A 72089-nucleotide genomic window follows, 5' to 3' on the forward strand; every position below is an offset into this window, starting at 1 on the left:
CGCGACCAGCGGCATCGGGTGGTCAGGCTCGCTGACTTGGTTGACACATGTTATCGGTTCCCCATTGCGCAAATCGATGCTCATGTTGTTGTTCACTGGATTGTCTGGTCTCGATTACTTACAGACCACCGCTATATACCTGGAATGCTGCCGAGTGCGGCGTTAAACAACAAACCAAACAAACCAACTGTAGTATTCGCTATTAATTAATCATTTTAGTTTAGTTAATTAATTTAGTATATTATAAACAATTTTCCCCTTAAATATATCGATAGTTTATAATACGTGTTACAGTGACAACCGTTTCACCTTTCCAGCAGCCTCTACCAGCAGCCTCTACCAGCAACCTCTACCAGCAGCCTCTACCAGCAGCCTCTACCAGCAGCCTCTACCAGCAACCTCTACCAGCAGCCTCTACCAGCAGCAGTCAGACGCCCCGACAACCTGTTGACAAATGATGGCGTATGTACTGGCGTACGGATAGGTAGAATAATAGTCCAGGCGAGAAAACGCTAACGGCTGATGCCATCTGGTACTCTCCGTATTTGAACACCTTCCGATCATTGGACTAATAACACAAACCAGGATGAATGATGAGCTTTGATAGTTTCATCCGAAACAGAAGTAATAGGGGCCTGACTTATGAAACCTTGGACTCTGTTGTATGTAAGTTAATGTGTATAATTAGAGGTATTGTATAACATGAGACCACCAAGGTGTTATGGATGCCGACTGCCAAGGTTAACGCTGTTGGGGCTGATTTGTTTGACGGTATGGATATTTACTTTATTCATCTTTAGACAAGCTTGGATGTCCTACCTACCATTTGTCAACCCGTTTACCTACACACACACCTGGGTCTCAGACACCGCTTCCGGGACACCAGTAACACCTGTATACGTCGTTGAGGAGCATCACGAAGGTGAGTGGCCAAAGGGAAGTTTAGTCTTGTAGCATGTACAATATCGTATATTTAGGCTCGTCACGCTGAAGGCCTGGGTTCGAATCCCCACATGGGTACAATGAGTGAAGCCCATTTCTGGTGTCCCCCGCCGTGATATTGCTGGAATATTGCTAAAAGCGGCGTAAAACCAAACTCAGCCAGTCAGTCAGTATATTTAGGGTTACACTTTCTCAGTACAGATTCTGGTCAAAGAAAATGGTTTCAGAACTAAAGGTGTTTAACGCTGCCCTTAACAAAATATTAGTCTTATGGCATGTACACATCTTATATTTAGGAGCCTAGTGGTTAAAACGTTCGCTCGTTACGCCGAACACCTGGGTTCGATTCCCCACATGGGGACAATATGTGAAGCCCATTTCTGGTGTCCTGCGCCGTGATATTGCTGGAATATTGCTAAAAGTGGCGTGAAACCATACCCATCCACTCACTCACTCATCTTATATTTAGGATTACATTTTCTCAGTAATTATGATCTTGTTTGAGTTAAAATGAATAAATCACTGGAAATCAGCTGTAACACCAAGTGTCATCTGGTTCTGATCTACCTGCACCAACTGCTACTCTTACATAAAAGAAAACCTTATGATATTTACATACATACACCATACACCTTACGGGATTGTTATCGCTATTATTTGCTGAAGCCAACATGCCATGCTCCACCGGCAGCGGGGGCAGTGAGGTAGCCTAGTGGTTAAAGCGTTCACCCGTCACGCCGAAGACCCGGGTTCGATTCCGCACATGAGTACAATGTGTGAAACCCATTTTTGGTGTCCCATGGCGTGATATTACTGGAATATTGCTAATAGCGGCGTAAAATCATACTCATTCACTCCACCGGAAGCACACACTGCCTTTTCTAGACAAAAACAGAGTTAGTTGCTTAACACTGCGCAGACACACACCTTGACCAGATAATCCAGTGCTTGACCACACAACCCCGAGCACGAGTGCGCCTTTTTACTTATGTTGTTGAAACAAAAAACGATATGTTAATTTTGAATGGCATGCAGCGATAGCAAACGTGAGTGAGTGAGTGTGGTTTTACGCCGCTTTTAGCAATATTCCAGCAATAGCAGGGTGGGGGACACCAGAAATGGGCTTCACACATTGTGCCCATGTGGGGAATCGAACCCGGGTCTTCAGCGTCACGAGCGAATGCTTTAACCACTAGGCTATCCCTCCGCCCCTGATAGCAAAAGACGACCAGGTAACAACTGTGTACAACTTCCGTAAAACGTGTTACAGGTCTGTCAAGTTGTATAATCCTGTTATGTTTCAACCACTACAAGACGATCCTGGATCACGAAAGGGGGGCAAATCTGTCTAGACAACCTATATAAATGACAAAATTGAATTCTTTATCCTTTCTTAATTCGTTTATTTATGTTTCAGTCTTTATTTTATCAATCAAATTGAACATTAAATCTGTTTTTTGCAAGCGATTGAAAGATTAATTGGACGTGGTTTTCATCACTCTTCTTCTGTTTATAAACAGCACTATTGTACTGGTACAAGGCAGCAGAGAAGGGTTTAATCAAACCACAGGGAAACGTTCTTGTAAGTAGCTGTTATAAAAGCCATATAACCTTTGTTATAAAACCTTCCCATAACAACGAAACTTTGCTCAAAGCAGAATCCATGGTCAATCTCCACTGTATCGTGGTCATGAGTCGCTAGTAAAGCCACCAGGTGCTCGCTAAGAAAGGTGAATAGCTTTTGAATAGCTTTCTGGTGAGAATGACCAGTAACGTATGTCATATCGACCATAAACAATCCATCTACCCCATTGGCTTTATGTCGTTTTCATGAAATGTGATTGCCTCCTCACTTTAACTATGAACATCCTATCTTTGACACTGGCGTTATGTCTGTTTCAAGATTGATGACTGCCCGATCACTTTGCAACATTTCAACTATAAACATCCCACACACCACATTGGCTATATTTGCTTCATGAAAGATGATTCCTCTCATGGTTTTAATGATGATGCTACCATCATGTCTTTCATCTAGCTTCATATCGACGGCCACTCTGATGGCGCTCCCCCGGAGCAACGTGATATCATTCCAAAGTTCCGACGGCCGACAACGCGCGAGGTCTACAACATGATGCAGAAAAACGACGTCTTTATCATCGTGAGTGTACTTTACATTGCCCTCGCTCCAACCCGTTTCTGGAGGCAATCTTAGTGCTAAGATGATCGTAAGTCACATATCTTATGATAGGTTTACGATCATCGTAGATAAAAACGCTTCGTGGAACAGGACTACATGAACTATGTGGTCTAATTTGCCGCAATTCGTTGAGCAAAACCTGAATCCCTTGGCCGTCTCTGAACTGTAGTTTGAATCGCCCTGAATCGCTTTGATGACGCCCCGCAAGCATCAAGAAGGCACGCACTCACGCAGGCAGGCACTCACGCAGGCAGGCAGGCACACACACACACACACGGATCCTGAACCATAAGTAAGGGACACAACTCAGCTTCGCGTGGGGTCGCAGACCACGAAAAATGAATTGTATACATTTATATACAATGTACACCCATCTCCATACAATCGGGCATATTAATATGCCTCAGTTTGGGTTTTCCTTCCATGCGAAGCTGAACGGTGTGATTTACTCGTATGATTGTGGCGGAGCGAGTCGAAGATTTACGAATTAGTTACGTCGATTCCATTTCAGGCTGCAGCTTTCACAGGCCTCATCAAACGCTACATCTGGGTGTGGTCACCATGGGACAAAGACCAAGGGTTACCCGATCACATTGCAATACCGCTTAAACTTGGAACAGTGAAAAGGAATGTAGACGGTAAGATGATTGAGGACATCTGTGGCTGTCCTATCCTGGAATCTGATGAGTTGGGCGGCCTAAAAGACGAACAGTGTTTGGTGGCAGACAGCTCTCGTTTCGAGTCTCCCTATGTGGAGATGGACGCGGGGAAATGTAACATACAGGTAGAAGATGCAATGATGGAAGTAGTGTCGGAGACCAAGGCGATAGAACTAATGAAAACCGGTAATTGGATTACCTCCCTTGATAGCGTCATCCTTGACATTGATGAGGACTATTATGGATGCGAGGCTGCGGTTCAGCCTCTGTATGATGTAGGCGTAACAGATATACAATTCGGATGGATAGCGATCCTTGTAAGTAAATTATTCTGCCCTGCCCTCCCAAGACAAGAGCTCGAGGCTGACAAATTCTTTGCGGACATTCTCGACAGGACAATAATAATGAAACAGTTCTGTCAACAAAACAATGACAACTTTTGTAAGAAGAAATCCGAAATGAAGAAATACATCTTAACGTCCTTTACAGATTCTATCGACGTCAAAAGTAACCTACAATTGAAACCCGTACTATGTAAATCGGCCGCTGTTTCACAGAAAGCTGTAGAATCTCTTATTAAACATTTTGTCAGATATAACATTCATCAGCTAAAAGCCATGAAAGAGATCGGAATATGTTTCTCCGTGTCCCCGCGAACGCTTGCCTTTGACCCGTCAGTGGGCATGCGAACATGCGATGGATTCAACAGACCCAACGAAACCGTTGTTCCGTTCCACACGCCTACGGCAGGAGGTAAGCTTCAGGACCAGCCAGCTGAAGGTGATGCTCAGTTCGGCGGAGATTCAACCAGGTGTGGTCACTGTGTGTCGTTCTATGAGGGACGGCTACACACCGAGGAAGTATTTCCGCGTCATAGAACAAGATGTCCTAGGTGTGTTGAAGGACGTGTTTGCTTCTGTCGATGACACCTCTATATTTTACGACCCATATCTTCTGGGCGGGACATTCGGATGGCCAAACAGACATTAGAAGTGCGTTAGAGCAAATGAAATGTGTACATGTTCGTCGAGCCGATATAATAATTTAAGTTCGGAAAATGCAATATATGTTGTGTTTAGTCAAGACGTAAAAGACATTAGATAATAATTTTAGTCAAGCAAACATGAACTGATACACATTTATTGAGTGGTCACTGTGTGTAATGACATGTGTGTTTTGAAAGAAACCATAAATTTGTGAAATTGCACTTTAATGTGTGTTATAGTTTTCGAGTCTTAAGTCACATGTTGTAAGCAGCTGAAGTTAAACTGACGGCCAAGAGAAACTTTCCTCAGATTTATATTATCTTATTTAAAACAACAACAACGAAAGATACATGCAAAATGTATTAAAAAATCAAAATGTCTATGTAATCAGCATTTAGAACGACAGGTTTACAGCCAGTGTTGGGTGATGCGTGGCATTCAGTTGTGTTATTTTTATATCTTGATTTCACGTGTTGTTTGGTTTCCTAAGAAGCATTGTTTTTCACTTTTTCGCATTTGTACAAACAATCCTTTAAACCAAACAGTGTAAAAGCAAATATTAAAATCGTTCCGCGGACGTGTTTCACTTTCTGCAAAGACAACAGTATGTTTTTCATTAAGTTTGAACTTGTGTTAAATTTTGTACTTGGGTTTACTTCCCTCGAAACGAAGCAGCCGGGATACCGAACCCAGTCAGAGCGGGTGGGTGTGCACTTTAAATATTTGAAATTTTCATTTCTAGAAAGTAAAATTATGTTATTTTGGCCGTGAGTTTATTCATATACAAATTACACTCATTACATTAAGTAGGTGAGTGCGTGGGCAGTATGGAATATTGTTTGCAGGTGCCGCTTTATAACGCAATATTCCAGCAATATCACGGTAAGAAGACCGTGTGGTGGGACACCACATATTAAAAGGGCTTCACACATTGTACCTCACCAGACAGCCCGCTTCCAAGGTCTTCGGTGTGACGAGCGAACGACGTTTAACCACTAGGCTATTTGCATTTTTGATGATTTGTTTCCCACCGCCCTTCACCTACATTGAACGGTATCCAAGACCTAAGTCGTGGATTTTCCCAAGCGTGGCCTTTTTAATTTATTGATGCATATTAATTTACATGCTTTGTGAGATTGACATCCAGATTTGCTTGTTTGTGCCTGTCGTGATGATTTACAGTGTAATGGTTTGATACGAGTGAAACATCCTCGTTTCATTAGGTGCAAGCGAGAATCATTGAATGTGTGATTGCGGGCCAGATGTACACAATATGTCAACGTTGAATGCGTGTCGACCATGACACGGCAACACCCTCAGGTTGAGGTGGTAAAACCCATTACCTGAGCAACCTGTTGCTTCGTGGTGGACTGCTCGTCTCCAGTGTAACCACTGTCAATTTGTCCCTAACTGACACTATACACGCACAAATCAAGGTTCAATCTGTAAGGTTCATTAGCAGCTTACTATCCTTGTTGGTCAATCTTGGGAGGAACGTGTCTGTGATCCGAAAAGTTATGAATGTAATACAATGTCGCGTTCTGCGGAGTGTCGAGGTGGGTGTTGTCATTGCGGTCCTCTCCGCAGCGTCCTTGTACATCATGTGGCAGGCGGTTGGGTCATGCAACCGCACCCTTGCCCCCATCCTTACCCCTTGCACAATGGACCTTGACCCAACAGCATCTGCAGTGGTAGTGTCGGAGGAAGGTATCATCCCCGTGTTGGAAGGGTCGGAGGAAGGTATCATCCCCGCGTTGGAAGGGTCGGAAGAAGGTATCACCCCTGTATACGTGGTGGAAGAACATCACGAAGGTAGGTCAAAATTACTGGTTCAATTTGCAAACTAACTGGTTTTAAACAGGATACCGTAACTCTTTCGTGAACACTTGTTATTTATAGTGACTAATTATCAATGGCACCCGTGGACATCTGGGTTAGAAATGATCATCAGTAACTCATGCTTGTCGTAAGAGGCGATTAACGGGATCGGGTGGTCAGGCTTGCTGACTTGGTTGACACATGCCATCGGTTCCCAATTGCGCAGATCGATGCTCATGCTGTTGATCCCTGGATTGTCTGGTCCAGACTCGATTATTTACAGACCGCCGCCATATAGCTGGAATATTGAACAACAAACAAACAAAATCATTATCGATAAAAACAGTTTCCATAGTACTGAAACCATCTGCAAACGGCAGACTCCACTGTGCGACTCCGACTATAGACTATTCCATTCTTTATTCCAGCCATGTAAAGAGTCAATGTTGGCAGCATGATGATAGTGCCAGTGTCAGTTTGACACCTTCTTCGGGAACTGGTCAGAGACTTATAATTGTTCATTGAGGTTCTAAGGATGGTTTTGTGCCCAATGCCCTGTTAATATTCAAAGCCAAGCAGAAGTCTGGAGACTATCACGATGAAATGAACTTTGAATTTTTTTCCAAATGGCTGCGAGAAAAACTGATACCAAACCTTCCCTCAAGATCGGTCGTTGTTATGGACAATGCACCTTACCACAGTAAGATTATCGATAAATGCCCCACAACTGCTAACAGAAAGGGAGAAATACAAGTATGTTATGCTTAAGTTATGGTTGAGCATTGGGTTCGAGACTCTTTTTTTGTGGGTTCGACTTTTATTGAGGGTTTTAGATAAAAACACGTTAAACCAATATTACCTTAAGCATTGATAATGATTTCATAAACTTGATAAATGTGGGGTTCACTCCTTAATATCATCTCAGAGTCAACATCATAATACTTCCTATTTAATTTCTTTTAAAAGTAACAGTAAAAATAACATTACGAACAACTAACGTTTCATGTTCACAATGGAAATAAATCGAGTTCTCTTCTAACAGGAATGGCTGCAGAGGCGAAACATTGCGTTTACGCCAAACATGTTCAAAGCAGAGTTATTGTCACTTGCGAAAACAAGTAACGCAGAACAGCTATATCATGTGGACCTTATTCTCATGGAACACGGTCACACAGGAATCAGGCTACCTCCATACCACGCAGATCTAAACCCAATCGAACTTATATGGTCGAATGTGAAAAACTTTGTAGCTGCCAAAAATGTGAAGTGTACTATTACCGATGTTAGGAAATTCGCTGAGAAGAGGTTTCTTGAAATTGGTGTAAACGAGTGGACTGATTGCTGTGCCCATGTTGAACAATTGGAAGGCGACTACTGGGACAGAAATATTGCAGTTGAACATGAAATAGAAAAAGTGACAATTGAACTGGGTGGAGAGAGTGATAGCGAGAGTGAATCGGATTCTGAAAGTAACTGACTTTACGTTGTAAATTTAGTAAATCAAACTAGATAGCATATGACTGTCAAAACAATTCAATTAAAACATGAAATGATTGTTTTTTCAGAATTGTTGTTTTCCGGGACAAGTTCTGTAACGAATCCAATGTTTGCATGTTTCGCACGAACGCAACAATAACAACATTCTCTGCACCCCTATTTAATGAAGTTAAATAATGAACTCGACCAGCCATTTGACCTCCCGGGTCATGCTATGTAGAATTACCTACTGCCATTCTACTGTGAACTGATAATATAATTCCTTGCAACAATTTGTTTTGATTTTAAAACTTAGTAATTTCAAAACACAATTGTTAGTTGTGTAAGGTCACGTTGTCGTGTTTTTGTTTTAAACTTCACTTGACACAATAACATTCGAAATGTATCTCCTTTGAGGTCCGAAAATGAAAACAATACACTTGTGTTCCCGAAGAGATATTTGCATTAAATCAGGTTAGAATTTTGACGGTCGCTTTTATTCTACCCCAATGATTACTGAGTTACATTTCTGAGATTGGAATGCCCTCTAACATCATTTGTGTATAAAATGCAGTGCGCTTAAAGTGCCATCCACATGTCTACAATGAAACGTTTTGGGAAGCGTGGGATGTTGTTGACAACTTGAGCAACAATCACAGGACCTTTTTTCATCATCCCAAACTGTGTTCCACAGGAGATGTTGCTTGTGTTTGATCAAACGATATCTCCTAGGAGATACCATTTTGACAGTATATTTTGTACAATGCCCTGACAAGGTTATGACGTCATGAACTTGATGACGTCACAATGCTATGACATCGCTGCACTGCAAGTCTAATGGCAGAACGTGTTCAGAGATGTATATTTTTCATTAAAAACTAATGAAGAGTGAGCTTTGATGATAAATATAATCACACCCTCGTCTTCTGATATCAAATATATCAACACTCGTTCATAAAAGTAAAAATATCATCGGCAAGTCTCGGATATTTGTAACTTTATCAACTCGTGGTGATATATTTGATATCAATAGACACTCGGGTGAGATTCTCTATGAATCTTCGTTTAAATCGCATGTACGATTGTATGCCTAAAGCAGGGCAATGCACATGTAGTAGTCAAGGCCTGGGGCAGCTGGAATATTGTCCGGCTAAAGGGAAAGTTGACTCCGAGGGTTGCCATACAGCTGCGCCACAAAGGACGTCCAGCTGTGACCCTTTATTCCCTAATAACACATTTATTGTTTGACGTCAGTGCGCCAACTGCGCTAGAAGACTGAATTAAATTAATGATTACCTTGTAACAGTATAGGTCTTAATATCCATACAAATTGTATAAATCGGTACCTGGTAACGTAAACGTAGCTATGTGACATTACTGGGTTGGGTGTATAATATTGCCATTACATATTTGTTTATGTTTGGAGACAACAGAAGTGTAACATTCAAATAATGTTATATACATAAGTCAGACATGAGCACATGTGGTCTCGCCCACGACAAGAGAGTTTGTTCATAAATGGGCGATCCTTTTCAATTTATCTTCACTTCACTAATCTGCTGTTGTTGAGCTGATCCCGACGGTCCAACCTTAAACCGACAGTGCATGTGGTATGCGCTATGCGAGCTGCACGTGTTACCCTTACGCTTAGAGAACCAGTATAGCCTTCACCTTCACCCGTTCACGCTGGTGCATGGACAGCATATCTTTTCCCTTGAGCGACGATATGTGAAATGTTATGTCCTGAAATATTTGTTCCGTGAATCCATGGTACATATGTGATAAGTAAGATTGCTTATGTTGCAATAATGTAACACCAGATGGCCGTTCAAAGCGAGGCGATGGAATCACCTGTAGCTGATCGTTCAAACAGGTCATGTTTTGTCGTTGTTGACGTTTAGCAATCGGGATTTTTTACAATTCAAATATCTAGCAGGTATTTAACTTGGAGAAGTGAAAAACAATGTTCAAGTAACTGTAAATAAACCATCGCGGACGAATAATGTCAATATTCACCTACATATCAAAAAGCAATGTAATTAAAAATAGAATCGACTCAGATGAAATCTATCTTTTTCGTTATCTGTAAGGGTATATGGAGCATAGTGTACACAAACATCGTAAGGGTAAATGGTGAATATTTATTGCAAATTTCAACAATGACTGCATTGTAACAATGATAAATTAGGTATATTTATAATTATTAATATTTTTTTCAGACACAGAAGAAGCTATACCAGTCAAGTACATGTTCAAGGGTACTTTCCAACTTCAAGTTTTCATCATAAATATACCAGAATGTATTCATACTAATGATATTTTTTCAATCTCTACAATAAATGACAATGTTAAGTGATGTAAACATCAATTGGTTGACATAGGACTGATCTGCAGTGTCGTCACGCAGCTTGCCTTCATTATGTGAAGAGACCCGTGAAGGTCCGAGTTAGAATATTGGCCTAGAGTAACCCATACTTGTCGTAAGAGGCGACTAACGGGATCTGGTGGTCAGGCTCGCTGACTTGGTTGACACATGTCATCAGTTCCCAGTTGCGTAGATCGATGTTCATGCTGTTGATCACTGGGTTGTCTGGTCCATTTACAGACCGCCGCCATATACTGGAATATTGCTGAGTGCGGCGTAAAAATAAACGCACTCACTCACTCACTCACACATTATATGAAGATGAACACTCATGACAAAGCTTTTATTTTTATGACCTAGCTTTTTATGTTTCCTTGCTATAAACTGATTTGTCCCACACAAATAAATCAAGAAAGTCATTCTTTATTCCTCTTTAGTAATAGTAATAGTAATAGTCCGCTTATATGGCGCTCATATCCAGGCACATTACCTGCTCACGGCGCTACGTACATTACTATCCCCGGTCATAGGACACTATCGCACATTCCGATACTTTTTCAACTCCCTGGGGATCATACACCCATGCTGCCTGTTAGGCGCAATGAACTTAACACTCACATTGCTAGCACATCCTCACGGGTACCCATTTTACAGCTGGGTGAACTGAGACAATGTGGATCTAAGTATCTTGTCCAAGGATACGACGCAAATGTGCCCACCTCGGGAGCAGAACCTAGGTGCCTCCACCGGGGATCGAACCCGGGCCTTCAGCATACATAAATATATATCTGCATTGTACAGTGTTGTAATTTTATCTGATATTTTTGCATGATTGTGCATGTGTACTTTGATATTATACTACACATGCATGACCTTTTAGCGGTCATAATACATAAGTATTATATATGTACACATATAAACAAATGCATAAACATCTACATAGAATGAGAATCGAGTTAAACTTAAATTTATGTCGTCATAACAATATTTTATTTTAAACACATTTTCTATGGCATGTCAATTCCCATAGAAAGACATAATGCTACAGTTGTCTTTGTTGAATGAAAATCAGAATAGCTACAGATAGATAGTAGATGGCCTTTCAGGGAAAATGTATTGTCAACATAAAATTACCAAAACAAGAAAAAAACACTTGTCATTTAATTCTATTTAGGTATCATGCACATCCTCTGGTGCAGTCAGTATGATCTGCTGCTTGTTGAGACAAGACTCCGTAATTTACTTCTTATTTAAAAACTTTAAATGGTATTAACATTTTGGAAGTAATGGATCTATAAATTGACATATGTAAAAAAATCACAGCACTGACTGATGGAGACATCTTATAAGAGATAAAATATTGTGAGTAAATCTTTTACTTCAAACTGTGATGACTGGTATCACTGCTGCAACCGACTAACTGCTTGGATGATAGGTGTATTGTACAGTAATATGGCGACAGATGCTTTAGCGCGTTAGCAGCAACTCTCTGGAACAATCTACCAGCCACAATTAGTGACTCTGAGGCTCCCGGTAGAGCGCCTGGTCTGCGCCAAGAGATCAGGAGGTACCAACTCAAGGACACTGAAAACAATGGTAAGCCCGACGACAGTGTACTTAGGATGCAGGTGAGACATTTCAAAGGCCAGGTATTATTATTATTATTATTATTATTTATTATAGGATATTTATATAGCGCACATATCCAGGCAACTAGTGTTTGCTCAAGGCGCTGGTATTTTTCCCCTCGATAACTGGATGTCAATTTCAACGGCACATCATATTATCAATCTCAACTCACTGGGGAGTATACAACTCTTGCAGCCACTTGGCGCACCGAGTTATTGTGGCTTTCTCATCCTAACGAGGTACCCATTCACAGCTGGGTGGACTGGGACACATTGTCAAAGTACTTTGTCCAAGTTCACTGCACGTTGCTGTACCCGAAACTAGGTGTTTGCACGTATTCAACGGTTCTTTTAAGTGCACAGGGTTGTGTACTGTACACTGGGGGTTGTGACAACACTCAAAGAGTCTGCACACAAAGTTGACTCCAAGGTATTTACACCCGGTCACAGGTGGGCTCGATCCCGACACCTCAACCTCGCTGGATCACTAGCCTGGCGCCTTAGCCAGCACACTCACCGCGCCCCCATATAATATAAGTACAATTGTATAGAGATAACTTTTAAAGAACCACTAAACTTTGTTTTTTGTTACTCTTTTAACCATTACATATGAAAGATTTGTGGTTAGTCTTATGCGGAACACCAAATTTATTCTTTAAAAACTTGTGGTTAATTAATACCGAGCGATTAAAAGTGGCCAAAAAGTCGCCTGCTTCCCTCTCGCCCGCCAACGAAACCACAGACAGGTTACGTAACTCTGTCGCCAGAGCACTGCAGTGACGTCATATGCGGAACGATTTTCAGTTAGTTGTATAGAAAGTGTGTAGCACGCTCATCATTTTGATGATTTTCGACATGAACGACGACATGCCGAATCGTTGCTTTGTCGTCAATTGCTCCTAGGGGTCGGGTGATGGTGTCACCATGCACAGATTTCCACAGGACCCCGCAGTTCGTGCTAAATGGGTTATGTTTGTGAGTGCGAAGCGAGCGTTGTGGAAGCCTGAAACGATATCTTACTTGTGTTCAGATCGCTTCACGGAAGTTAAAGAATCAAAACTACTTACTAGTTATAGTAAAATATGTATATGATTGATGACCATAAAGATTTTCCATAACACAACTTGTAACATAACGATTTCTTCCTCGGAAGTGAGGTTGTGGTCGAAGTAACAATAATATTGTAAGTAGTATTATATTGACACCCACCTCGCTGCCAGGAGAGAAATTGTTATGTTATACGCTATGTCATGCAAAATCCTATTGGCCATCAATAAAATACATATTTTACTACCAGTAGAAAGCAGTTTTGATTTTGTAACTCGGTGAAAACAAACCTAAATAGCATTTATCCACAGACTGGCGGATGTTCGCGACAGAAGCCGCCATTTTGAAAATCGTAAAGTCTGTTAGAATTAATGAGATTATAGTTTGTTTTCATCAAGTTAGAAAATCAAAACTACTTTCTACTCGTAGTTAAATATGTATTGGAATCATAACCAAAAGGATTTTGCATGACACAACTTATAACATAACGATTTCTTCCACGGAAGCGAGGTGGGGGTCGAAGTCACAATACTGGCGGCGATAAATTTCTTGCTACATTCACATGGTTAATGTCCACTCACCAGTATGTAGATACTAGTCAATGTGCGTCTTTATATTTGGTCTTATAATCCTAATTAGTTTATTACCATACTTTTATGCATTTTGAAACTAAATAAAAAGCTGACGATCTGCTGATACTTATAGTGAATTTATAACAGGACTGTAATATCTAGACATTTTATAGTTTGCCAATGTGAATCATAATTCGCACACACACCCTAGTGTATGTTGTCTGTCTCATTACACTTCACGGCGAAAACAATGATTCTGTTGAATGCTACGACAAATGAATAAAAACAAAATGCAATATTAAAATTAAAACAGATTAAAGTTATAGGAACAATATCAGGCCATTACCTTGTTTGAGGAATGTATCCATCAATATCCACAAAACTGTTCCAAATGATGTGTCTTTTAACAGTTTAATATACGAAAAAGTGATAAATCTTTTCAGGTATTGGTGTATAGTCTCATTGGTCACCCAAGATAGCACACCTGGCAACTAATTGCATAATGTCCGCCTTTCATTAAAAACAGTAATTTAATTAGCCAATAATGGGCAATCAATCAATGTATTGCCGGTTAATCCTTTGAAAGAAGGACGTTGTTTTTACGCAGACACCGACACGGCAGGGTGTATTCAGTATAGATTAGTAAATCTACATATATACACTTTTATTCCTCCAATGGAGAGTACAAGGGAATGCGAGAAAAGTTAAGATAGTTTTAAGTTAACAAGAGAAGCGCATAGAATATTCATGCATTACAGGTCGCGTAGAGTCCATTAACAACAGTCAGTGTGTACAGCTCAGTCTCCTCGCCAGAGAGCAGTACTGGGGGGCGGCAGGAAAGTAGGCTGCACACCAGGTCCATATCAGTCTTGTTGTGAAGTTGCACGCTCAACTCCACCGGGCCCACGTTGATAATGTCACACCAGAGTTGGTCTCTGCAGCCAGCACAAGCTTCACACGCTGTTAGGACATGGATCAAGGGGTCTGCACAGTTCACACTACATTTATCACAAGGTCCATACACACGGTGATGACGCCAAAGAGCACACAATTGTACTGTGAAGATGCATTGTTGTTTCAAGGAGGGGTATCTTTTGGCAAGTAGCCAAGCTGGGTGTGGCTCTATCGAGGGGTGTAATGTCCTGAAGTGTCTGAGATCTGGATCTGATGTCATTCGTTGGTTCCAGGAGGACTTCTCGTATTCCATGACAGAGTCTTTTACAATCTTCTTCCAGGAGAGTTGACTCATGAAGATGCCGGAGGAGACAAAATTCTCGAGAAAGTGCCTCAGTTTGTGTTTTTTTCAAGTACATGAACTATATCTGGTATAAAACCTGTTCTTGTCTTCAATATGCAGTTTCTAAACGCAAACAGGCGTGAGATAAAGAGTTTGAAGCAAAGCAGGTGCTTCTTACTGTTACACAAGGAGCCAAGAAAAAACAGCTTCTTTGTGTCAATATGTGATTCTGCCGAGTACCATCCAATCAGGGAATTACATATGTCAGATCTAGTAGTTCTTGGGAGCCCCTGACACATCTTTAAACAGAATCGTTGTGCCCTTTCGACAGTGATAATGTCGCTCTTTTCAAACCTGACCACAATTCGCACCCAAACAAGGCTTTGGGTAGACACCTGAACTTGACGAGATTGGAGCTGGTAATTGGATTCAGCCCACTGTTGTGTAGGCCTGATTTCATCAGCATCATTGCAGCTGACTTCATCTTCGAACTTGCGTTTGATGTTCGAGTGTGGCTGCTAAGGTGTGAGTCGAGAAGAATGCCAAGATGCTTTGTGTTGTCCACTTCAGGTAACTTCTTTCCGTAAAGTTTGATATTGCACTTGGTTTTTTTGCGGATTGAAGACCAATACGTTGCTTTTTGAAGGAGAGAATGTGAACTGCCATTTGGCACTGTAGTTCTGGCACTCTGTTACCATAGATTGTAGATGAGCTGTGATAGGGCTGATCAGTGAGATATCATCTGCCTGAGTTGGAGCAGCGAGGTGGAGATCCAGTACGAATGCTCCCTTCTTAAGATGTGATAGGTTTGTCAGAAGCTCGTTGATGTAAACCAAGTAGAGTTTAGCAGAAAGGACGCTACCTTGTCTCACCCCACGGTCGAGTTTAAACCAGGATGAGTAAGTATTATTGGCAAGAACACAACTTTCCATTCCAGAGTATGTGTTGCAGAAAATGCGCCACACACCTGGATGAATGTTCAACTCCTTCAACTTCCAGAGTAGCCCATCATGCCACACAGTGTCGAAGGCTTTACTACTGTCCAAGAACACCACTTTCAGAGAGTCATTCCGTTCCTTGTAGTGGTAGACTGTCTCCTGAAGGAGGAATGATGCATGAAGAGACGAGAGGCTTTTCTGGAAGCCGCATTGCAGAGGATCAGGGAAATCCGTGGAGTCTTGGAATTGTGGGATCCGGTTCGCTATGACCTGTTCGAAAAGTTTTGACATAACAGGCAACAAAGTCACTCCTCTATATGAATCTGGGGACGTCCTTGGTTTGCCTCCGCCTTTGAAGATTGGGATGATGATACCTTTCTTCCACTGGGATGGGATAGAACCTGTAGTGAATATTCTGTTGAATAATTCAGAAAGATAATAATGAAGAGTTGAGCCTCCATGTTTCAAGTGTTCATAGTAGATTCCATCAACCCACAGGCCTTGTTGTTTTCAGAGATTTGCAAAGCTTGCTTACCTCAGACTGAGAGGTCAGAAGGCACTTGACGTCGATTATCTTGTTAGAGGTACAGTGTTTTAGTTCAGCAACTCTGCCTTCTAGATGGTCTTTAAAGTTCTGGTCAAAGTGATCATCTACCCCTTTGCTGAATATAGTCTTCATGTGGTCAGCGAGTGCATGGCAGATTTCCAAGGAATCTGTGGTATGGTTCCCTGATACACTTATGGTTGAAATGTGTGATTTCTTGTTTCTGTTGTTGAGGAGAGCCCAGAATGTTTTCTGGTCAATGTCATATAGTTTATCAAGATTGTTGAAGTGCTCTGTTTCATAAAGTGCTGCAGCTTCTTTCATAGCAGCTCGAAATTTGTCTTTGGATTTCTTGTAGTCACGGAAGCTAGTGTAAGTCATGCCTCTAGGTCTCCCATCTAGAATCCATTTGTGTCTGTAAGATAACATCAGGTCGTGGAAGTCTTTCACTTGTTCCTTCCAGTATGGTCTTAGATAACGCCTGAAATGTCTCACTGGAAGACAGTCAGACGCAGCCATAGTGAGGGCCATAGTAATTATATCAGTAAGGTGTTCAATATCTTCCCTGTCACAGTCTAGAGCTGGCAGCTGCTTACCCCAGAGGGAGTTAGAGACTGCATGTGTGTAGTCCTTGATTGAGCTGTTCTGGAGGGCTTTGTTCCAAGCTGGTCTACGTATAGGAGGATTTGCAGCTGGTTGACTAGGTAGGTCAATTGCAAGAAGGCATACAACTGGGTGATGGTCGGAAACGTTGAGTGGATTATCATCAATCACTTCTGCCGAGTGGATGATATACATAAGCTCAGTTGGCACTACGATGTGGTCAATTGGTGTCTGGGGGCCTCCTGTATATGCATAGAAGGTATTCACTGGGCCTGTGCAGAAGCTCTGCATGTTGATAGAGATTAGTGAATTTTCTGACAAGAGCTCCCCGAGCATGCTAGCTCTTTGGTCAAGGTTAACGTTTGCTCTTGGGCCTGCAATCTTTGCATTAAAGTCGCCTAGGATGATTACCGGGCTCCTTTCAGACAAGGCAGAATATGCTTCTTGGAGTTCATCAAGGCACATTTTGTAGAGATCTATGGATCGATTCGAAGGGGGTAGGTAGATCGATAGGAGATAGAGTGGATGATGATTTGGAACAGAGAGTTCTAGGGCAGTGATTCTATCATTGACAATATCTAGAACCTGGACATATGGCTTAAGATCTTTGTGACATAGGAAGGCTGTTCCCCCACTCCTCTGAGACCTCTGGTTGCGGGGTTCTTGAGCTGGGTTGGCGACTGAGAAGTAGTTTTCATTTAGGGAATCCAAGAATGACAGATTGTGGGCACCAAGCTGGTGATTGGACAAGGCACATATGTGGATATGGTTTTGAGAGAGAGTAGCGTTGAGGTAACATACACTTGACATTACACCACGACAGTTCCATGACATAAGTGAAATGATTGGGAGAGACATATCTAAGAGGGGTTATCCTGGGGAGCATCGTTCATTCTCTGTCTTTCCTCTATTTGTTGCCAAAACTTTTTCCTGCTCAGCCACGGCTTGACAATAATGTTTTCTGGCCAGAAATCAACGTTTTCAACAAGTAGCCTATCTTGAGCGAGAACATTTATTTGTGCAGCAGCGTAGCGTTTCTCGGGTTTGATGAAGATTTTAAGGTGCGTCACAGTTACTCCCCTCTCCACCATATAAGTTTTGATCGATTGTTCAGAGCAGGACTTCTGGATTCTGCCAATGTAGTAACGTCTGGTCCGCGGGCGAATAGGACCTGCACAAAACTCATCAGCATCAAGGTTGGACAATGGTCTTTGTCTGTTACTGATGAGGACTTGAATCCTATTGTTTGAGTCATTATTATCGTCAGACGATGTAATTTTCTCGGTTGGGGTAGCTGACATGGTACTTGAACCTTGGATGGTCCCAACAGAAGTTCCTTCCATCGATGGCTTGTTGCTTTGAAAAGCTGGAGTGACGTGATTGGAGGTGGATTCGTTTTGAGTGTGAATTTCCTGTACTGAATGTACAATGCTACCAGATGTTCTTTGAGTTTCTTTTGGATATGTGCTTGGTTGTTGACTGGTATTAGAATCATTGTGAGGCTTGCTCTGTTTTGCTGCCTCGGCGTAGGAGTTATATTTGTTCTTCTTTGAATCCTTTTTTCTCCAACATGGTCACCTTCTTCTTTAGGTCTCCTAGAGACGACGACGAACATGATTTGCACTGGTTATCCACGGACTTGACGTCATCTTCGATAGAAGTTAGTCGCTGATTAATCAACGTAACCTTTGACTTAATAGAGCCAATGCCCAGAAGACGCTCATCGGAGATATGCGAGATATTCAGACAGCCATCATCAACTTTGGACTTCAAGTCTTTAACCATGTTCGAAGATCTGAGTGGCGAGATTCAAACTTACTGTTTGTCTTCACTGCCTCAACTGCTACCGCATCATGTTTTGGGAGCTCAATTTCAGAAATTAGCTTGATGTCCCGTTTACATTCAGCCACTGTAGATTTGAGGTTCTCAATGGACTCTTTACAGTTATTCACTTCAACCCTAGCGCACTTGCTGTCATTGTGTAACTGTTCCATGGACTTACGCATCCTTTCTCGTAATTTATCAACACTACCTCTTAATTTTGCAGATTCTTCTCGTGCGACCACAAGCTCTGATGTAAGCCTATTGTTAGAGTCCTCGAGATGTTTCACTTTGTTGTGTAAGCAGTCAATGTCCTGTGTATATTCACCTTTGAGTGTATACAAATCACGTTCAAGCCGTGCTATTGTCTCACTGATTGGCGCTATTGTACCCTGTGTGTTTGTGTCACCCCCACTGGGTTGTTTTGTTGCCTTCCTGGGTTGAATGTTTAAGACATCATAAATATCATCAGAGTTTTCACCACAATAACATCGGAAGAGAATGAAGCAGTCTTTAGCTAATTTCTCCAGTTTTTCACCCTGTTTGGCGCGACGATCCTTTCTTCGTTTAAGCGCACTATCTTGAAAGGGGAATGATTCACTTTTCTTACACATATTCAAGAGCACAAGTCTAAGTTCATCCAATATGTTTGCATCACCTTGCACTTTTGATATTAGGTTATTGACAAATGTAACCCTGGCGTAACCGCTGATGTTAGACCTGATATGCTCGAGTAAAATTTCACAATTCGTACCTGTTTGCGTTGAAGTTGTGTTCTCGTCGCCATTACTCGGGGCTGTCTGAGACTGTTGAAATCCCTTAGGAGTTGAGTAGTTGTCTACAGGGGGTTGATAAATCAGCCCAGAGCAATCAAAAACATTGCCTGTTATACCAGAAGCTGTCTCGCCAAAATATAGGCTTTCACCGACTGCATAGCCATCTAAAACGGAGTTGGTTTCTGAGAGTAGAGAGGATAGGTTTACATCCGTCGCCATCTTGGACAGACATCCATTACCTTGTTTGAGGAATGTATCCATCAATATCCACAAAACTGTTCCAAATGATGTGTCTTTTAACAGTTTAATATACGAAAAAGTGATAAATCTTTTCAGGTATTGGTGTATAGTCTCATTGGTCACCCAAGATAGCACACCTGGCAACTAATTGCATAATGTCCGCCTTTCATTAAAAACAGTAATTTAATTAGCCAATAATGGGCAATCAATCAATGTATTGCCGGTTAATCCTTTGAAAGAAGGACGTTGTTTTTACGCAGACACCGACACGGCAGGGTGTATTCAGTATAGATTAGTAAATCTACATACATAAATACTACCTTTTGACAATTCCGCTGTGTAAGATAAAAGTAATTAATCGATCAGCGTGTTATCGGTTAATCCTTTGATCGATGTTTATAATGTTGAATATTTACTCCAGACACAAGAAATGCCAAATGGGAACCTTTGTCGGGTAATCTAAGTGTGTTACCACTAATTATACCTGTTATAAATTCATTAACTGACCATCAAGTGAATGATGACAAATAACATGTGTAGGTTTATACCACCTAACACGGGTTACAACAAGGGAGTATTAATTGCTGTATTGCATGTGAAAACTTATGGGTCGACACTGTTTTGAGAATACAAACAGATTTTTACATGACATGATTAAATATCGAGGTAAAAAAACACAGAAATGGGATCAATTTGGATCAGTCATTATACAAATAGGGCCTAACGACACCAATCAATTGTGACAGAAGCGTCTATGAAAACAAGTTGTAACTCGGAAACTAGGCAAAGCAGGAGACAAAATTAAATGCCAGTAGATTGTGAAAACATATAGCTTTCATTTTCCACATCAATTGTCACGATTTCAGGTTTATACAAGCCTGTAAACAAGATAATTTACCCCCTAAAATGTAGATGAATTCTGCATCGGCCCTCAAAGCTATTCCTCATATGACGTCACAGAGTCGCGCCGCTCTGATTGGTTGAAATTTCGTTCGCGGGTGAGAATTGTGCACTGTTGTCAAAAAGGTCGATTTAAGTCAATTAAAGGTCGAAATGAGTAGTTTTAATGACGGGGTTTCATTTATAACGATGCCAGTTAGTGATTTATGTATTTTTAACCCCTAGGGTTTACGTGACCTTTAACGTTTTAATTTTATATATCTTTAAGGTTATAATTTATTGATATATCTGTGAAAACATTTTGTAAACGTATACACGTAAACGTAGCTATATGGCAGGATTTTGGTCCTCCGTCCTGCCATACAGTACCAAGGAGAGCTTTTGTGACAGAACAGATTCAGACTGAAATGACAGAATCAATTTATGGTGTTTTTTTTTCTAATTTACAAGTACAAAAACTAATTGTACCTTCACAATGTATAGAAAATATTACACACACACAAACACACACACACAAACTCACACACAAACTCTCTCTCTCTCACTCACACACACACACACACACGTGTGTGTGTCTGTGTATATATGTATGTGTGTATATAAATTTGTATATGTATGTATGTGTAAGTGTGGAATGTTGGACAATGTATAGATGTTTAACTTGAAATATAACCTATCAATGTCTGGAAAGCATCATATATAAATTCCATGAAGTGGAAATAAAAAAATAATTTAAAAACAAAAATAAAAAAATAATTGTACCTTAGATTTAAACATTAAAAAAAGTATCCCATGATTAAACCACGCATTCAAAGATGGTTTTGCCGTTTCGCTCGAACGCGATCCTTTTCATGATTTTGGTGTTTTTTTGCATGACTTTTTCATGTTTCACACAAAAATGCGTGCATTTCCCTCTAGGTGAATCCCTTATAAGGCAGGTCATTAAAATACCCACCACACCACAAAATCGACTTGTCGAACGCTGAAAAAACATGCCACGTCTAACACAACAGCAACAAGGGATCGCCATTGGAATGTTGTTGACCGGATCAACAACAACTGCGGTGGACCGGGAATTCGCATGTCACGTGACATCAATCGCCAGACTCTCCGCCACCGGCCACGCTCAGGACGCCCGAGGGTAACAACGCCAGCTCAAAAACGTCACATCCGGGTTACTCATCTGCGAAACCGACAACAACGAGCAACACAGACGGCTTCAACCATTCAAGGACCACACCGTAACATTAGTCACATGTCACACGCCGATGGCCGATTCCGTGTATGGAAACGACGTAATGAGCGTTAAGCCAACTGCTGCGTCCTGAAGGCTGACCGCTGGGGAGGAGAAAGCGTCATCGTGTGGGGTGGCTTCAGCTACCACCAGAGAATACGTTTGCACGTGTTTCGTCAACGTGTGACTCCTGAGTCTACAGAAACGAAGTTTTTCAAAACCACGTTGTACCGCTGTTCGAGGCCCAGCCTCAACTCCAGGTTTTCTAGCAGGATGATACTCGTCCTCACACAGCACGGGTCTCTGTGGACTTCTTGAGAGGGAACAATATGCCTGTACTGCCCTGGCCCTCTGTATCCCCGGATATGAAGCCGATCGAGCATGTGTGGGATGAAATTGGAAGACGGATATTGGAATTGGCAGCTGGTCCACCTCTAAACCTTAGGGATTTAGAAGCCAGATTGGACAGAGAATGAGATCAAATGCCCCAAGCCTTCTTCCAGAAATTTGTTGACTCAATGAGACGACGCTGTACTGCGTGTATTGCAGCCCATGGGGGTCATACCCGCTACTGATGGAGACAGTGTTTTGGGGTGGAGTGGTGACAAGTGCTTTTTCAATAAACATGTTGTTTTCACTAGAGATCACTACCCATTTCTTCAACGATTACTTATCTGCTGTTTATTCATAATGTTAAGATTATGTGTTCCATAAATTAACATTTATTGGCATTTGAAATTCAAGTTCCGTTTCTTTTGCGATTTAGTTAACAACCAGGCAAGTGTGAATTCCATCACAATACATTTATATATTAGAAGGTGGCCTATGAAAACGATCATTTGAAAACTGAAACATTGTCACAGTCGTTCTCAGCTCAATACAGGTCTGATCGGATCTGAATCAACAAATTTTACTTTATCGTAATTTCCTTTCAATACTGCGTTCTAGTTGTTGTTTTCCTGTTGGAGACATTTGCTTGCGCCTTGGCCAACAATGTAAAATTGGCATTTTCTTATTGAAGAGTACTTACGTGGTCACTTGATTAGGAACGTAACATCTTCTTTGTAAAATAAATTTGTATCGTAAGATAAGATTAACAAGCACTTACTGATATTTCTTTTCATATTTTCATACTAAATCATGATACAGTACAGCCTTGATCGTGATGTGTTGGTGTGTGGAGGAGACTTACGATTTTCTTATGTTCGAACCTCCTGATATGTTCTTGCTATTCATAAAGGTTGTGGAACATGGCTATTTTCTCAGCTTGCATGTCACATACTTCCGAAGATCAATGATATATAAAGCCAGTACTACTACATGAACATAAAGCCACCCTCAGGACAACGTTCATGTTGGTTGCCGGTCTGTCCCATCTCTGTCATCTGGGTCAATTTCGCTCTACCGAACTTTTAATCGTAGCATATTCGTTGTTTTAAGTTATGGCTTAACTTTCCTACAATCGCCAGCGGCTGAAGGGATGGTGTAAATCCAGCTTGGGTCCATGCAGATAGCAAAAGCTCTGCAAGTCCCCATGGTCCCTGGTATGGTGACCTACTTTTAGTTGTTGGCGATCTATAGCCCATTTTTATACTGTATTGTCCTCATTTAAAATCCAATTTTAGAGAGAGATGCTAATTTTAATTCTTGATACTCTGATCTTTTACTGTCCTAAGATGACAGGTTTTTATCATTTACATGCACTTATGGTGAATTCTAAACTTGTTTTGGTCACGATATGGCTGAAATATTGCCGATGTTAAATTTTAACTCATTCACTCACTCACTCTGTCATCTGCAATACAAAGTCACTACAGCGAAACGGGGACGTGTAATGTGTGCGTAATCGAAGTGGTGCACACCTAAATTGCCGCTTGGCAGTGTGATTAAAGAAGCTTCAAATCTGAACTTTATACTTTGTATGTAGATTATGTAAATTTGCAGTAGGTTTTTTACTCCAAATCTGATTTCCTCCTATATTGATTACAACATATTTTACAAAACAGTCATCGTTACAAGGGTGTCTTTTTATTTTGTCTTGCAATCGCTTGTTAAAGTGACTCCCTCCATGATGTTCACTGAAAGAGCTTGTTTTGGAGACGCTACCCAACCCCTTTTAGATGACGTAATCATAAGGACATGATTTATTCTAATGTTTTTCACTTATTCATGCATTATGCCAAGGGTTCGAACTAAATACTGAATGGTGAGCACTCAATATATTGTAAACAGTACCAGCTTGAATATCTGCACACAATATTTTTGAAAGATTAAAATAGGGGTGTCCTTTAAAAATGGCCACGTCTAAATATAAATCAAGCAATCCAAATGTTTGAACTTTGATTATGACGGGAAAACATCCAATATTATACTGAACATATTTTATATGATATTATCTGAAGGCATACCATTATCCAAGAGGTACAAAATGACAGATCTTTTTTCACTTTCTGCAATTTTTGAAGAAATATTATACCCCAATGTGTTGTGATCTCGTTGACCACATTACCCACATATGTGAAATTTTGGATATGGCTTTGCTAATGATTCCTTCAAAATAAAATGGACATCGAGAATATAGTTAGGCTGACTAATTTTGGGACGCCCCTCGTACGCATCCACAACATCAACACATAGTAGAATCGAGACCTTAAACACTAGAGACTGGCGCAGTCTGTCAGCACTATCCGATTGGTGAAGAGCGTGTGGGTGTTGCAGTATGATGGGCGCTTAGGTGTACCAGAAATCAGAGGTTCCACGAGTCCGATTGAACCGGATTACCCTCGAGATATCTCAGCACCTTTCCCATGCGTATGGGGGTGATTTCTTCCATGCTGCTGTCAGTAATGGTAATGGTTTACTACTTGCATATGGATCACCAGCGTCTACATACACCAGCCACTGAGCATTAGGAATATTGACAATTTTCCGAGTGAAAGGTTACCAGGAATGATGAGGCAAATGTGCCAGGTTGCCAGTTGTTTTGGCTGTAGGAGTGATGTCCGGAAGAACAATCAGAACAGAACTGTTACCATGACTTCAAACTTAAAACAATTCGAACACTCTGGAAGCATTATTTGATGAAAGCAGTGGTTATCCAAAGTAGACATTTGAATTATGGATGAAGGCTAGAAGGCTACTCCTAAAAACAGAAGAAGTGGTGTGGTGTAAAGATGAGCGTGAACTGACTCGATTTGCGACCGGAAATAGCGTCCGATGGCGAACTAAGTTCCTTCATCGGACGATTTCGCCTCATCGGATCACGCCCGACACGTCGGACACTGACCTGATAGTCGACAGACACAAATCGGATTCCTCGGACTGTGATACGATACTCTTCGGTGGGTTACCGGAAGGGAGAAACTTTGGTTCCGATGAGTGACCGATGAGTCGGAAATCTCTGTGGAATGGGGGTGTTAACAACAAGGGTGCTTCATCGCCTCATGCCTCCCGACGTTACTATGTCTGCAAAACTGACAAAGGTTATTGTGAAAAAACCCGGACCGATGACCTTACGTAAACCATTTTCAATGCACGGCTCCTCACAGAGAAACAATAACCCCAAAAATCGTGAATGCATTTTGAGATCAGTTTTTTGTGAGTGTGACTTTTTTCCGAGTGACATTACCTCTTGTCTGGGAGAATGCCGCACTATCGATTGAGGATACAAGGAAGAATAGTGCCTGATGTAAATAATTTTTAAACTGTGGACAAAGTGGAAAATTCATCAACATAATAGCACGATGTAAGACTGTTATATTGTATATACATATATAATCTATTTGCAGTGAAAACGTACCGATGAATTTCAACTTTAAACAAAAAAGTAAATAAAAGAAAGTGAAATTAAGATTGCGAAACCTCATAATTTTACCTTGCCAATTGAACATATAAATCTCAGAATTTTATTCTACTTAGGATAAAAGTTGTTTGACAAACTATCATAGATTCAAATCGCTATTATTGGTTTGTATTACAAGGGGATAAGCTCAGCAGTTGGAACAGTGAAACAAATGCACGTGCGGTAGGTGATGAGCGTTAACTTAGACCAACCCTACTTGTTCTCGGTGTTTCATTTAATGTGTATACCCCTGGTAATACCATATGGCCAAATAATGAACACATAGTATTCAAATTTTAGTATCTGAAGTACCATCCTCCACGCCCTCCCAGCAGCTCACTGTCGTAATGTATTGTGTCGTCTGTCACGTGATCAGGGTACACTGCTTTCAGAACACCCAACACCCCCTCTTCTATCAGTGGAAACTCCTTTCTCGGTGTATATCCATCCCTCACAGATCTGCACACTGTCACCACTTTAGGGATGAAAGCTTGTGTCAACATTTCTTTGAGATTTCTGGAAGTAGTTGCGATTTCCTGTTCATTTGTACTATGAAAAATTACCCGTTTGCTGTTTGGTCCGTTGCATCCTTTACAGAGAATCATTGCGTCATTACGATTAAAATTTGATGATCTTGGGGACGCGTACATGCAAACGCCAATGCTTGCTATATGTTGAAGTTGTGTGTCAGAACATCGTGACAGACGCTCGACAAGGTTCTCTAGCATGACCAGTGTCGACTCTTTAGGAAGACACATGATATCTTTCGTTGTTGTCATATCTGGCATCAAGGCTAATACTGCTTCAGTGAATGCATGGTTAGACTCACATGTCTCTTCTCCTAGTCGGCCACTATGGCAACGTTTAAGTGTTTCTTGCACAGCTTTGAGAAGTTTCTGAAAGTATCTATCAGCTTTCATTTCATCCTTTGCATTGTCAGTACACAAAATCTTTCCAACATAGAAGGACAGACCTTCAATGTCGTCCTCATTCATCCCAGCATCATACAGAGGTGCGGACACAGCTTCACATCCATAAAAGTCCTCGTCAATGTCCAAGATGACGCTGTCACTCGCCTTGATCCAGCTGCCTGACTTAGCCAGCTCTATAGCTTTGTCTGTACTCACGATCTCTACCGTACCGCCCAGGGTCATATCTCGACACTTTTTTCGCTCTATGTTAAAGTATTTCTCATCTTCACCCTCATATTCAGCCCGTTGTATCCAAACACAAGAATGTTCGAAATTGATATAGTTTGACTTCATACAGTAACACGTTAACAATGCGTTTTCTTCTGTGTACATCAGCCCCACTTCCAGATGTATGGAGACGTAAGGCTTCTCCTCCTCACTGTAGGGTGGCCATACCCAGATGAAGCGATTTATCAACCCGGTCCCGGCAGCTGCCTTGAACACAATTTTGCAGATTAAGTTCATTACAATCAGTGTGATATCAAATAAGGAACACAGTTAGTAGTTAGTCTATGTTATAATATTGTTCAAAGGTTTCGTCAGCTGTAATTGTAAAACGAATTGGAATATGTGTGATTGGTTGATAAACGACGTTCATTTGACAGAAGCCGATAAAGGATTTTTGCTGCGCATGAATTACTTTGAAGTTAAATGGTAAAATTCAAGAGGTGCACTCTAGTTCGAATTAATATTGACTTTTGCCGAAACAGATGACATCGGGTGTCAAAGTCAAAATTTTGATGTAACCAATCTTGACCTCCCGATCCATTTGAATGAATGACAAAGAGGAGGGAAACTATTCGTATAGGTCACAGTATTGGATAACAGCAAAGTATCATGTTGACAAACAATGTGCGATTTACGTGCATTCCTCAGAACCTCTACTGTACAAGTTCAGGAATAAAATTTTGACCAGGTCGTGATGTTCTGATTTTATTGAAAAACTTGAAAGGAAAAGGTGCTTCCATGACATTTGAAGGTGAAGATACTTGGCATCGTCGAAGGAAATGAGGTAAAACTGAGGAGGAAGTTGGTAAAGTTTTCTTTGATTAAAGTAGTAAAAAAGTCAGATTCGTGTGCAAAGAGAAACTGATTAGTAAGGAGAGGGGCGAAATTACCCATTGGGACACCTGAATCTGAATCTCTTTCCCAAAATGGACGAATCTGAACTGAAAAAGTTGCGTATTTGTTTTTGAGTAGACATCTTTTCTGTATATTGCTGCAATAAAGGTACATTTGTCATGGACATGAATAGCAAACCGATCAAAAGGCGGGTATATGTGTGTGTGTGTGTGTGTGTGTGTGTGTGTGTGTGTGTGTGTGTGTGTGTGTGTAATAATACAGGCACACATACAGGCACACATACAACAATTTATTGATAAAAAAGGAGATAGGGTGCTGTTTTAATGGACATTTAATTAAAATAATAACCCAACTGCTTTACAGTACTGACTATGCTTTAGCATTCCCTTATTATGCTACCTGAATAAAGACATCGTTTTTCTCCATCATCAACCGAATTTCATGTTCATTTCTTGGCATTCTGTAGATAGGATTCCTGAGTCTGTTGAAGGGATCAGCACCGTCTGAGTGACCATCTATATGAAACTGTAAATTGAACAGGTGGTTACTTTGTGATGTCTATGAAAAGCTCGAATAATGTTCCTTAATAGTACTGAGTGTGTTTTGCATTTTATAAAGGCAACAAAAAATCATGAACGGAATAGATGTTTTCGTGATTTGAAGAAAATATTGAACCAAGTGTTTGTCTCAAAACACGGATGTTAAACAGCACATGACCCACACAGATAGAGAAAACGCAATTGGGAAAAAGTCAGTTATTTGCTTAGAGTACCTTGGTAACATAATAGATAATATTTCCTTTTTGTAGATGCAAAATGCTGTCGTCTTTATTGATCATCCCCTTCTTAAGAAAGTAGCCCCCAGTGATCGCTACTTACCAGGATATTCCCCTGCTTCGGTAAAGAACCTGCCTCGACCGCAGAAAACCAGTACAGGAGAGCTGATCGGAAGTGGGGTAAAAGCTGACATGACGAAAGTTATAATGCACGGAGGGTTAATGGTGCAACTTAAGAAAACAAACTTTTCTTTTTTTAGCCAAAATATTTATCATTAGTTCAGTTGTTTTTCAAACCTTAACGAGGTTTTTATCACGTCTTTCATTAATTTCGATTTTTGAAATGAGATGAAGCGAGAAAAAGTTGCCATTATGGGAAAATAATTGCAGTAAGAATTAAAAACTAGAAATATCGAGAAATATTTGAAATCGCAAAACATAAGAGAAAAAAAACAGCAGTCGAAATTACGAAAGTATTCGATATCACGAGAAAGACGAAGTCAAACTACGAAAATATAAACAAATCATTCAAGTAAAGAAAGTATAATATTTCTTTTAGGCTAGCAATGTGGCAGCATTTTGTATTACGTAATAATGGACATACTTCACTACTCATAACACAAACATTACCAGTAAGTCCGTTGTTGCGAACCTAAGAATCGACTTGGCCTATACTGCAAAAAATATTGCATCACAGAAACTGAACAGTTATAAGCTTACAATTAGGAACCTGCTGTGAAATATCACACAATCTGCTGCATAATGACAATTTCATCTCTGTTTTAATAATGTGTCTCCAAATCAACGTGCACCAAACTAAAACATTCTGAGCAACCTGCACGAATTTAAATATATGGATAATCACTTTATCATTATTAAGGTGAAGTGCTTCGTTTAGTTTCATGGAAGTGAGTAGGAAACGTTCAAAACACCCCCTACCTTCGTGGTGCTCTTCGATGACACTGACCAGAGCTCCTTCTGTGCCGCCTGTCTTTGTGTTTCCTGATGACAAAGTTTCTGTTCCATGACGATTGACCCTTCTCAGAATGTACAGCAACACCAGCAGGAAACACGTGCCAATTATCACGCCCTTCTTCTTGACAAACATTCTCATGGTGAATTCCCTCTGAGTTTCCAAATGAAAATGAGGTTATATTTTATTGCAAAAATAAATTACAAACTACTCAGCTTATAACACCACAATGTATATTAATAGAAGCGTCAAACCTCTCTCCATATTTTGAAAGAACTCTCTCCTAAAACCAGAGTCGATTTTAGATCTCTAACACATTATAATGATTAGGAGATTATTATACGAACACTTGTGTTATATTGATTATATGAAACGAGGTTATTTTTATATTTCACAAGCAATTGCTTAAAACAATATCGTAAAATTAGCAGCAGATATCAACAGAGAGGGATCAAGCACAGTATAGAAATTTCGGGAAACTTGTTAAGACGATATAAATGGGGAAAGCGCATGCCTCTAGCGTATTGCATTGCATAAAGACTAGGTATTACGTGAGAATTGTTTACACCCTGCTTGTCCAGCCAATGCATATTTTGGAAGCTTGGCCACCGTTGCTGCAAGGTGAGTGTTTATCACTGACTTTATAGCTATTATCACCGCATTTTTCAAACTGTGCTGCCACTGAATTGTGTGCTGCCACTGAATTATGTGCTACCACTGAATTGTGTGCTGCCACTGAATTATGTGCTACCATTGAATTATGTGCTGCCACTGAATTGTGTGCTACCACTGAATTATGTGCTACCACTGAATTATGTGCTACCACTGAATTATGTGCTGCCACTGAATTGTGTGCTGCCACTGAATTATGTGCTACCACTGAATTATGTGCTGCCACTGAATTGTGTGCTACAACTGAATTATGTTCTGCCACTGAATTATAGGCTGCCACTGAATTGTGTGCTGCCACTGAATTATGTGCTACCACTGAATTATGTTCTGCCACGCTGTAGTGTACTGATAATATAATTCCTTTCAGCAAATGGTTTGAATTTGTAAAGTTAGACATGTCATAACACAACTGCTAATTGTGTAAGGCCACTTTGTTGTGTTTTCGTGTAAAAAAGAATTCATTTGTCTATAAATGTCTTGACCGTCACATAACACAACATAATTCGAACTGTGTCTCCTCTGAGATCCGGATAATGTAAACGATACACTTATGTTCCTGAAGTGATATTTACATTACAGATTCGAATTTTTATGAATACCTTCTAACACCAGGGTACAATGGTGCAATTCATAAAATTGAATTCCCTCAGACGTCATTTCTGTCAACAATGCATCACGTTTAGAAATTCCTCTACATGTCTACATTAAAACATTTGTGAGGCGTGGAATGGTGTTGATACCTTGAGCAACAATCCATGACGTTTAAAGAATACATTTAAAGTGTGACGCTAGTGCTAGTAATTACCTTTTAACTGTACAGGTCTTAATATGCAATAATTGTGTAAATCGGTATCCACGTTTTGGATTAATGGGTTGGGTGTGTCATTATTCTGTAATGACAATATTGTATATTATATACAGGTTGGACATAAGTCACACATGACACATGTGATCTCACCCAAGGCAAGTGAGTTGGTTCTTAAATTGTCTCTGTTCACCTAGCAGTGAATGGGTGCCCGATGGAATTAGTCATATGACTGTTAACCTTCTAGCGCCTCACGGGCAGCTTGGGTCATCCTGGGCAATAATGTTTTAGCACCTTGAGCATGCACAAGTTGGTGGAAACAGGCGCTTATAAATAGCCAGTATTATCATTATTATTATAAGTACAGTTGTATAGAGATAGTGAGTGAGTGAGTTTTGTTTTACGCCGCTTTTAGCAACATTCCAGCAATATCACAGCATATCCATTGTATTTTTGTCATAATCCAAATATCTTCAAGTTTAAGCTCCTCATGATAACAGACAATGGTACACTAATGTTCAAAGTATGTAAATGTATGTTTCATAGCCTTAAAAGAAGGCAAACATCATTGAATGTGTAACTATTCTAAGTATGAAGTTGTAGTGAAATGTACATGTATATGGGCCAAAGGACTAAAGACGTGAATAAACACACTTGACTGGACTTGACTTGGTATGGAGATAATGGACCTTTGGTAATATATATATGACCCGTGAAGGTCCGGGTTAGAATGAACCTTCAGTAACCCATGCTTGTCGTAAGAGGCGACTAACGGGATCGGGTGGTCAGGCTCGCTGACTTGGTTGACACATGTCATCGGTTCCCAATTACGCAGATCGATGCTCATGCTGTTGATCACTGGATTGTCTGTTCCAGACTCGATTATTTACACACCGCCCGCCATATAGCTGGAATGTTGCTGAGTGCGGCGTAACACTAAAGTCACTCACTATATATATATATATATACACACACACATATATATATATATTTGTGACGCCAACTGTTCTAGACGACAATGACTTCATCCAATATGTTAAATTTTATATGTCTGTATCCTTATAAATTATGTAAAAATGTGAAAACATTTTGCAAACGCATACACGTAAACGTAGCTATGCGGCAGGGTTTCTTCTCCCTCTTGTCATACAGAACAGAGGAGAGTTTTTGTCAAAGAATATTTATGCACAGATTCACATTCAAAAGACAGATTCAGGTCATGTTCTTTTTCCTAATTTACGTGAAGGAACTGATTGTTCCTTCACGCTTCAGATTTATGAAGTTCCATGAGCATTTTTATCGTCTCAATATCCTCCAATCCGTTCCTGTGTACATCTATATCTCACTATCTCAAATACAACATTTCGACATTAGGCTAACAAATGCTATGGACAACGAAGACTGTATATGAGTTAACAACAAGGCAAGTTTGAAATCCCTCCATAACACTACATTTATATACTTGGTATATTTGAGGTGAAGCGCTTTTGAAAACTGAAACATCGTTTCACAGTCCTTCTCAACTACAGGTCTGATCGGATCGGATTCAACCAATTTCACTTTATTGTAATTTACCTTTTAGGACTGCGTTCTTGTTGGTGTTTTCCTCCTGCGGGTTGTATCCAGAATGGAGACATTTGCTGCGCCTTGGCCAACAATGTAAAATTGACATTTTCTTAGTGAAATGTGTTTGTGCGTCCAATCGAATAGGACCGTAACATCTGCTGTATTAACAGATTTGTTTTGTACGATGTTATGATGAACCAGCAGTTACCGATATATCTATGCATATTTTCACACTAAATCGTGATTTACAGTCCAACCACGATCATGATGTGCTGGTGTGTGGAGGAGATTTGTGATACTGGCTACAATGCTACTGGAGCCTGACGATTTTCTTATGTTCGAACTCTTGATATGGTCTTGTTATTCATAAACGTGTGAGGGAACATGGCTATGTTCTTCATGTCACAGCCTTCATTTCTGAAGGTCAAGGAGTGAGTGAGTGAGTTAATATTTAACGTCACATCGGCAATATTTCAGCCATATCGTGACGAGAACATATGTGACATTGAAATGGGAGATATTAATATTACAAAAAACCTGTCGACGAAGGACAGTAAAACAACAATATCACAATTACAACTAAAACTAGTATGGAAAGTTAAAACTGATAGCACTATTTAGACAATACAATATTAAAACTGGCTATAGGTCGCCAACAACTAAAGGTAGATCACCATACTAGGAACCATGGGGACTTACATTAGTTTTGCTACCTCTGAAGGTCAAGGAGATTGAGCCGGTACACCTACATCAGAATAAACCACACTCAGGACAACGTTTATGTTGCCTTTCTGTTCCATCTCTGTCATTGCAATGGAAACTCATGATCTCGTCCAGCAAACCGGGGACGCGTAATGTGTAAGCAATGGAAGCAGTCCACGCCAACATGATAGGTCGCTTGGCAATATGGCGGCTAAAGAATCTCATTTTGATATTTTGTAGGTAGATTATGTAAATATATTGTAGGGTTTTCGTCCAAATCGGATTCTCCCGAGAACAAAGCATTGATTTAGACAAGTGTATTGCGTCATAGTGCTGTGACGTCATGTAGAACGTGAAAAACGTGACATTTCTAACACCTGACGAGGCATAGTCCCAGGGTCCCGATCCACAACGCGTTCGTAACGCTACGAGCTATCGTAAATATATAGTTTAACAAAGGATTGCGAATGACGTAGTGATACAAACGCTTTGTGGATAAGGACGTTGATTGCTACTGCCTCCCCTTGGGTCACACACTCAACTAATCCATAAACAACACAATAGCTGATCAAATGCACGAAGAAAGACTTTACTGACACCGATTGTTTACATGACACATAACACACACAACAAAACCGCATTAACAACATCAATCCATGATGGAATCGAGACCATAAACACTAGTGGCTGGCGCCTTCAGTAAACATTAAACTATTGGTGAAGAGGGTGTGGTCGATTATGCGTACTAGAAATCTCAGGTTCGACCAGTCCAATTGAACCTGACTACCTTTCGAAATATCCCATGCACGTGGGTTTCGCCAAAGTGGCACAGACCGGCTTACTTCCAGCTTTTCTCTCACCCCCAGTTGCCATTCCGTGATAAAGCAATGCAAAACTGACCATAGACTTAGTCCTCATTGGTTACAGCGTACGCTCGTCAAGCTGAAAACACGGGTTTGATTACCCACATGGCTTCTTTCGGGACTTGGTCAGAGAAACCATCGTATGGGTGTGATTTCTTTAACGCTACTGTCAGAAATGGTTTACTAGCTGAATATGGATAGAGGAAACGGCGACTACAAACACTAACTGAAAATTAATCAACAGCTGGGTCTTTTTCAAACCAGCATTATGACACAATGCCATCGCACAAACTGAACGTTTTAGTATTGCAACACACAGACACGTGCATACACGTAAATATTTATAGATATTGTATCGATAAGATTGCAACAGGTACCTATATGAAGATTAATTGTTCAACGGTTGTATCTGGAGTACCAGCCTTCACGTCCTCCCAGCAGCTCACTGTCATAATGTATTGTGTCGTCTCTCACGTGGTCTGGGTACACTGCCTTAAGAGCACCCAACACCCCTTCTTCTATCAGTGGAAACTCCTTCTCGGTGTATAACCATCCCGAACAGACCTACACACTGTTACAACTTGAGGGATGAAAGCTTGTGTTAACATTTCTTTGAGACTTCTTGAAGAAATTGCGATTTCCTGTTCATTTGTACTATGATATAACACCTTATCGCTCATTGGTCCATTGTATCCGGCACAAAGAATCATTCCGTTATTTCGATTGAAAGTCGTTGATCTTTGGGACTCGTACATGCAAACACCAATGCTTGCTATATGTTGAAGTTGTGTGTCGGAACATCGTGACAGACGTGCGACAAGGTTCACTAACATGAATAGGGTCGACTCCTTAGGAAGACACATAATATCTTTTGTTGTCGTCATATCTGGCATCAAGGCTAATACTGCTTCAGTGAATGCATGGTTAGACTCACATGTCTCTTCTCCTAGTCGGCCACTGTGGCAACGTTTAAGTGTTTCTTGCACAGCTTTGAGAAGTTTCTGAAAGTATCTATCAGCTTTCATTTCATCCTTTGCATTGTCAGTACACAAAATCTTTCCAACATAGAAGGACAGACCTTTAATGTCGTCCTCATTCATCCCAGCATCATACAGAGGTGCGGACACAGCTTCACATCCATAAAAGTCCTCGTCAATGTCCAAGATGACGCTGTCACTCGCCTTGATCCAGCTGCCTGACTTAGCCAGCTCTATAGCCTTGTCTGTACTCACGAGCTCCACAATACCGCCCAGGGTCATATCCAGACAGCTTCCCCGATCTATGGGAAAGGGTTCAATACCTTCAAGCATACGTCTATTCACTTTGGCTATATTACATGGATGTTTTATTTGGAAATAGTCTGACTGTAAGCAGTAACACAGTTCGAGTGCTGGACGGATCCCCTCGTCTTGGTACATGAACCCGACTTCCAGCTTCATGGAGACGTAAGATTCATTTTTCTTATGAAACCAGCCGCCAACATCAAACTTTGGCCACACCCAGATGAAGCGATTTATCAACCCGGTACCAGCAGCTATCTTCAAATAGAATCGACAAAACCCTTTCCACATTCATAAAAGCTCTGCTAAAACCAGAGGCGATTAACAATTATGAGCATATATTTCTTTCAGCAGTAATACAGATGTACGATGTTGTTTGTAAACAAATCTAGTCAGGACAAGACAATCCAGTGATTGTCGAATACATTCAATGTTCAGTTAAATTAATTAAAATAACAACAAATAGTGATAATTAATGCGTTCCTCAAATGTTAATACTCAAGCTCAAACGCCAACCTGAAAGCTACTGCTGAAGAGGCTATGTTTGTTTCTAGTCGCAATGAAACATAGAACATACGATAAAGTGTGTTACTTTGTTATAACTTTATGTTTCCTGTTACCTGAATAAAGATATCGTTTTGCTGCATCATCAACTTAAGTTCATGCTCATTTCTTGGCATTCTGTAGAGAGGGGTCTTGCTCCAGTCATCGGGGTCACCAGCGTCTGGGTGGCCGTCTATGTGAAGCTGTGAATTGAACAGCTTGTGGTTAGCTTATGATGTCAATGAAAAGCTAGACTAATGTCTCTGACTAATCATATATGAATTTTACATACTGAAAAGGCAGCAAAATATCATTAACGCAGTAGATCTTTTCGTGATTTGCATAAAATATATTTAGTTTACCAACAACATTACAAGTTTTCCTTAAACAGCACATAACCCACACACCGAGAACACAGCATTGGGAGAATGGCAGTTATGTGCGTGGAGCATCTTGGTGCATATATAAACTGGTGAACTGGTTAGACGGTCAAGTCTGTGTGAAACTGTGAACTGAACAACTGGTTAGCAGGTCAAGTCAGACATGTCCTCTGTGTGAAACTGTGAATTGAACAACTGGTTAGACGGTCAAGTCTGTGTGAAACTGTGAACTGAACAACTGGTTAGCAGGTCAAGTCTGTGTGAAACTGTGGGTCGAACAACTGGTTAGACGGTCAAGTCTGTGTGAAACTGTGAACTGAACAACTGGTTAGCAGGTCAAGTCAGACATGTCCTCTGTGTGAAACTGTGAATTGAACAACTGGTTAGACGGTCAAGTCTGTGTGAAACTGTGAACTGAACAACTGGTTAGCAGGTCAAGTCAGACATGTCCTCTGTGTGAAACTGTGAATTGAACAACTGGTTAGACGGTCAAGTCTGTGTGAAACTGTGAACTGAACAACTGGTTAGAAACCGGTCTCAAGTCAGACATGTCCTCTGTGTTCAGCAGATTTCACATGTTCTCGTATATTTAAGAGATGGTATTGTGGTATTGCAGTATGTTGAGGTTTATAACAGACTGTCACATGTTCTTATTATTGGATATTCAAACATATCTGGGAACATGGACATTGTTTTCTTGTTCATGAAACAACATTAGTCCCAAATTTATGTCTCCTTACCAGGATATTCCCCTTCTCCGGTAAAGAACCTCTTTTCGCGGCAGTAAACCAGTATAGAAGAGCTGTTGGAATTAAGATAAACAATGGAATGATGCAATGGATAAACACGCACAATGACTACTAGAATTGCAAGCAACATTGTTGTCAATTGGAGCAGAGGGTTAATGTATCGAGAAAAATCTAGAAGTGTACAATATCCAGAAAGGTGAAATTTAAAAAACCCAATCTTCTTGTGCTGCTGTAAATTCTCCATAACATATCATGGAACTCCACAATATCTTACTTTCGGGGGCGGTGGGACAGCCTACATGGTAAAGCGTTCGCTCGTCACGTCCACCACCCGGGTTCGATTCCCCACATGGGTACAATGTGTGAAGCCAATGTCTGTTGTCCCCCGCCTTGATATTGTTGGAATAGTGCTACAGGCGGTGTAAAACTAAACTCACTCATTCACGCTTACCTTCGTGGTGCTCTTCGATGACGTTCACCAAGGCACCGTCTACGTTGTTTGCTTTGGTGTCTGCGTTGTTTGTTTTGGTGTCTACGTTGTTTGTTTTGGTGTCTACGTTGTTTGTTTTGGTGTCTACGTTGTTTGTTTTTGTGTTTCCCAGTGCTGAAATACGCTCACCAGGATGACTGCTCTTTCTCAGCATGTACACCATGTACACAAACACTACGACGACGCACGCCCGAATCGCCAATACCATCTTCTTTTTCAGCCTGGTCATTGTGAACCTGGTGTGATGAGGAATAATATAAGTTACGATTCGAAAAAGGGGGTCTTCACAGACATCGTGTTGTATTTTACGACATCAACACCAACTGATGAAAGACGATAAACTCATTTCGGTTGTAGGTAACCAGATGAAATAGATAGATTCAGATATACAGAGTATAAATATGTCATTGTATGCGTCGCTTTAGGTGGGATACGCGTGGCTCTATCTTCAGTGCAGAGTAGCGTCCCTTAGGTGCGCCAGTAGCCTATGATATGGGTTAGGTCCCGATGATTATGATACCAGCACAATGGCAACGTTCGTAAGTATCACCAAATTGTAAACGTCTTCTGGGTTTCCTGCTACATCGTGAGGGATATAGCCGAAACTATAAATAGCGACCTTGAGATCATCAAGTATAGAAGTCGCATAGCCGGTTTGTCAGGGATTAAACGCACATACAACATGGACGTCTTATATGTTGGTTCGGCGACTAACGGGATCGGGTGGTCAGGCTCGCTGACTTGGTTGACACATGTCATCGTATTGCGTAGCACGATGCTCATGATGTTGATCACTTGATTGGTCCAGACTCGATTATTTTCAGACAGCCGTCATATAGCTGGAATATTGATGAGTGCGGCGTAAAACTAAACGCAATAATCTAGTCTGGACCAGAAAGTCCAGTGATCAACAGCATGAGCATCGATCTGCGCAATTTGGAACCGATGACATGTGTCAACCAAGTCAGCGAGCCTGACCACCCGATCCCGTTAGTCGCCTCTAACGACAAGCATAGTCGCCTTTTGTGGCAAGCATGGGTGCTGAAGACCTATTCTACCCCGGATCTTCACGGGTCATAAGAGCAAGAAATAATACTTGTGACAGATATAAATATATGTGACAGAGATTTATAAACACTTGCTTATGAAAAAACCTTGGAGGATCAATGCATTTTGATTTTAGCAGAGGTTTCTCATGGTTATGTAAAAGGTTGTGTTGCTTTTATTGTTATTGGAAAAACATACCTCACAGTTTCTTATTGATATTCCTAGATATATTATTACCTCATAATATGCTTTTCTATTATAGTCCTAAAAACGGATCACTCTATCACACAATACAAGTATGACGCAATCGGTAGAGAACATAATGTATCTAGTTTAAAATATGATCGGCAAAACCATTTCCATAATCATAAGAAATATGTATTGAATCAAGCCCTCGTGTTAAATATTACAAGTCTCTATTTGTAAGACTGTACAAGAATGTTACAACATTCAAGGCCTCACGTTATAGCAATTACAAGTAAAAACAGCAGAGTAATTAACAGTACTAAGCATTTGCCCGTAACTTTATGTTACAAATATAATGTAAAGTACATCGTACACGTATATATTGTCGTGTCCGGTATACTAGGGACCATGGGGGCTTTTGCTACCTGCATGGACCCGAGCTAGATTTACTCCATCCCTTCAGATGTTGGCGATTATTGAGATATTTAGCCGAACATTAAAATAAAACATATATTCTACTATTAAAACAATAGTAAATTTAACGATACTTTGATTGAAATGGAACTTATGTATCACAGATGATAGAAAAGTGAGCGCCAACTGGAACAGGACAATGATTTTATGCAAAGTAAACCAAATTCAGCAGCTTTTCGGAAAGAGTTATTGCAATCAACCTTTTTACTTATTGTATGAAAACGACAGTTATTTTGATAATTTCAGAACTACTTTTAAAAGCTAGTATTATTTAAAGTGAGTGAGTGAGTTAAGATTTTAAGTCACATCGGCAATATTTCAGCCATATCGTGACTGTAGACAAGGTGTGAATTCACCATAAATACATATAAATTATATAAACCTGCCGACGAAGGACAGTAAAATCAACTAGAATATCACAGTATCAAGGAATAAAACTAACAACTCTCTCTAAAATTGGATTTCAAAATTAGGACAACAAAGTATAACAATGGGCTATAGATCGCCAACAGCTGAAGGTAGATCACCATACTAGGGACCATAGGGACATTACTTTTGCTACCTGCATGGACCCTAGCTGGATTTACACCATCCCTTCAGCTTTCAGCAATTTTTGACAATCAAGCCGTAAATTAAAAGAACATATATGCTACGATTAAAAATAACAGTAGGTTTAAATCTACCTAAAATGTTTTGGGACTTAAAACTTTTTAAAACTGAAACTTACAGACCTGTAGATTTGTGTAAGGTTGAAGATTTTCTCTGACAGATATAAGAATATGCGTTACTATACATTAGCTAATACATTGGCGCTAAAATATATAGAAAATCACCTGGAATTGAGTATGTGCTCATTGAAATACATATTGCTTCCCTGCTTTCGTTCACTAACACGGTTATTAAATGGATTTTTTTAGGACAATTAGTATCCCGTTCCATACAACGATAAAAAATATCCCCGGTTATCTCAGAGAATAGTTTTGTCCGTTTGGTTTAATACAAGGATGTATGCTGAGACCTATTTTATTCTAACTATTCATAAATGAATATGCCATGGTTCTTAAACGGATACATCTCTTTTCAACCATACTAGAAGTGTTAATGCAGTCATTTGCCGATTTGCAGGGAATGATGCTGACTTACAAAATTCTAATTACTTTTGTTACACAATTTTAAAATGATGCACATTGCCAGAAACCAACTTGTTATTTGTAAATGATCAAAGGCCTTCATGCAGAATAACGTATATGTATTCACTGAGTGAGTGAGTGGGGTAACCATGTGAAAACTGTGTCGTGGTATTTAAAAGTACCAGCACTTATTGCGACACAGGCCTGACAAGCTCAAAAAGCCACTCACACAGTAAGTAAATGGTTAATAATCTTGAAAATGACGTGCACACATTTTACACATCCTCACCTGTACATAGTAATCTTGAGCAGATTGCGCCAAAGCATGAAGTGTAAACTGGTTTATGTAACATCATATTCATGTAACATGTATCGAAGTCAGGTCCATAAAAAGGAGACAAATATGAGATTGTTAGATTAGCTGTGCACAGCCGGTTCCCGAGGCACACGCCCAAAGTATTCATCATATAATTTAGTTTTGACAGACGTCAATAAGAATGAAACTATTGGGATCAAGGGAGTGTTGAAGGATTAGGAACCTGTATGTTTATTAAAACATTTAACAAAAATGAATGTTTCTATATCAGAGCGACGTCTTTAAAAGTGCATCAGTCAGTATACGCTACAATTAAGTCAAAGAGTTTGATAAATGTGATTCCTGTTCCAGATATAACGTGAACAGACTATAAGTAACATATCCACTAACACTTTCATAAATACTTGAATGTCATCTCTGACGAACCAATGGCTACCAGAGCCTGTCACTGGATCTATCTAACAAATCTATTACACTACTTCTGATCCCCTACATAAACTATTAAAAAAATCACCCCCCCAAAAAAACACAATCACCAAAGGGACGGTGTAAAGTGTAAATCCTGCTGTGGTACGAAGCAGGTAGCAGATGTTGGCATGGTGATTAATTTTTTGTTGCTGGTAATATATACCCCGCCTTCATAAGGTATTGTTGTGAATATTTATACTGCACGGTAACGTACAGATTTGTGATTCTCGCGTTTTACTGTACAGGTTTATGTGTAGACTAAATGTATTCATTATTGATCCACTCACTTTATGGCTGTAAAAATGTCAATATGACCTAAACCAGCTTACTATCAATGAAACACATACGATAGTGCTTAACGAAAACATTAACATCACCTGTTGTCTGGGACAGCCCAATAAAACCAAAGTCATATTTGAATTTATATACGAGAAGCCCGTGTATTTTTACTACGATTGTAGAAATGCTCAAGTATGTTGTAGACTTTTAGAGGTATATGTACTGAAACGTCATTCAGGGGCGGTATCGCCGTGATATTCACCAGGAAAGGTAAACTGATCTGGAAATTTGCTAGAGTTTTCGGAAGAAAGTTTGAAGAAGATGTACTGACACTGTGCCCAGATAGTTCCAGATTATCTTAGAAGACATTGGACTGTTCCGCCAAGTCTCCTCATATGCTCCAGTAGAGTATCTGTTCTCAGACGGGTAGTGTAAGACAAAGACAAAACATGTGCCAACGTGGCAAAGCTCAAGTAGGGTTTAAGGCGGAATGGCGGGCAATACGAAGACTGTTCTTACGGACGATAACAGCTTGCCACCAAGGCGCATGTATCGCCCAACATGGTGGACACATGAGCTATTGATTTAATCTATCTATCTATATTATATATGTATATATCTATATATATTATATATGTATATATATACACAGAAATATATATGTATATGTATATATATATTATATGCATGTGTATCTATATCTGTATCTATATCTATATCTATCTATCTATATATAATATACAGACAGATAGATTAGCATTTCTATATAATTATATAAGGAGATCCTAAGAGATTTATTTTCATGTCTATGATGTACGTACACTAATAGCTCGAATGCTCTCGCATTTATGTAACTTATGTACATGTATCAGCTTTGGAAAAGTATTACGTAAAGAGAAAAATCTACATATGGTATACATAGGGCATATAAGGCAGGTATGTTTGCTGTACATGTTATATTGAAGACGTACTAATCACGCCAGAAAATGCGTAGTCAGAGACTGACTGACTGACTGACTGAATTTGGTTTTACGCCGGTTTTTCATTTGGACAACATTGGTAAAGTGACGTGGGTTATCTTATGTAAGAAATCTTCTGTTTTCACATTGTTATAGTTTTGTATGGTTAAGTCAGTCAGTTGGTGATGTAAGTTTGTTTTTAACTCAGTTTCGAGAAAGAAGTCTTAATATGTTTAATCAAGAATGGCATTCAGTAATACATAATAGTTCACGGTACGACTCTTATAGAATATACAAATCACTACTCCAGCCGGAGAAATATCTGTCGTTTTTAACATCAAAGAAATTAAGATATCCATTTATACGTTTTAGGTTAGGTTTGATCAACATAATGGTAAACGAAGGAAGACGTTTTTATATTGAACGATGCAAGAGAATGTGCCCATTGTGTAATATAGATGTGGAAAAAGAAATCCATTTTTTGCTTGTATGTCCTTTGTATAAAGATTTGCGTACGAAATATATAGCTGAATATTATCTACGTAAGCCACCTACATTAGCATTTAAACTACTTCTTTCATCAACTGACCAGCATGTAATAATAAAGCTGTCGTACTATATCAATTATGCTCTTATTAAACGTAACAATCTGATAAAAAGTGTTGTATGTTCATCGTATTTCAATACTTGTACATAATTTACTGCTTGTATCATGATTTGCTGTCTGGATCACTAATTACTACTTATTGCACCATATGTATAATGTATATGTATAACTCCAATGTATATGGGCCGGAGGCCTTTTGTATAATAAACATCTTTGACTTTGACTATATACACAGAAATATATATGTATATGTATATATATATTATATGCATGTGTATCTATATCTATATCTGTATCTATATCTATATCTATCTATCTATATATAATATACAGACAGATAGATTAGCATTTCTATATAATTATATAAGGAGATCCTAAGAGATTTATTTTCATGTCTATGATGTACGTACACTAATAGCTCGAATGCTCTCGCATTTATGTAAATTATGTACATGTATCAGCTTTGGAAAAGGATTACTTAAAGAGAAAAATCTACCTAGGGTATACATAGGGCATATAAGGCAGGTATGTTTGCTGTACATGTTATATTGAAGACGTACTAATCACGCCAGAAAATGCGTAGTCAGAGACTGACTGACTGACTGACTGAGTTTGGTTTTACGCCGGTTTTTCATTTGGACAACATTGGTAAAGTGACGTGGGCATCTTATGTAAGAAATCTTCTGTTTTCACTTTGTTATGGTTTTGTATGGTTAAGTCAGTCAGTTGGTGATGCAAGTTTGTTTTTAACTCAGTTTCGAGAAAGAAGTCTTAATATGTTTAATCAAGAATGGCATTCAGTAATACATAATAGTTCACGGTACGACTCTTATAGAATATACAAATCACTACTCCAGCCGGAGAAATATCTGTCGTTTTCAACATCAAAGAAATTAAGATATCCATTTATACGTTTTAGGTTAGGTTTGATCAACATAATGGTAAACGAAGGAAGACGTTTTTATATTGAACGATGCAAGAGAATGTGCCCATTGTGTAATATAGATGTGGAAAATGAAATCCAATTTTTGCTTGTATGTCCTTTGTATAAAGATTTGCGTACGAAATATATAGCTGAATATTATCTACGTAAGCCACCTACATTAGCATTTAAACTACTTCTTTCATCAACTGACCAGCATGTAATAATAAAGCTGTCGTACTATATCAATTATGCTCTTATTAAACGTAACAGTCTGATAAAAAGTGTTGTATGTTCATCGTATTTCACTACTTGTACATAATTTACTGCCTGTATCATGATTTGCTGTCTGGATCACTAATTACTACTTATTGCACCATATGTATAATGTATATGTATAACTCCAATGTATATGGGCCGGAGGCCTTTTGTATAATAAACATCTTTGACTTTGACTATATACAGAGAAATATATATGTATATGTATATATATATTATATGCATGTATATCTATATCTGTATCTATATCTATACCTATATCTATCTATCTATATATAATATACAGACAGATAGATTAGCATTTCTATATAATTATATAAGGAGATCCTAAGAGATTTATTTTCATGTCTATGATGTACGTACACTAATAGCTCGAATGCTCTCGCATTTATGTAAATTATGTACATGTATCAGCTTTGGAAAAGGATTACTTAAAGAGAAAAATCTACCTAGGGTATGCATAGGGCATATAAGGCAAGTATGTTTGCTGTACATGTTATATTGAAGACGTACTAATCACGCCAGAAAATGCGTAGTCAGAGACTGACTGACTGACTGACTGAGTTTGGTTTTACGCCGCTTTTAGCAATATTCCAGCAACATCACGGCGGGGGACACCAGAAATGGGCTTCACACATTGTGCCCATGTGGGGATTCGAACCCGGGTCTTCTGCGTGACGAGCCAACGCTTTAACCATTAGGCTACCACACCGCCCCCGCCTAGTCAGAGAAGTAAAACTCGTCAAAGTAGGATGTATATGGGTATGAAACCCCTATCATCAGATTGTTTGGTTGGTTTGTTGTTTAACGCCGCACTCACCAATATTCCAGCTATATGGCGGCGGTCTGTAAATAATCGAGATCTGGGAGAGACAATCCAGTGATCAACAACATGAACATCCATCTGCGCAACTGGGATACGATGACATGTGTCGACCAATTCAGCGAGCCTGACCACCTGATCCCGTTAGTCGCCTCCTTACGACAAGCATGGGTTACTGAAGACCAATTCATCACGGGTCCATCAAAGCAGATGTTTAGGAGGTATGAAACCCCTATCATCAGACTATACTAAACTGGTTACTTTGAAGAAAGCTGCATGGAGGTTGAAAACGGTCAAATATTAGAAATAATCATATATTAATCTCACCTCAATACCACCTGCGAGCGAGGACGTCTTAAGAGCGGGTTGTCGTGGCTTTATTTCCGATATGAACACTGTTAATTTGGTTATCGACATTTTGTTTTGAACTTCTGTTGCACACAACACATGAACAATAATATCTTCGTGTACATTGGTCTGTAAGTGCAATACTTTAACACAGCTGCGCCTATAATAATGTTCCTGGGCCTAGAGGTAATAGTATGCTCAGTGTATTGTTAACACTTACAAACTGTTACCACTCACCATTGAAGGATTTACAGGACAAAGTTCAGTTCTGTATTATGTAAATACGCTTAGCGTTTTCATAAAGATATGGTTTATCCTCGGTATTTTTACTGTTAACTAATAGAGTTAATATAAAGACAATATCATTATAATTAAACAATCGTCTGTATTTTTTGAGGGGGTTGCTGCTTGGAGTAGGTGGGTGTTAATTTTGCAGATAAATTAAATTGTTCCCGGCAAGTGTTCTTTTTTCTTCGAGGGGCGGTGGGGTAGCCCAGTGGTTAAAGCGTTGGCTCGTCACGCCAAAGACCCGGGTTCGAATCCCCATAGGGGTACAATGTGTGAAGCCCATTTCTAGTGTCTCCCGCCGTGAGTGAGTGAGTGAGTGAGTGAGTTAAGATTTAAAGTCACATCGGCAATATTTCAACCATATCGTGACAAGTTCGAAATTCATAATACATACATATAACATATAAAACCCTGTCAGAGAAGGACAGTAAAATTACTAGGTTATCACAAATGAGGTAAAACTAGCTAGCATATATCTTTAAAAGTAGAAAATTATATTTGGACAATACAATGTAAAAATGGGCTATTGATCGCCAACAACTGAAGGTAGATCGCCATACTAGGGCCCATGGGGACTTACATTACTTTTGCTACCTGCATGGGGCCTAGCTGAATTTATACCGTTCCTTCAGCCGCTGGCGATTGTATAAAAGTTAAGCCATAATATAAAATCACACAAATGCCACTTTTAAAAATTAGCAATTGTTAGCAATTGAGACACATCTAGCCATATACTAAAATTACACACATTCTACGATTAAAAAAGTGGAGTTTCAATTTACTGAAGATGTTTTGGGACTTACGTACCCTCTCAGGAGGACACTAATTTTACAGTACTTTAACCCCCCTCGAGGATACAGCCACTAACAATCTGAGTTATTAATTCAAACTTTCTATCATAAAATACTTACCTATTTACAAATCATTTAACAAATCTAATTTAAAAAAAAATGCAATAACTAAGTGAGAACTGATATTATTAAAAAGATCCTTCATAGTTCGTGATTTAAAATAGTTATCCCTTGTGATGGAATATTCAACACAGTCAAGCAAGACATGCTTGACCGTGTTTCTCTGATCACAAGGGATGCAGTACGGAGGATCCTCACCTTTCAATAGCTATTCATGTGTATATCTGGTGTGGCCAATACGACATCGTCGCATGATGACCTCTTCAAATCTGGACTGACAACCCAAGTAGGTGTAACCAATATAGGGTTTTATTTCATGTAATGTATTAATACCCACTTGGGTGTCCCACTTCTTTTGCATCAGATCACGGATATAAGATCTAAGAGCAGCTTTGTAATCAGAGTATGGAATAAGAAGTGGTGTCACAGATTTGTTGAGTGCTGCCTTGGCTATCAATAGGAGAGGTTCTAAAGGACCCAAGACAAACTCTTAGGCCTTGGTGGTGGACAGAATCAAGTAGCTTTAGGCTGCTTTTGCAGGTTCCACCATATACGATAGAGCCATAATCAAGTTTTGAGCGGACCAATGATCGATATAGGTGGAGGAGGGTAGCTTGATCCCCTCCCTACTTTGAGTTGGATACAACTTTCAACAAATCAAGGGCCTTCAGGCATTTTGCTTTAAGTGATTTAACATGTGACAACAAAGTTAAATGGGAGTCGAAAATTAGACCCAAGAACTTGGCCTCCTTGACAACTTTGATCCGAGTGCCATTTAAAGATAGTTCTGGGTCTTTATGCTGCTTATATTTTCTACAAAAGTGTAGACAATTAGTTTTTTGGAAAATTTAAAGCCGTTTTCAAGATACCATTTATTTATTTCATTTAAACACAACTGCAATTGCCGTTCAATAGTATGCATATTTTTACCACGACAAGATATATAAAATCATCCACAAAAAGTGATCCATCAATTGAATCATTTAAAACCTTGGATAAACTGTTGATCTTGATACTAAATAAAGTGACAGACAAAATAATGCCTTGAGGGACACCCTGATCTTGATTGTAATGATGAGACAGGGTTGAACCCACTCGGACTTGAAATTGCCTGTCTTTTAAAAACTGTGATATAGAAAGAGGCTAACGACCTCTCAAACCAAAATCATGTAAATCCTTCAAAATGCCATGCTTCCAGGTCGTATCATAAGCTTTCTCAAGATCAAAGAAAATTGTTGTTTATTTACTATAGCATTTTTAACAAAGGATTCTAAACGTACCAAATGATCAATGGTACTACGATTTTTCCTGAAACCACATTGAATATTTGTTATAAGGTCATTGGTTTCCAGCTAGTTAGAGATATCGGTCTGTAATTCGACGATCTGTATGATCCCGGCCAGGTTTTGGTATTGGGACTACAATGGCATTACGCCATGAAGGAGGAAATTCTCCAGACGTCCATACTTGGTCAAGTATATCTAAAAGTGTCATCAGACATGGTTCAGGTAAGTGTTTCAGTAACTGGTAATGTATATTATCATCACCCGCTGCAGTGTCATGAGCTTGCTCAAGAGCCGTATGTAGATCATGTATTGAAAACACTTCATTATAATCTTCACCGATATTTGATTCGAAATTAAGTTTTGTCTTTTACTGTTGTTTCTGATATCTCTGAAACTCAGGGACATAATTTGCCGATGATGAATTTTTGGCAAGAGTTTCGCCAATTTTATTTGCAATTTAAGATTTGTCAGTTATTAAATTATCACAATCTTTAAGATGGTGAACAGCAGATTTTGAACCTTTGCCTTCTATTCTCTGAACCATGTTCCACACCTTAGACATAGGCGTGCGTGAATTTATATTGGAGACATACTTCCTCCAAGACTGTCGTTTGTTTTGTTTGAAGATACGACGTGCCTTCGCATTAAGTATTTTAAATTTATTTAAGTTATCCCCCGCCGTGATGTTGCTGGAATATTGCTAACAGCGGCGCAAAACCAAACTCAGTCAATCAGTCTTTTTTCTTCGAAAATCTGGTATTGTCTCTGTATGGAATCCTATAAGGGACATTGTCGCGGTAACGTTGTCGCATTTTTGCCCTTAGAAAAACAAGCAAACACTGGCATAATTAACAAAAGTGCGACAATACAACAACGCGACATATTTTGACCTTGAAAACTGTCGATATGTCGTATTGTCGCTCTTTGGATGATTTAAAAAAAATATTATTCAGAGCGCGACAATGCAACATGGCGACAAATGGCCAAAATGTCGCGTTGTCGAATTGTCGCACTTTGGCCAATTTTGCCAGTTTTTGCTTGTTTTTGTGAGGGCAACAACGCGACAATGCCCCTTCTAGGATGCCGTACTCCTGTGCTTGAGGAAATATCTAGTGTCCACACAATAACACACCCATCCCATACCCCTTCCCACCACAATCAGCATCGTGGGCGTATCTCTCGGGTTGGAATAGAGATTGTCACTAGGAGTGACTATAGTAATATCTTGTTGACAGCACATACCCATTCTTTAAGCTATAGAGTAAATCGTAACATTCCCTCACATACGCCTCTTTTCTAAACTACCTTGATATAGTTTTCCAGCTCACAGTGTTTTTGCAAGCCAGTAGGTTGAGGTGAGTAACTAGATATGTATTATATATGACAATCTGGGATTTTGAAGCCACTCTAAATAAAAATTTATTCAACAAATACTAAGCAGTGGCTTCGACGAATTTTCTTTACATAAAGCCTCTCTTAGAAATAATTATAACCCTAACCGACAGTATCGATTATCCGTTGTATTGTATGGACATTCTATTGGGACCAATACACTAGACCTAGCACAATACCCCTGGCTCAGTACAGCCGTCCGCTTGAATTGCATTGTATATGCGAGGGGATTGCTGAGGTCAACTGGAGAGAAGGGTGTGCGAACTGTTGATCTCGTTGTAAGGCGAAGTTGTATCGGCGAATTGATCAGGTTAATTACTTAGCCAGATAATGGTGTAGATAGATCCATACGGCTTCCAATCACACATACAGCACAGCTGTCACACCATAGGCCACCGTAGGGCAGACAAGAAAGAGGAGTAGAAAGAAAGGTAGGAAAAGGAGAGGAAAGAGGAGGAGAAAGTAAAGTAGGAAAAGGAGAGGAAAGAGGAGGAGAAAGTAAAGTAGGAAAAGGAAAGGAAAGAGGAGGAGAAAGTAAAGTAGGAGGAGAGGAAAGAGGAGGAGAAAGTAAAGTAGGGAGAGGAAAGAGAGGAGAGAGAAAGTAAAGTAGAGAAGAAAGAGGAAGAAAGAGGAGTAAAGAGGAAAGAGAGGAGGAGGAGAGAGTAAAGTAGGAGGAGAGGAAGGAGAGGAAAGAGGAGGAGAGAGTAAAGTAGGAGAAGGAGAGGAAAGAGGAGTAGAAAGTAAAGTAGGAGGAATAGGAGTGGAGAAGATGAAAGAGTAAGATGATGATGAGGAGACGAAAGTGAAAAAGAAAAGGAGATGAAAAGGAGCGAAGAAGAACGAGTATAAGATGATAAGGAAACAATGAAGAAGAAAAAAGAAAGAAAAAGGTGGAGAAAGAATATTATATGTAAGATGATGATGAGAAGACGAAGAAAGTGAAGATGAAAAGGAGTAGAAAAGGAGTGGAAAAGAAGAAGAGGATAGAGAAAAGGAGGAACGAGACAAACAAATAGAAGAAGAGAAAGAAGGAAATGGAGAGGAATCGTGAGTGAGTGAGTTAAAATTTAAAGTCACATCGGCAATATTTCAGCCATATCGTGACTAAACAAGTTTTTAACTTCATCATAATTACATGTAAATCACTAAAAGCCTGTCAACGAAGGACAGTAAAACCAACTAGAATATCACAGACACAAGAAATACAACTAGTATTTATCTCTAAAACCGGATTTCAAATTAGGACAATGCAATATGAAAACGGACTATAGATCGCCAGCAACCTAAGGTAGATCACCATGCTAGGGACCATGGGGACTTACAGTACCTTTGCTACCTGCAAGGACCCTAGCTGGATTTATACCATTCCTTCAGCCGCTGGCGATTGTAGTAAAGTTAAGCCATAATTTAAAATTACACAAATGCTACGTTTAAAAATTCTGATAAGTTGAAATGTACTTTGAAGGTATTGGAGTGGAAGATGAGGAGAAAAGGGAGGGAAGAAAGCGGAGAAGGGGCAGGAGATGAAGAAAAAGAATTAGGAAGAATAGTATGAGGAGGAGGAGAGGGAGGAAATTGAAAAGGTAAATACGCGGGAAAGGGTGTGAGTGTGTGAGCTTAGTTGTACGCCCTTTATAACAATATTCCACGGCAGGAGACAATGTTTATAACGAAAACGTTTATAACGAGGTGACGGATATAACGAACTGCGTTGGTCCCAGCCACTTGGTGTATATTGTAGTCGAAATGCGTACAACGAACAAAAAATTAGTGGTCCCGTCGTTATAGTGAGTGAGTGAGTTTAGTTTTACGCCGCTTTTAGCAATATTCCAGCAATATCACGGCGGGGAAACCAGAAATGGGCTTCACACATTGCACCCATGTGGGAAAGCGAACGTCTTCGGCGTGACGAGCGAACGCTTTATTCTAACGATTCTTCTATGGCTACTAGAATTAGTCTTGCTACAGGAAGTCAGATCTCATGCAGTATGCAGTGTAGTTTTTCACTGTCAATATTGTGGCACCGGAGGATTACGGTTCTTGTTCATAAACCTCTTGCTGGTAGAGTCCTTGATAATAATGACAAGATATTCTGTGGATCAAAGTCAACAGGGAGTAGAACCTGACCTGTGCCTTTACGTCTGTTACCAACATCATTATCACCTTATGTTACCAACAGTGAACACAATCCGTTAGGCCATCTGTACTTCTCATGTGCACAGCGAACACAAATGTTTTATCCGTTAAACCATCCGTACTTCTTATGTGTTTCTGTTACTGACAGTGAACAAAAATATTTTATCCGTTAGACCATCCGTACTTACGTGTTTCCAACATCTATCAGCAAGAGAGCGGACTGGCGAAAACAAGGTATTTCACAAAATTTGAGTAAGATTTAGATCACTTGGTAACAGTCTTTCAATTATTTGCAATGTAGATCGCGTCGCCTTGCTTCGGAAACAATTGTTAATAAATGAAGATGAATAAAGATGAAGCTGACTCGTGTTTTATGAGTGAGTGAGTGAATGAGTTTATTATTTTAGCAATATTTCAGCAAACTCACGGCGGGGGACACCAGAAATGGGCTTCACGCTTTGTACTAATTTGGGACTCGGACCCGAGTGTTCGGCGTGACGAGAAACCGCTTCAACCCTTAGGCTACCCCTACGCCCCGTTTTTCTTGAACGTGCAAGGGTAATAGTATTGTATATATATATATATTACCCATGCACGTTCAATAAAAACTATATATATAGTCGTCACAATAGGACATCAATTTCAACAGCTGCGGAAAAAATTGAGATAAGTGAACTTTTTGTCATTTCAATGAAAAGCGTATGAATACACAATGTAATTTAGAAAGTGGTAAAATGTAGCATATGTTATATTCTGGATTACACTATCTCACTGGAGCTGTGCATCAAACAAAGTACGAGATATAGCGCTAGTTTAGTGGTAAGATCGCTGACTTTGTGTGCTGGATATTAGGTGTCTGGCCCTGAGGACGTGAGTTCAAATCCCAGATGGGACTTAAGCCCGCAAAGTACTATAATATGTACCAAACTGAAAAAAGTGTTATCACAAATACATCCTAATCTGATTCACATATCCTTCACATATCCTCCACATGTCTACGGTAAACCTTTTTTGAAGCTTTACCGAGGCCTTGAGTGTCGTAACCTTCTGAACAAGAGCCGTTTGACGCTCTTTGGGATCTTGGTAAAAAGAGCATGCTCGATTGTACCTCAAAAGTTGTGAAATATAACTACCAAAGCCTGGAGCTGTTGGAGTGAGTGAGTGAGTGAGTTAAAATAATGAGAACAATAATTATATCATAGATCAATGAAATTAGAAGTTAAAACCCCGTTGACGAAGAACAGTAAAACTACTTGTGTATCACACATACAGATATAAAACTAGCATGCAACTAAAAACTTATACTATAATACAAGACAATACAATGTAAAAACGGGCTATATTGAGCTGTTGGAATATTGCACGACACGAAGGGAAGCTGGCTATTTTAAAGTTGACGTCATCACTTTGGTCATGCAACCTTGTGAGGTGTTTCTTGTCTCTCTGAATCTTTATTCATGGATCGCAATATGTAACACATATGGCGGCCTCACTTGTTTCCTTTATTTCAAGTTCAGATGGGTACATCAGTGGAACGGAATTGGCGATTTTGCTTTTGCTTTTAACAATATTCCAGCGGGGGACACCAGAAATGGCCTTCACTCAATGTACCCAGGTGGAGATTCGAACGCGTACAATAAGCTACCAGTACCCACCGGTACTCAGAAACAATATCGCAATATGTATCGTTTGAGAAACGTATTGCGGTGCTCCGGTATATCGGTAATACCGTGCAGTCCTACTGGTTTGTAGGGCTGGTATGGTCTAGAGGAACACCCTATTTCTGAAGTGAAACTAGTGAGTAGGTGTTGGTTCAGAAAAAGAACACAATTGTAACCTAAACCCCAACATCATTAAGATACATATGTGGTCTTTGATAGTGATAATTTTGATAAAATTTGTTATGCAACATTCCACTGAGCACAGTTGAGAAAATGTGAAATTGGGTGTTTTTAATAGTGTTTCAACAGAGACAGACCTCCCCAATTTCCCTCTGCCGCGGGCTTACTTTTGCGGTATCAGGCTAACTGCCCCCCGGACAACTGCAAACAAAACCTCGGAGTCGGTTTTGATCCTTCACATCAAGCTGTGGTGTTGCTGCTTAACAGGAAGGGTGGTATATTGAGGGTGGTGACATTCAATGTGTGGGCTTACATCAAAATATAAACATGAACTTATATAATGGATTTGAAAACAATTTCTGTTATTTGTTGTATGAAAGGTCAATGATGGCTTTTATCGCCATCGCGATTTGAACTACTGATCAGTGGCCCGAGTACAGGTTAATGGCTACTTACCTGTATGCGAGTTTACACATACTGTACAGCTACGTACTTACTGACATCAGTTACACTTGCAGTAGTCGTAGCTACATATACTATTCCAAAAAAGAAACGCATAGGCGTTTTGTATTTTAACATATCTATTTATTACCTATTGGGTTCAAACAATCGTCAAAATATGTAACGAAAGTGTTGATAACATGATTTTACACAACTGCACAAGTGAAAATCGACTCTACCTGAAAATGTTGATTTTGATGAGACGTCTTACAAGGATTAAAAAGGCATCGCCACAACGCAACAGCAATCACCTTCCAGTTGAAATTATGCAGCAAAGCGCATGCACTGTCTGAGTATAAAAATCCAGATTACTTTCGGAAATCGGCATTTGTTTTGAAGGAGTTTCAAGGGCAAATGACAACGCCACGTCTTGACGCTGCGACACGGAACATCGCCATTGAAATAATGCACGCTGGAGATTAACGATCTTCTGTTGCCAGGCGTCTGGATGTTATTCAGAGCACGATATCACGGCTTGGAGCGTTCCCGTATATGCAGATCTCGAGTCACCACTGCAGCCCAAGATCTGTACATCCGGGTACTACATTTGCGTGATAGGACTGCCACGGGTGAGAGCACAGCAGCCAGGGTGCCAGTACTTCGGAGGATACCGGTCAAACTGTACGCAACAGGTTGAGAAAGATTGGACTGAGAGCCAGGAGACCCGACGTCGCCACCATCGCGCACAACGTCTCCGTTATCTAAAATTATCCACTTGGTTGTGTAGACATTTCCTTCTTCTAAACTGATGTAAAAATTCATACACTAAAGTCTATTTGTGGACGAGTTATACATATTTGAAAATACAACATTTTCGCAACAGATTTTTGGGTTATGCGTTGTTTTTTTGAATAGTATATATGTTACTATGCGTTGTAGACGCATGCTGAATGTTACCCCTGTGGAATACCTGTAGCAAGTGTAAGTACATGACTGCTGGTATCTCTTACATCTGTAGTTACTGGAGCTGTTTTCGATTGTAAATATCGTAACGGAAGGTTAATAAATTTTCATCTGGGTTTAGTAAAATGAGAAAATCATTCAGTTAATGAAATGCATGCTGATATCTACAACACATGTAGTAACTGTTGCAACATATCTGTTCGTATCGGTTACACATGCATTAAAGCTTCAGTGTTATGGTGTCTGTTACACCTGTAGTAAATGGTGATGCTTTCATGCCTACAGTACTTTTATTCTCCAGTTTTTATCGATCTGATAACAGGTGACAGAGTGACATGCCATATATTCCCATAATTCTTCATTATACTGCTCATAGTCATTTGTTAGTGTATAAATATTAACGAAAGTCATTACATCATTGCTGCCTGAAGCGTTGTATATTTACTTGTGCCACTTGGTTATAGTTGTGTCTCCGTATTTCTGTACAAGGTTATAGTGGAAGAAAATGAGAGTTTGATTGGTGCTCCGCTGAGTGAGTGAGTGAGTGAGTGAGGGAGTGAGTGAGTTATTATTTATCGCCACATCGGCAATATTTTCAGCCATATCATGACGAGAACAATTTATACATTATAGATAAATACATTTTGAAGATTCCAATTTGTCGGCGATGGGCAAATGTAGGTAGTAGGGTGGTAGCGGGAATGGTGGTAGAGAAAATGTGCAATACGGAGGTGCAGAAGGGAGTGAAAAAGGGGAGAGAAAGATGTGAGAAGGGGTATATTGGAAAGGAAGGAGTACTCGAATTTGATGAGAGGAAGGCGCTGCAGAAGGGGTTGGAGAGAATCGGGGAAAAGGGGGCTGAGGGAAAGGGCTGAGAGAGGGGTCTTTTGAAAGTGTCTGCAGAAGGGGTCCGGACAAAATAGTCTGGAGAAGGGGCTAGACAGGGGATCTTTAGAAAGGGTCTAGAGAAATAGTCTGAAGAAGTGGGCTGGACAGGGGCTGGAGAAAGGGGCTGGACAGGGGATCTTTAGAAAGGGTCTGGAGAAGGGGTCTGGAGATAGGGGCTGGTGATGGGAAAGATGCGAGACAGCAGCGGACTGAGCGAGGGGCCAGACAGAGAATTGAGCTTCTTCCATGGTGGCATCGAATCCATTTAGGAGATGTGTACATAACCCAATAATGCAGCCTTTTGAAATACTCAGTGTGTCAAACGTGCCATGTTCCTGGCAGCAAACCTGGGTACTATGCCAATGTCAAGAAGCAATGGAGAGACAACGTAGTATTACTGTCGGAAGGGGCACAAAGTTCAATGCTATGTATAATTTTAATGGGTTTATAAAAAAGACAAACCCGTGAAGGTCCGGGTTAGAATGAACCTTCAGTAACCCATGCTTGTCGTAAGAGGCGACTAACGGGATCGGGTGGTCATGCTCGCTGACTTGGTTGACACATGTCATCGGTTCCCAATTGCGCAGATCGATGCTCATGCTGTTGATCACTGTATTGTCTGGTCCAGACTCGATTATTTACAGACCGCCGCCATATAACTGGAACATTGCTGAGGGCGGTGTAAAACTAAACTCACTCACTCTCTATAAAAAAGACAAGGTGAGGTTTGTTGCCTTGGATACGTCTCGGTCTGTATATGGTCCTATTCCAAGGAATTTATTAATTGGCCTTTTCCATGACGCCTTCTACAAATTCTAGGTCGTACCATGGATGGTTAAAACCACAAGCTTGGCATAGTCAGTAATAAGAGGAGCTACGACATCATATCGCTTAAGATACCCTGTGCCAACGCTGGACGTCCACTTACAGGTGCTAGGCTGTCTCCATAAATTCATGACAAAATCTACATTTCCATGAACCGTAAGCAAAATAGGATAACACAGTTCCCTGATTGAATTGGCTCTTCAGTTTGTGCCAATTCTTGTAGAGTGACATGCGCTAGTTTAATGAAATATAAGACATTGCCCTTTATTACAACATATTTTATCAATAATCTGCATCCGAGCCTCCAAGAGGCTCCATGAAGCCTGCATGAGACCCAAAGTCAAGGCTGTTTTGTCCATTTTGGCTTGCGATTATGATCGGTAGTTATGAAATCGATAGGGTGAATCCTGGTCGATGTCTTACGGTTTAAGTGACAAGTAGCAAGATATTCAGCATGCAACGGGAGAACATCCTACCACCGACATTAAATGTGTCGGACTAGCAAGTCATTGTAGATATGATTGAGGCCAAATAATAGTGGCCTGAGGCCAGTTGTTGTTGATGGCTACGACATTAGTAGCTTCCTACATGATGGTGTGGTTTTGGCTCATGCTGGTTGAGTTTGTTTGCCTCTGGGATTGGGCACTGAGCTGTTGGTGACTCTGCCATTGGAGTGGATAAGGTTATGATAGTCTCGCCACAGGACTCAACTACTGTCATTTAGATTGTCATTAAATGGAAACAGTACATTATGGGTTTTTTTAAAAAAAAGAAAGAAAAAAAGAATGGTGCCTCAGGTTTTAAACCAAACAAATGTGCTTTGGAAACGCATTTTGAATTGTCTGTTCTCAGGTTTTCTTAACGTCGTCCCTTCGTAAACAACAACAGGCACAGTTTTAAATGAAAGGTCTTGCAATATTTATATATTTCACATATAGGTCTTTGCATGTTTAGCGTGAAACATAAACCTAAGACGTACTGTTCTTGTATCTCGAATACCACTTATCTTTACCTCCAAAAGAGGCGATGGGGTAGACTAGTGGTTAAAGCGTTCGCTCATGACGCCGAAGCCCCGGGTTCGATTCCTCACATGGGTACAATTTGTCATGTTGTGGGAATATTTCTAAAAGCGCGTAAAACTGACCTCACTCACTCACTTTACCTCTTAAAAGCTCCGAGTGAATTTATAGGCTACTGTAGTTAAATAGTATGGGAACATGAGAATCTCCCGCTCGTTTAGGGAAATCGTTTCTCAGACGAAAACTACAGACACGCACATTTTTCCAAATGATAAGTCTTCCTCTTTTTGCTTTATTACTTTACATATAGGTCCTACACTATATGCATATTTACTTTAACACATGCCATTATGTAATATAATAATAAAATGTTCTCGTCACGATATGGCTGAAATATTGCCGATGTGACGATAAATATTAACTCACTCACTCACATGTCATTATGACCTGATTTTCTTGTATCTCTCAAACCAACCGTCTTTACCTCCTAACAGCTCCGAGTCATAGTGTATGCTACTGTCGTTTATATGGTGTGGGAACACGGTCTTCAAAACATTGAGAATCTTAGACTCGATGATGTGGAAATGTTTCCTCGGAGTGTAACCGTCCCGTACAGAACGAACGAGAGTCACCACGCCCGGAGTGAATTGCTGGGAGAGGATAGTCTGGAGGTGGTTAGTAGTTTGGTCAATCTCCTCCTCGTCCACGCTGTGGTAAACGACGATGGTTGAATTGGGGCCATTGTAGCCCTTGCATAACACCATACCATCACTTCGTTTGAAGGTTGTACTCCTTGGGGACTGGTCCATACACACGCCTACAGTGATAAGTTCCTCCAACTGACGTTCGTTTAGGAGAAGAAGTTTGTCTATCAGATGGCGAAGCATGAGATGGGTAGATTCGGTGGGAAGACACATAACATGCATAGCTTTCTGCAGTACATTGTAGAGTTTTTCAATAACTGCATTCCTCATAGAAAGTGAATCAGAACATGAACTGTCAGCCTTGGCTCTTCCGTTGTTGCACAGCTTGAGATGTCTGAGGGTAATCTTCAACAGGTCATGGAAGAATTTATCTGCTAGTATTTCATCCTGAGCATTGTCAACACACAGAAGCTTCTGTACATTGGATGATATGTCGCGGATTTCACCTTTGCTCATCCCAGCATTGTACAGAGGTGCTGAAACAGCTTCGCATCCGTAGAAGTCCTCGTCAATGTCCAGGATGACACTATCACTCGCCTTGATCCAGCTTCCGGATTTGGCCAGTTCTATAGCCTTATCTGTACTCACGAACTCCACAGTGCCCCTTAAGGTCTTGTCCAGGCATCTTGATTCAGGTATAGGCACATAATTTTCATCATCAGTTTCAAAATCCGGAATAATCCAGACACATGGTGCGTCTATCGTGAAATAGTCAGATTCTGCACAAGCACAGAGCTCTTGTATGTACTGGTCCTCGTCAGACTCCCCTTCTCTGAACATTATACCAACCCTCAATCGGACGGACACATAGGGTTCGTTGTTGTCGTGGAGGTAGCCTACAGCATCATACGGTGGCCACACCCAAATGAAACGATTGATCAATCCTGTTGCTGCAGCAGCCTGGAAATATGTCGAAGAAATTGATACTTGGGAGCGTTGTACAGGGTATATTTTGAAAAACTGTTGTTAAAGCAAATTGACAACATTTATATTCATATACAAAATTTAAATGGTTTGTACTCAAAAATTTTAAACAGCTGAAATGTTTGTGCCTTTTGGCTTCCTTCATGAAGAGATAGATAATTAAAAGTGGGTAATGTTCAGACTGCATCCATGTGTCTGTCTGGTCCAGTGATCACGGGGGCGGTGGGGTAGCCTAATGGTTAAAGCGTTGGCTCGTCACGCCGAAGACCCGGGTTCGAATCCCTACATGGGTACAATGAGTGAAGCCCATTTCTGGTGTCCCCCGCCGTGATATTGCTGGAATATTGCTAAAAGCGGCGTAAAACCAAACTCAGTCAGTCAGTCAGTCCAGTGATCACGTCACAGCAATATTGCAGGAATATACTGATAACAGGTTAGAGTCCCACCCACTACATGATACTATTTGGGGTTATTTTACCTGAATAAAGGCGTCATTAACCTCCATCATTAGCTTCACCTCCTTCTGGCCTCTTGGCAACCGAAAGAGAGGCATCGTCTTCCAAAACTGTGGCATGGCGGCGTCCGAATGACCGTCTATATGAATCTGCGGAAGAGAGTCTAGCCTTTAGATACATGCAGGCGAAACAACGGAATCAGTCATGATTATTATAATTTTGTCTGAAATTTACCAGATGAAATCGAATCCCAGTTCGCTCTGTTTATGTTTCTACTTTTGTCATCACCTGTGTTTGGGTTCACCAAAAGTGCCTATCAGCTATATTCCCACATAAAGTGACACGGCGGGATATAACTGAAATGGCATTCGTTACTCACACTGTCATTGATTTGTTCCCTCTAACAACGGCAACAACAAAGATACTTTTGCCCTTTGAATATAGAGTAATGATATAATGCAACGATTATAATCAGTATGAAAGAATGTGTACATCCATAGAGCCGATTGCGTTGAATAATCAACAGTAAACTATTTGGCTACTGGGTGACCAATAGGTTCCATTACCAGAACGTTCCCCTGTTTCTTAATTGTCCCGCTGGATGCAGCCGAGAACCAGTACATCAGCGCTGCAACAGACACAAAAGGTATCTAAGTGGTTTAACAGACACACAGAAGACATCGTAACTGCAATAGGCATACACAGTACATAATCGCTGCAACAGACACAAAAGGTATCTAAGTGGTTGAACAGACACACAGAAGACATCGTAACTGCAATAGGCATACACAGTATATAATTGCTGCAACAGACACAAAAGGTATCTAAGTGGTTGAACAGACACACAGAAGACATCGTAACTGCAACCAGCAAATATAGTACATGCCCGCATCATCCGGTACACTGGTGTTGCTACATGCAGGTGAAAAAGACCCCAAGCGCCATTTGATCACTACACCATTTCCATCTACAGTTACTTCCCAACTGATCACAAACATGTTGTGCTATAGTTAATTTCCCACACTAAAACTGTCCCCTACAACATTGCCTGTTACAGGTGGGCCCCTCCAAGAGACCTCTTACTTTTCAAGATCAGCACCTCAGCAGGACAACGACTCCTACAGCGGCCTGCTTACACCACTTCCTAATCACTGCAACAGATCAAAAGGTCGCTTCGCTACCATCTGATCCATATATGTTTTACAGTTATTTCCCCGAAACAAACACTACATCAGGACAACATCACTGCGTCGTGTTCCAATACAATGACTTCCCAAAGGCACCATCTGATACCTACAACACCGACTTCTTCAGTAGCTTTCCTACATCATTACCTAACCACTACAGCATATTTTGTAGTCTCTACACCACCATCGAATCAGTCTCTTCCCCACACCAAGACCCTATCATTACAATATGTTCTGCTACAATAGCCTTTCTGTGACAACGCCTTATCGGTAAAATATCGACCCCTTTAGTAAAGTTCCCACATTACTACCTTACCATCTCATGATGCACGTGAACCTTGTGACTACCGGTATGTGTGGGACGTAACCAAACGGGATTTATTCAGGGACAATTTACTTTCTGATGATTGGTTCGACATGTTCGACGCCTTTTCAGAATTAATACTTTCAGATATTGATAAAGCAGTCACGGTGTTTACTGATGCCATCTGTAATGCTGCAAACGGTATTAAACGATCTTGTAGTAATGTTAAGAAAACGTCGCAGGTCTGGTTTGATAAAGAATGTGAATATTATAACTGTGAGTGAAATCGGCTGTTATCTGTGTTCAGGTCTCATAAGGATCCAGTCTCCTTGCAGAGGTATATACAGGCAAGAAATAAGTATACATCGGTGTTGAGAGATAAGAAGCGTAACCATAATGTCAGCTCATGTAACACTTTGTTAGATAATCTACACAATAGTAAAACATTCTGGTCTGTTTTCAAAAGACTTTCACAAAGTTCATCAAGTCGACCCAATATATCCATGACACAGTGGTATGATCATTTTATGAATATTTTTAACACGGATAATGATGTAGTTGACGATGAAAGTATAGATTTAGACATTGGCGAAGGTTTTGATAGCATGACTCAGTTCATCCTCGACTCTCCAATTACTGAAGATGAAGTTAATGAAGCTGTCAAGGGTTTGAAACGTAACAAATCTGCAGGTGCGGACAAATTAATTGCGGAATTCTTCCACAGTTCTTTTGATTTGTTAATGCCTTATTTGGAAATATTATTCAATGCTATATTTGATTCTGCATACTTCCCTGAAGCATGGTCGGTGGGAATCATTGTTCCCTTACACCAAAAGGGGGATATTCATTCTCCTAATAATTTTTACAATTTTAGGCATCTTTAGTAAAATGTAGGTATCTATTTTGAACAGACGTCTTACATTTTGGACTAATGCCTATGACAAACTTGTGGATTCACAGGCCGGATTTCGTCAGGGATACTCTACTATTGACAATATATTTATTTTACAATCAGTCATTCAACGGTATTTATCATAGAAAAGGGGAAAGAAAAACTTTCTGCCTTATTTGTAGATTTCTCAAAAGCTTTTGATCGAGTGAATAGGTGGAAATTATGGATGGTTTTGATAAAGAGAGGGGTTTCTCCAAAAATGTTAAACGGTGTACAAGCTATATATACTAGGCACATAAAGAAACTGTGCATACAAGAAATTAAAATCTAAATTTATCAAACCTGTGTAGACACATAAGGATTTAAACTCAGAGATAAGTGACATGTATCTAACATGCATGCACGTGCCACGTTCCGTGACGTCAGTGGGTTCGTCCTTGAGACGTGCAATACGTTGTTGCACGTGCATTCCGGGAAAGAGAAACAGAGCAAATGGATGCCACACAATACTGTCACTTTGGAAAGCTCAACCCCTGCCCTTGCGATCGTTCAAAAAGTTAAACGGCTATTGAAACGCATAGCATGCCAAGGCTCACGTCTGCACAACGTCATGAGGCCATTGGGATGGTCCGTGGGGGAATGTCTCAACGACAAGTGGCTGCACATTTCCACTGCCACCGGAACACCATTTCTGCACTGGTGAGACGCTACAAGAACACAAATGACGTCATCGATCGGCCACGTTCTGGACGTCCACGCGTAACAACGCCAAGACAGGACATATGGATACGGGTGATTCATCTTCGCCACAGGTTTCAGACTGCAGTGATGACTGCCCGAACCATCCCAGGACTTCGCCGTATCCACCCAAACACAGTTCGACAACGTTTACGTCATCACGGGATCAGACCACGACGTCCCGCCATACAGCCTATCCTGACACAACGTCATCGACAAGCTCGCCGAATGTGGTGCCGAAATCATGTCCGCAGACCCTTGTTTTGGTGGAGAAATGTTGTTTTTACAGATGAGTCCAGGTTTAACATTTCCCATAGTGATGGACGTCAACGTACCTATAGATGCGTGGGAGAACGTTATGCACAGGCCTGTGTCTTGGAGAGGAATCGCTTTGGTGGTGGTTCCGTGGTGATTTGGGGTGGAATAACAGCACGCCAAGGAACTCCTTTGGTGATTGTTCAGGGCAACTTAACTGGTGTGGGCTACAGGGATCAGATTCTACGACCTGTGGCAATTCCTTTTCTGCAACGCCATGGCCCTGGGTTAACATTCTAACAGGACAATGCCCGCCCTCATACAGCAAGGGTTGCTATGGATTTCTTGCAACACCACAACGTTGACTTACTGCCTTGGCCTCTAAATGCAACGGATCTCTCCCCGATAGAGCATGTTTGGGACGAGATGGATCGACGTCTACGCCGTCTTCCTCATCCGCCAGATAACGTCGTTGACCTTGCAACAGAACTTGAGAGAATCTGGCGTGACATCCCACAAGCCTTCCTTGCACGTTTGATAGGCTCTATGCGTCGTCGATGCACTGCTGTTCTCAATGCCGATGGTGGACATACCCGTTATTGAGCTTGTGACATGGTCGTTTGACCCCTGTCCCGCCTGTGGACTCGTGACGTCATTGTGATTGACTTTTCAATTGAAATTCTCCCGACTTGTTATGGTCTCATGATCCCTCCATTAAAGTTTATATGACATTGTTATCGTACTTATCAACTGGGATAATATTTTGACAATGCACAGTTTCTTTATGTGGCTAGTTATACAATCGAGTACGTTCATGTGTTGAGTCTAATAATATATATTCGGATATGTTTGACTGTGATTTGGGTGTACGACAGGGTTGTTTCCTTAGCCCATATCTATTTTCTATCTGTATTAATGAACTAGCACAGGAAATTGAAACCACGTGTAAACCTGGTATCCAGCTTCATCCAGAGATGATCGAACTGTTCATATTATTGTTTGCCGACGATGTCATTTTGGTATCTGACACAATCTTTGGTCTCCAGAAAAGAATAGACATTCTAGAATCATATTACAACAATTAACAGTTAACAGTTAATTTGGATAAGACTAAAGTGGTTGTTTTCAAGAATGGAGGTATTCTCTTGAGAAGGGAAAGATGGTATTATAGAGGAAAACGTCTCGAGTGCGTGCCATTCTATAAATATTTGGGTATTACTTTTACTAAAACATTGTCTTGGGATAAACATACTAAAAGTGCATCTACCCAGGCTAGAAAAGTTCTGTTAGGCATATTAAGGACATTACATAGATTTAAACCAATTCCGTTTGAATTATTTTTCAGGATATTTGACACCAAAATTATGCCTATTTTTTACTCTATGGGTCTGAGGTTTGGGGGTTAGATAGTGTAACAAATATAGAAATCATTCATATGTTTGCGTGTAAACGCTTCCTTGGAGTGAAGACATCGACACCAACTTACACAGTACTGGGTGAATGTGGCAGATACCCTATGTATATTTTTGCATATAAACGTTCCATAAATTTTTGGATTAGATTGTTATTATGTGCCTAATGTAAGATATCCAAAGAAGTGTTATAACATGCTTTTACAAGCAGCTAATAATGGTAAAATAATTGGGTTTCAAAATTGAAGTATTTATTGTTTCGACTTGGATTTGGCTATATATGGGAGTCACAAACAATAATTAGTAAAGAATCCTTTATTGCGGAAGTTATGGCAAGATTAAAATGTTCGTTTGAACAGGACTGGCACTCCTCTCTTTTCAGCAGTTCTAAAACTAGAAATGATACTTTCTTTAAAGGCACCTTTGGAACGGAGTTATATCTCAAAAGACTAACAATTGCAAAATTCCGCGTGGCCATGACACAATTTCGTTGCAGTTCCCATGGACACAACATAGAAACAGGCAGATATGTTAATACTCCTGTAGATAAAAAGGGTGTGCACTGTGTGTAATGAAGGCTACATCGAAAGATGAGTATCATTTTTTGATGGTTTGTGTTCGGTATAAAACACAGCGTGAGAGGTATATACCTACTAATTTTTTATCATATCCTACGCGTGATACATTTAACATGCTTTTGGGATCAACTGATGTTAATGTCGTTAGAAAGCTGGCCATGTATATCTATTATGCAAACTGGTCCAGAATAACCTGCTGATTAATTATTATTCTCTATTTTTCTCTCTCTATATATATATTGTCATATACATTATATGCTGACTGAACACATGTATGCATGAACATGGGCCGGAGCTCTACATTCTTCATGAATAAAGATGTCACTACAGCATTTTCTGCTTCAGTCACGGGGCAGTGGGATAGCCAAGCGGTTCAAGCGTTCGCTCGTCACGCCAAAGACCCGGGTTCGATTCCCCACATGGGTATAGTGTGTGAAGCCCATATCTGGTGTCTCCCGCCATGATATTGCTGGTAAAAGCGGCGTAAAACTAAGCTCACTCACTCACACTTCTTCAGTCACGTCCCTTCCCCACCATCTGTTCACTACGACAATGTCCCCTACCTTCGTGATGTTCCTCCATGACATTTACGACACCGAACGCTGGGAGTAAGAGGGCTTGATCCATGTGTGTATTCAACTTCCATTGCGTCTCCTCTTTTAATGTACGATCCGTCCTTTTAAGTCGTAGCAGCAACAGCACCACGGTGACCCACAGCAAAAGGAGGACGGACAAGGTTTTCATTCTCAGGAATTTCATGATGACTGGACGGAAGAGGCCGTTGCACGTCTAATGGGAGAATCCCCACTGAGTAAAGCAAAGCTCACTGTTGACAATTAAGTGATATAACAATTCAACACGGCTTACAGTTAGATACCACTTTCCTTGTACGTGGATTGTACATTTTCATGATCTACTATTGCTCCCAGTTAAATTATAAATAAAGATTGGTCTTCAGCAACCTGTGCTTGTCGTACAAACGGGATCGGGTGGTCAGGTTTCACTGACTTGGTTGACACATGTCATCGATGGTCATGGTTCGGACTCGATTATTTTCAGACCCCCGCCCCATGGCCTGACTATTGCTGAACAAAAAAACAGGCAAATATACAAACAATAATTTTGAAACTGTTTTTAGAATTGATTAATAAACAGCCCTAACTATCCCTGAAGTTTCTCCGTTTGAACACGTTTATTACCACTTCAAAGAATGTCAACTATATCAGAATGCAAGACACGTAATGTTTACAGCAAACAAGAAACTTGTAACATGAAGCTAATCCACGATATGTCATTATTGTTAAATGGGAGTGTTCATCTCAAATGCAGTAAAATGTACATTTGTTTCATACTGTCCATAAATATATTTATCAAACTTAAAGATTTAAAAGAAACGAGAAATCCATTTCCACATCCATAAGAAATCTCTGCTCAGAGAAGAGACAATTATACAAATGTGACTATATTTGTAAATTGTAAATATTTGTAAATATTTGTTTCAGCAGTATTACAGCTGTACGATGTTGTTTGTGGACAAATCGAGTCTGGACCAGACAATCCAATGATTGTCACCATGCGATACGATGACAGAGCATGTGTTTATCGATCACTATGAAATAATGATGATACTAGGTGTTCTCGAAACGGTGAGAGTATCCTGCCCCACCGGTGGCACACGTCATAAATATACTGGACAAAAATAGTTAGGGATATATGTAAATTGTGAAATTATGAATAATGATGTATGTATTCATTGACACACTGATAAAATATCAATCATAAAAATACCAATATCCCTAACTTTGTTTGTCCAGTATATAATGTTACGTCTAGTCAAGTGTTCACCTGAAATAATTCGGGAACGTATGGTATAAGTCAAAACAGGAATTGCATCGTACATTTCCTCGAAATGTCTACCATAAAACTCCTTGAAAGCTTTACTGAAGCCTTGAATGTTGTATCCTTGATCAAACAACTTCTGAGCAATCTTGATAACATGAGCACGCTCGATTTTATTTTTATTGTGAAATGGCAAAGCTACCTATGTTGTGAACAGTTGTGGTCAATCCAAACCTTTGTGAATGATATTTTTCCAAAATCTCATGAATAGTAATATAGTTTTTACTAACGTTTTCGGAAAGAGCATTTCAAGGGATTAACGCCACTGAATGTCAGTTTTATGATCCAAATATTTGCTGTGGGAGGAAAGGCCGAGTGAGTGAGTGAGTGAGTTATTATTTAACGTCACATCGGCAATATTTCAGCCATATCGTGACGAGAACATTTGATATTCAAATAAAATATATGTATACTATAAAACACCTGCCGACGAAGGACAGTAAAACAACTAGAATATCACAGATATATATGTAAAACTAGTAATTAAATCTAAAACATTTTAACTTTAGGGGGACAGCACAATATAAAAATAGGCAATAGATCGCCAACAACTGAAGGTAGATCACCATACTAGGGACGAGGAAAGGCCGAAGTGTGACTGACGGGAATGTTACAAATCCAGTGGAACTGACGAGCTGCTGGATGAAGCTTCATGATTGGGGCCAATCTTGGATTTGAACCCGTGATGAGTGGGTCATGTATGCGGAGGCGGTTACTTGCCTGCTTGCTCATGTACACGTGTGGCAAATTATAAGTTGTTCACTGGTCTCGAGGGGGACAGGTTAAAGCGTTGGCTCGTCACGCCGAAGACCCGGGTTCGATTCCCCACATGGGCACAATGTGTTAAGCCCATTTCTGGTGTCCCCCGCCGTGATATTGCTGGAATATTGCAAAAGCGGCGTAAAACTAAACTCAGTCAGTCAGTCAACTCCCATGATGTACCCTCGATGTTTGTCATGTTTGGAGATACATCGAGGGTACATCCAGTGAACAGTGAACAACGTATTTATCTTACCGAACACCTCAATGGTAATTTTGAACTGTTTGAAGCACGAGTATCGGATCATAGTATGGAGTACTAGACGACAAGAAAAACAAATTTAGAGTTATCTCTCTTCAATCGATTTGCATTCGCAAGACATCGGTAATTTCCGTACATCATACATGACCCAATGTTATTCAAAATAAAGAATTACTACTCCGAAGTACCAAATTGGTTCGGCATTCCCAGCGGGGTACATAGAAAATGTTACTCGCTTATTAATCGGGGTACATTGAAAATAATAGAAGAGCGCTCAGCCAATCACAAAACGACATTTATGTGTGAGGCAAGATAATATAAGTTGTTCACTGGTCACGAGCTGGGGGGCATGGGTTGATGTACCACCGATGTTTTTTTATGTTCCCTGTGCCCAAAGGGCATGGGGAACATAAACAAACATCAAGGGTAATGTTAATTTTGAATTGTTTGCAGCACTGGTACAAATCAGTTTGTAGTCATCGCTAGATTTTGCTGACAAGAAAAACAGATTTAGAGTTATCACCCTTTAATCAATTTGCATTCGCAAAACATCGGTAATTTCCGTAAATCATATGTGATTCAATGTTATTGGAGATAAAGAATTACTACCACGAAGTACCAAATGAGTTGCCATTGAAAGCGGGTACATTGAAATGTTACTCGCTTGTAAGCGGGGTACATTGAACAATAGAAGAGCGATCAGCCAATCAGAAAGCGACATTTATGTGTGAGGCAAGATAAATATCCATATGCTATGTGATATCAGCGTCAGGTAAAGTAATTGAACTTATGCACACTTATATTTATCACTCCTGAAGGAACTGAAGAAACATACCTGTTATAAGTATTGTAACTGGATGAACTGAAGACACTGGACGCTAGTTACCTGTAGTGACTACCCGCTGGTATCAGCTACTACTGTAATCTGAAGCCTACTATTTTGTTGATACTACATGTATATTAAAATATTTGTTTATTCTCCAGGGTTAATCGAACTGATCGGCAGATGTTACAGTGACGTGCCATATGTTCTATTAATTCTTCATTATACTGGTCAAAGTCATTTGTACTTCATTCGTTACTGGCGATAAACATTGACATTGCAGTCAATACATCATCGCTGCTTTCATTGTATTTCATTAACAAGGGTCACTTCTGTTATTTCCGTTCGCGGTTGTAGTGCTGGAGTTGATTGGTGCGGTGCCGAAGGTAGAAGGCTGCATTATGGTGTGGTGAAGGGCAGGGGGAGCCGGAGTGGAAATATTGCGTGTTTTAAGGTGTTTGCTTATATATTCTAGGTTTTCTGTCTTGCCCCACAAGACCCCTATGTGGTCACACCTTAGGCAAGTGGGTTTCTTAAAACTTTCCTCTGTTTAGCAGAAAGTGGGTACCCGGAGGTATATCATATGACCATTGCCCTTCTAACGCCTTACTTTGGTTATCCGGGGTAATAATGTCCATCATGTTGTATGCGCTTGTATGGCCATTTTTTATAGTTATAATATTATATTACACCTGGTAAAAAAGTTAAGCACACCCAGTAATGTTTACAAAGTTGTATGTTCCGGCTACTATCAGTGTGTGCATGCACTGTACGTTGGTAAAGCTACATGTTTTCTGTAGGACCATACCTTGACTAAGAGAAAACACTAAAAGAACAGTTTCCTTCAACGTTTCAATAATGGATATGACACCCTACACAAATCATCAATTTGGGCTCAAAATGATACCTGTTACACGTATGGAGCTGGAGAGAGGGTCAGGAAATATGGCGTATATGTGATGCGACAAAAAGCGTTTTTCGTAACCTTGGAACGTTGTGCAATCAATATATACTGTACCCACTACTCTCCCTGTATATAGTAACATGGTCCCAGTCAGTCTGTACAGGTGATACATGCTTGTATCCGTCGCCCGATAAAGTCTCAAATATGCTCAATGAGGTTCAGGTCTAGACTCATTGCGGACCACGGAAGGTGAATTATTAAAAATAAAAGCTTTCACTGCAAATCTTTGGTTTCCTTGAACATGTACTGCAGTTGTTTTGAGACAAAATGATACCGATGAATTGCAATCGAACACAAAAACAAATAGACATAAAAGAATCAAACCAACGCCGACTGCAATAAAAACAACAGACCAACTCTAGAAAAAAATTGCAGAATTTGTGTCACAAAAATAAAAGAGTTGTTTAAGAAACTGTCATCATTTATTTGTGCGTTTTTCCAGTTTGTTACAAGGGTGCAGTGGCAACTAAATAAAGGAACAGCGCGAAAAGCGCGATGCACGTGCATTAGTAACGTCAGAGACATGTGATTACTGCTGATTGACAAAGTGAGAGAAAATGAAAGTTTTATAATTTACGAAGTCTATGATTTCTTCAAGGATGAAAATGACAGGGGGTGATTCAAGTATGCAATAACTAAGTATATACAGCGCACGGCCTGTGCAGCTGGGGTCCGTGTCATCTCGCCAGCTCCCAAATTTGTTGAGAACCCGTTAACGCACGTGCATCTCGCTTTTCGCGCTGTTCCTTTATTTAGTTGCCACTGCACCCTTGTAACAAATTGGGAAGACGCACAAATAAATGATGACAGTTTCTTAAGCAAATTTTTTATTTTTGTGACACAAATTATGCAATTTTTTCTAGAGTTGATATGTTGTTTTTATTGCATTCCGCGTTGGTTTGATTGTTTTATGTATATTTGTTTTTGTGTTAGATTGCAATTCATCGGTATCATTTTGTCTCAAACGGACTGTAGTGAGTGAATGAGTGAGTTAATATTTATTGTCAATATTCCAGCCATATCGTGACGAGAACAATTAATAATTACATTTTAGATCAATAAATTTAGAAAATAAAAACATGTTGACAAAGAACACTAAAACTACTAATATATCACATTTATCAATTTATAACTAGTAATGAAATCTTAACATTTTAACTAGAAAGGACAAGGCACTGTAAAAACAGGCTATAGATTGCCAGCAAATGAAAGTAGATCACCATACTAAGGACCATTGGGACTTACAGTACATTTGCTTCCTGGACGGACCCTAGCTGGATTTACACCATCCCTTCAGCCGTTAGCAACTTAGCAAATCTAGCCATACATTATAGAAAGACACATATTCTACGATTAAAAATAATGGAAAGTTTCAATATACTTTGAATGTTTGTGGAATTACGTACCATCGCAGTAGGACAATAATTTTACAGTACTTTAACCTTTGAGGATACAGTCACTCACAATCTGAGTTACTAATTTAAACTTCCAAACATAAAATATTTATCTATTTACAAATCATTCAACAAATCTAATTCTTTTTAAAAATAATTAATTTTTTTAACAATAATTAAATGAGAACTTTATTTAAAAGATCCTTCATAGTTCGTGATTTGCAATGTTATCCCTTGTGATGGAATAGCATGTACTAATGGATATGTGCGCTATGTAATAATAAACAATAATATTTTCTTTACCAAACGACCTACAACTGTGTGGTGGACATTCATCCCCGACCGTCCGCTTTAAAGAACATACCAGAGCTGTGCCTACCAATAATTTTCCATCTCTGGGCTTCTGATAATCTTCTTCTTCTTAAGACAGTCGCAGAGATTGATTGAACAATGTGACCCATGCAGATTACATACCAACATGAGACATGCTCTTGTGAAGATTCGTGGGTTTGCTTTTGGACATGCTTCACACGCTGCTTTTAGCACTATTCCAGCAATATCTCGGCTGGAGACACCAGAAATGGGCTTCACACATTGTACCCATGTGGGGGATCGAACCCGGGTCTAGTCCACCGACCACACAGAAATAGATGAGAAACGGATGAAAACGGTTCCGGAAAATCTAATTTGTTTTAATTAGATGTGATAAATAACATCCATTTGAAATACAACACAAATCTTACAGATAACATCTTATTGATTATATTTCACAACGTTTCTGGGCAAGTTCTTGCCCCTTCTTCAGGTGGATACGTTGTGAAACATTGTGAAAAATAAATCAAGAAGTTGTTATTCATAGGATTTGTCTTGCATTACTACGCCAACTTCTAAATGCCTTTGAAGAATTTGAAAGGTAGTATTGCACGTGAATGGAGTTTTGTATACCCTACACGATGTCCAATTGTCAGTACCTCAGAAATAATTAAAAATATACACAATATTAGACTTGAATTTTGTATTACTTAATAAATT

The 72089-nt window shown here is 40.0% G+C and overlaps 4 protein-coding genes across 4 annotated transcripts; 1 reads left to right on the forward strand and 3 right to left on the reverse strand.

Moving 5' to 3' along the window:
* The first annotated feature begins 454 nt into the window (after window positions 1–454).
* On the forward strand, window positions 455–5008 carry LOC124275094. The gene is given in 5 exon segments (XM_046710582.1): window positions 455–922; window positions 2463–2524; window positions 2981–3103; window positions 3654–4543; window positions 4545–5008. Coding segments are annotated over 5 exon segments (1542 nt in total). The 5' UTR covers window positions 455–702; the 3' UTR covers window positions 4792–5008.
* A 10488-nt stretch (window positions 5009–15496) lies between these two features.
* On the reverse strand, window positions 15497–17480 carry LOC124275063. The gene is made up of 2 exons (XM_046710535.1): window positions 16404–17480; window positions 15497–16252 (listed from the first exon to the last, which is right to left on the reverse strand). The coding sequence occupies exons 1-2, from the start codon at window positions 17478–17480 to the stop codon at window positions 15497–15499; spliced, it is 1833 nt and encodes a 610-aa protein (XP_046566491.1).
* An 8583-nt stretch (window positions 17481–26063) lies between these two features.
* LOC124275052 lies at window positions 26064–28383 on the reverse strand. Its single transcript, XM_046710526.1, has 2 exons — window positions 28281–28383; window positions 26064–27233 (listed from the first exon to the last, which is right to left on the reverse strand). The coding sequence occupies exons 1-2, from the start codon at window positions 28338–28340 to the stop codon at window positions 26124–26126; spliced, it is 1170 nt and encodes a 389-aa protein (XP_046566482.1). The 5' UTR covers window positions 28341–28383; the 3' UTR covers window positions 26064–26123.
* A 5559-nt stretch (window positions 28384–33942) lies between these two features.
* LOC124275064 lies at window positions 33943–36512 on the reverse strand. Its single transcript, XM_046710537.1, has 3 exons — window positions 36468–36512; window positions 36138–36263; window positions 33943–35775 (listed from the first exon to the last, which is right to left on the reverse strand). The coding sequence occupies exons 1-3, from the start codon at window positions 36510–36512 to the stop codon at window positions 34759–34761; spliced, it is 1188 nt and encodes a 395-aa protein (XP_046566493.1). The 3' UTR covers window positions 33943–34758.
* Between the last annotated feature and the right edge of the window lie 35577 nt (window positions 36513–72089).

Source organism: Haliotis rubra, unplaced genomic scaffold (genome assembly GCF_003918875.1).
Source record: "Haliotis rubra isolate DU_JTF1 unplaced genomic scaffold, ASM391887v1 Scf198, whole genome shotgun sequence".
Taxonomy (NCBI): Eukaryota; Metazoa; Mollusca; class Gastropoda; order Lepetellida; family Haliotidae; genus Haliotis; species Haliotis rubra.

Excerpts from the sequence above, each read along its gene's own strand:
- LOC124275063 (XM_046710535.1), bottom strand. The coding sequence starts at position 17,480 with ATGTGCCTTGATGAACTCCAAGAAGCATATTCTGCCTTGTCTGAAAGG. Across the intron at positions 16,253-16,403 it reads TTCTGACCTCTCAGTCTGAG|TGGAAGAAAGGTATCATCAT; the intron begins GTAAGCAAGCTT and ends ATCCCATCCCAG.
- LOC124275052 (XM_046710526.1), bottom strand. The coding sequence starts at position 28,340 with ATGCCAAGAAATGAACATGAAATTCGGTTGATGATGGAGAAAAACGAT. Across the intron at positions 27,234-28,280 it reads AAAACGATGTCTTTATTCAG|GCAGCTGCCGGGACCGGGTT; the intron begins GTAGCATAATAA and ends ATTGTGTTCAAG.
- LOC124275064 (XM_046710537.1), bottom strand. The coding sequence starts at position 36,512 with ATGCTCCACGCACATAACTGCCATTCTCCCAATGCTGTGTTCTCG. Across the intron at positions 36,264-36,467 it reads CTCCCAATGCTGTGTTCTCG|CTTCACATAGACGGCCACCC; the intron begins GTGTGTGGGTTA and ends TTCAATTCACAG. Across the intron at positions 35,776-36,137 it reads AAAACGATATCTTTATTCAG|ATAGCTGCTGGTACCGGGTT; the intron begins GTAACAGGAAAC and ends TTCTATTTGAAG.